General features: G+C 36.6%; 5 protein-coding genes and 1 pseudogene across 5 annotated transcripts in view; 5 read left to right on the top strand and 1 right to left on the bottom strand.

The window, feature by feature from the left end:
- Positions 1-1,447, top strand: part of LOC111878036 (protein JINGUBANG) — a 2,022-nt gene extending 575 nt beyond the window's left edge. Inside the window, exon 1 of the mRNA XM_023874557.3 lies at positions 1-1,447. This exon is cut by the window's left edge and continues 575 nt beyond it. Within this exon, the coding sequence (XP_023730325.1) occupies positions 1-987 (987 nt within the window). The 3' untranslated portion in view covers positions 988-1,447.
- Positions 1,448-1,711: 264 nt separating this feature from the next.
- LOC111878518 (leucine-rich repeat extensin-like protein 4) lies at positions 1,712-8,899 on the top strand (annotated as a pseudogene).
- A 497-nt stretch (positions 8,900-9,396) lies between these two features.
- LOC111878027 (pentatricopeptide repeat-containing protein At2g15630, mitochondrial) lies at positions 9,397-11,609 on the top strand. Its single transcript, XM_023874545.3, has one exon. It carries the CDS (start codon positions 9,626-9,628, stop codon positions 11,543-11,545), a length of 1,920 nt encoding a protein of 639 aa, XP_023730313.1. The 5' UTR covers positions 9,397-9,625; the 3' UTR covers positions 11,546-11,609.
- Positions 11,610-46,459: 34,850 nt separating this feature from the next.
- LOC111878020 (uncharacterized) lies at positions 46,460-51,351 on the top strand. Its single transcript, XM_023874535.3, has 14 exons — positions 46,460-46,990; positions 47,084-47,486; positions 47,572-47,749; positions 48,032-48,883; positions 48,968-49,068; positions 49,154-49,298; positions 49,370-49,438; positions 49,524-49,569; positions 49,651-50,069; positions 50,160-50,239; positions 50,330-50,465; positions 50,540-50,720; positions 50,808-50,890; positions 50,961-51,351. Exons 1-14 carry the CDS (start codon positions 46,891-46,893, stop codon positions 51,078-51,080), a joined length of 2,913 nt encoding a protein of 970 aa, XP_023730303.1. The 5' UTR covers positions 46,460-46,890; the 3' UTR covers positions 51,081-51,351.
- Positions 51,352-58,063: 6,712 nt separating this feature from the next.
- On the top strand, positions 58,064-61,980 carry LOC111878305 (pollen-specific leucine-rich repeat extensin-like protein 1). The gene has a single exon (XM_023874817.3). It carries the CDS (start codon positions 59,058-59,060, stop codon positions 60,402-60,404), a length of 1,347 nt encoding a protein of 448 aa, XP_023730585.1. The 5' UTR covers positions 58,064-59,057; the 3' UTR covers positions 60,405-61,980.
- On the bottom strand, positions 60,445-61,668 carry LOC111878011 (probable inactive receptor kinase RLK902). The gene is made up of 2 exons (XM_023874523.3): positions 61,179-61,668; positions 60,445-61,110 (listed from the first exon to the last, which is right to left on the bottom strand). Exons 1-2 carry the CDS (start codon positions 61,666-61,668, stop codon positions 60,569-60,571), a joined length of 1,032 nt encoding a protein of 343 aa, XP_023730291.1. The 3' UTR covers positions 60,445-60,568.
- Positions 61,981-72,089: the final 10,109 nt, after the last annotated feature.

Genomic DNA, 72,089 nt, shown 5'->3' with positions numbered 1-72,089 from the left:
TATTCGTTAGCTTCTTCTGGAGATTTGCTGTATACAGGTTCGGATTCGAAAAATATCCGGGTTTGGAGGAACTTAACTGAATTTTCTGGATTTAAATCCAGCAGTGGATTGGTGAAATCCATTGTTGTCTCCCGGGATAGGATTTTTACAGGTCATCAAGATGGTAAAATTCGAGTATGGAAGTATTCAGATTCGAAGAGGAAGGCGCACAAACGGGTTGGGAGTTTACCAACTACAGTGGATTTCATCAAAAGCTCCTTGAATCCCGGTAACTATGTCGAAGTCCGGCGTCACCGGAATGTTCCATGGATCAAGCATTTCGACGCTGTTGCTTGCCTGAGTTTGGATGAGGAACACGGGTTACTATATTCAGGTTCTTGGGATAAAACGTTTAAAGTATGGAGACTTTCAGATTCAAAGTGTTTGGAATCGGTAAAAGCCCACGACGACGCCATTAACTCGGTGGTTGCCGGTTTCGACGGTTTGGTTTTCACCGGATCAGCAGACGGATCCGTGAAGGTATGGAGGAGGGAGTTGGTAGGTAAGGATACAAAGCATATGTTGGTTTACACGTTACTAGACCAAGAAACCGCCGTGACATCGGTGGCGGTGAACATGGTGGAAGCCGTGGTGTACGCCGGAACTTCAGATGGGTTGGTGAATTTCTGGGAACGTAGAAAGCACGCTTTGGTACACGGCGGAGTTATCAGAGGACACAGGCAAGCAGTTCTTTGTCTCGCCGGCGCAGGAAGCTTGTTGTTTAGTGGGTCGGCGGACAAGAGCATCTGCGTCTGGCGGAGGGAGGTCGGTGGTTTCCACTCCTGCCTCTCCGTCCTAACCGGCCATAGTGGTCCCGTCAAATGTTTAGCGGTTCAGGAGCACCCAGAAAACGATGATGGAGGTGTCCGGGAATGGATGGTGTATAGCGGTAGTTTAGATAAGTCAGTGAAGCTATGGCGGGTGGCGGAGAAGCCATGGATGAAGTAAGACATATACAACATGGAGTTGAGTAGACGCGCCGCCGCCTGGTTGCGGAGATGGGTATGTGGGGTCACTCGAGAAGCGAAGGATGAATTTTGGCTAAAATAATTGAAGAAGAAAAGGCATGTGGTCCCGTGTGGTGATGAAGATGGAAAGATTGATGACCGTCTTTTCATAAAGAGTCCAGATTTTTGGGAATGAATGGAGGGTATGAATTTGAATTTAAGTTATATATATGTATTGGTGTATGTATATGTATATGTGTGACGTATTGATTTGTATAGATGTACACGTTGGCATATATTGGCAAGACAATGTTGTGGCTTGATGCAAATTCTTTATACAAATCTCTGTGTTTAACATAACAGATCGTCTAACAGATTACACTATCTCCGACATGGAAATATGTAAATAGATGTATAAAGTGCTTCTTTTACTATATTAATTTTATTTTAATTTAGATCGATGTTACCTATGCATACATATTATTTTATTCAAAAATCTATATCTTTTGGTCTCAATGAGACTTGTACCTCTAACTTTTGACCAAAAGTTATTTGATAATTTTCAGTTATAATTTCAATATATTGAATTAACTTTTATTAAGGGAAAACCATACAAAATCTCTATGTATTATACACGAGTTCTTAAAAAAAAAACCATTATATTAATTTTATGTACAATTTAACCATTATTATTTTTGAAACTGTCTAACCTATCTAACTTATCTGGTAAACCCTAGAGACGTTCTTATCACTGTAAATGGAATACCCTTCGTGTACACAGTAACCATGTAAGGATACAAGATTCTTGTGTTAAGGTGTTGATAATGCTTCCACTTCTTCTACTTTGAATTCTCTAGTGGTTAAACCCCCATCATCTTCCCCAATAAATTTATGTAGAAACACACACCCAACTCCAACAACAATTCCAAAGAAATGGAGGAAAAAACTAAACTTTTATTACTTTCTTTACTCCATCTGCTTGCAGTTCACGACGACGCCAGAGGTTTTGTTGGTGGTAGAAGAACCACCATAAATGGGTGGTCAAACACATCGACTCTCAACAATGCTTACATTGCCCTCCAATCATGGAAGTCAACCATCAAAGATGACCCTAAAGGAATCTTGAACTCATGGGTCGGGTCAAATGTTTGTGACTACAAAGGAGTTTTCTGTCAAGATTCATCAATTACAGGGATAGACCTTAACCATGGTGGTCTCGAGGGTATTCTCGTAAAAGAACTTTCCCTCCGCAAAGACATGACTCTCCTCCACCTTAACAACAATAGTCTCATAAGAACTATCCCAGATAGCTTAAAAGACCTTTTTGCCCTCATTGAACTTGACCTCAACAATAACCAATTATCCGGACCTTTCCCTACCATAAATCTCCAAATCCCAAATCTCGTTTATCTAGACCTTAGATTCAATCTTTTTTCAGGACCCATTCCAAACCTTGTATTCACGAAAGAATCTTGACGCAATTCTACTCAATAACAACAATTTCGAAGGTCAAATCCCACAAAGTCTAGGCAATTCCCCTGCTTTAGTAATCAATTTAGCCAATAACAAGTTGACAGGTGACATTTCGATTAGCTTCGGGTATTCTAGTTCAGGATTGAAAGAAATCATGTTCTTGAACAACCAATTAAGAGGTTATATCCATCAAGGAATCGAGAATCACTAATCCTGTCGAGTTGTCGCTTATAGAGGAAGGAATGACGTCGGTGAAGGTATTGTTGCTGATATTGAGAGCAATCAGGCTTGTTATGGCCTGGAGAAACGCATCTTGAATCGTGCAATTGAAACAATTACTAGAGAAATTTAGCGATTGGATTGTAGGAGGCAAGATGTCCAGTAACTGTCCAGAAAACCTATTGTAACTCACATCAATGATGCAGAGGTTGTTCATATAGGAAAAAGGTCAATCGGGGAGGGGTCCAGATGTAGCGCCCCATTTTATGGTATGTAATTTAAATAAGTATTTTCAATTCTTAAGGGGTACTCGACGAGTCTGTATCCCGACTCGTCGAGTAGAAACGGGATGATCACGCAAATGGAATTGGCTACTCGACGAGTCCATATGCTGGGACTCGGCGAGTCCGCCTGTCTAGATGAAGCCCTAATTTTAAGGGTATGCACCTTATTTAAACACATTTATGCGCCCCAACCTTGCCTCCATCACCCTCAGAACATTTCTTATCAAACCCTAGCCTCCTTAGAGAGGGTGTGAGTGATTGTTGCCTTGTGAAGGAACTTTTGGTGCATTTTGGAGCAAGTAGAAGAAGGAGAAGGTTGAAGAGTTCAAGGAAGAAGAAGTAGATCCGGAACACACTCCTTTGTGGTCATCTTTTCTGGTAATAAAGTCTCCATCTTGCTTATTGATCTAATAGATCTAGTTTGTCCCTAAATTGTTGATATTAAGCTCAAAACCCCAAATCCTTTGTAATAAAGCCTTATGATTGAGTTATACTTCAGATCTAGCCTCTCTTGAACTCCAGGAGCTCATTATAGCCACCTTTATGCAATCTTGGCCTTGTTCCAAACCCTAAGTGCTTAGTATTTGATGAGTTTGGATATTTTAGCCTCATACCCTTGTGCATGCACGTAAAGTTGGAAACTTTATGTGTAAAACCAGTCCTAGAAGCTCAGATCTATGTTTTGGAAACACTGAAATCGATTAGAATCGACTGTATAGTAATAGCATGCTTGGGACTCGACGAGTTGTTCTTCAACTCGACGAGTTGTTCATACGACTCGGCGAGTCACAGACTGGACATGTTCATATGCTGAAGGAGAACCCGACGAGTTGTTCATACAACTAAGCGAGTCGGATGAAGTTAGACTCGATGTTAGCATCGAGGAAGAACTCGTCGAGTTTTTGCCAAACTCGACGAGTAGAAGCGGGTAGAGGACTAGAATGGATGATAGGGACTCGACGAGTTGACGGCCCAACTCGGCGAGTCTGGTCAACAGGAAGTTGACTTTGACCAGAAAGTTGACTTTGACTTGCCCAGGGGTAAATAGTCATTCTACCCTGAGATTAGTTATCAGTATTTGATTTAGTGCTTATGGGATTTGTAGCCGGGGAGTTCCGGAATAGCGGTCAGGCATTTTCAGATTTAGCATCTCGGCAGCCAACATTACGAGGTGAGTTTTCCTTCCAGTAGGAACGGGTCTACGACCACAATGCCGCCCGGTCTAGTTAGCAGTAGTTCCGGACTTTGGTCCGATATAGTAGTTTAGTGTGCTTGATGTCTTTGTGATTCAAGCATGTCTTTGTGTTATGTGTTCCAGACTTCGGTCCGATGCAGTATGTAGTATATGTGTTTATGCTAGTTGATATGTTTATGCCATGCTACGTTATGCTCAGTCAGTTTCCAGACTTCGGTCCGATGCAGGGGACACGATCCCGGTCAGTTCTGGATTTTGGTCTGATGCAGTTAGTTTCGGACTTCGGTCCGATGCAGTTTCCAGTAGGGATGTCAACGGGGGCAAACGGGAGTGGGAATAGGTGCCCCCGCCCCCGCCCCCGAAATCAATTGTTGCCCCCCGCTCCCGCTCCCGCCTCCGGTTCCCTCGTTTACATAGCCCCCGGTCCTGCCCCCGTTCCCCCGGTTCCCCCGGTTTCACTCACAAACATCGTCTTGTGGAGTTATGCACTTCATATTACTATATAAATAAACTCCATTGCATTTGATCTCAAAAAGTCAAAACAAGGTTCACAAACAAAAGGAAATATGTTTCCAAACATGTTATGTGGAGCATGCAAATCTCATCATAATCACAGGGGCAATTTCAAATATTTCTCGTATAAACATTTATTTATTTAAATAATTATTTAGTCATTAATGTAAGAATAATTTTTTGTATCAGAATTTGAAGATGAATAACTTAAAATCATTGGAACCAATTTCAAATCTCCGGTTTCATCCCCTAAGGTAGTGGTTTAATCTGGATTAAACCAACAGTGCAACTTTGCAAGCATATTTTTTCTGCCCTAAGCCCTAAGGTTCAGATATTGGATACAGTCATACAGGTTTTTGAACTTGAGATTGAGAAACCGGAATGCATGAGATTGAGAAACTGGAATGCAGAACTTGAGACATTTGTGAGTTATTTATCAAATAGTCAATTGATCTTTAACAGAGTTAAACTTGAGATTGAGAAACTGGAATGCAAAAGGGTAAACATTACCTTGCGTGGAAAATGGAATGCAAAAGAGGGTCGCTGCAAGCCTGCGACGCTGCCTCGTTTCGTTGCCTACGGGAGTCGGGAAGAAAGGACACACTACCTTGCTCGCTAATCGTTGCCTCGTCTTCACTCTTCCGATTTCAATTCTTCATTCGTCGGTCGGAAGTCGAAACTCGGATTGTCGCTCTCGGTCGGAACTCGGTCACAGCTTCACTCTTCAGACTTCAATTCTTCATTCGTATAAGGAGTAATCGTCTAATCGAGTTATGGAGTAATTCTATAATTGAGTATTGTGTTGTGTATTGACGAAAGTTGGAACTTGGAACACAAAAAAGTTCAAGCCGTGTCAAGGGGTCTGCGCCTCTGCGGTCAAGCTCAAGCACTCAAGCCCTAATTGCCAAAATTTCTTATTTTAAATTAAATATATATTTTTTATTTAAATATAAACGGGGCCCCCGCGGGAGTACGAGATGGTAATACTCACTCCCGCTCCCGGTCCCGAAAATAAACGGGAGTTAATATCGCCCCCGCTCCCGCTCCCGCTCCTGCTCCCGAATTTTTTTAAAAATTAGTCCCGTACGGTATCGGGGTCCCACGGGGATTTTTGACATCCCTAGTTTCCGGACTTCGGTCTGATGTAGTTTCCGGACCTCGGTCTGATACAGTGGGCAAGGCCCAATAGTTGTTTATGTGTTATTGTATGGTATGTGGTAGTTTGGGGGAGCTCACTAAGCTTCGTGCTTACAGTTTCAGTTTTGGTTTCAGGTACTTCCGCTAGCAAAGGGAAGAGCTCGGGTTGATGGCATCGCACCCACCACAACTTTAGTTTTATCCTGGGAGTTTTATTTAGACATTGTGTTATGATTGATACAATTTTGTTTTGACACAGTTACTATGACTTTTGAGTACTCATTCCATGGTTCTTGTTATATATAACATTGGATGACGTGATTTTTTGTAGCATTAAAACAAAATTTTTTTGGGTCGTATTTTGGGTTGTTACACCAGATAGGAAATTAAACGACAGGTTTAGGAGGGAGAGAGTGTTGAGAGATTAAACAGAATAAAGGATTACACCACGAAGACCTCTGTCAGGTAACAATAACTTCACCGCCCAATTCACTATATCATCACAATCAATTCCATCCCATGAACAACAATCAACGGTGGCAGTCCAATTAAGGGTGGGGAAGTTGGCGGCGAATGACAGTAGCGAATCGCGATCAGAGCTAGAACAAGCGGCATTTGTAAGTAGAATTGAGAACACAAGTATAATTAACAATCGAAGAATACCCAAATGGAAGAAAAAGAAGAATAAAAGGGTATCTGGTTTTGGTTTTGAGAGCATGATGGCTGCAGAGAAGAAAGAAGAAGAAATGGGAGGAGGGATTAAGAAGAATAAGAGAGTTGTTGAACCTTTAATTCTAAATTGAGAACACAAGTATAATCAACAATCGAAGAATACCCCAATCTCTAAACATTATTAAAAGAGAACATTTAATTTTAAATTGAAGAAATCAGAGCCATTGATTGCAATTCAATCATATATTTTCCACCATTGGATTATTTGTTGACATCATATTTGTCAATCATTTTATTTTTATCCACCAAATTTATAAAACGTATATTATGTTTTAAATTAGGAAGTCTATTGATGACAATTAAATCTCATCAAAAGTAAAATTAATTAAATTAGAAATTCTATTAATGACAATTAAGTCTCACCAAAAATAAAAGGAATTAAATTAGGAATTTTATTAATGACAATGAAATCTCACCAAAAATAAAATGAAAAAAATACCGCACCGCACCCCTTATTACCAGTATCCATACACTTTCTCCTTATTAGGAATGATATAGAGATAAATTTTATTTGGATTCTACTTTAATTTGATCGTACTTTAGACCGATTTTGGTTAAGTTTTAGATCATATTTATTTTATTTTGTTTTAACTATGAAGTTTCAATCTATAAAACCTTTCGATTTAAGTTTAGATCGATAAGATTACGTTTTCTAAATCTGCTTTGATTTTTCTTCTTATGATCTATATTGTTAATTTTGATTTTTTAAGTGATAGGCATCCAAGAGCAAAAAGATGGACACAATAGCACCACTACCTCCCATCCATTGTTTCGATTTGGAAGATATGTCCACTAGGTGGTAAATTTGTATATGTCGATTTTATTTTTTATTTCTACGTTTTTTATATATGTGTTTAGTCAATGATTTTTTTGTGGCTTACGAAATGGTGAATGAAAGATATACCCGAGTCAATGTCTATAATGCTTTACCCATTTGATCCCTTCCTGGATTTAAAGATAAAATTCAAACCTTTATACCAATGAGTGATCCACATATCCTACAACTCAGCAAAACTCAGTAGTGATATTTGTTTTGATTTATTGTAAAAAACATCTTTTTATAAAAACACAAATTGGGCTTTCAGAAAGGAGTTATTCACCGATCCCCTTTTAATATTATAAAACATCTTTTAGTCTCGATAACAAAGAAAATACAAAGTTTTAGTATACCATGTAAATAAATTACCTCGATAATCCTTATTGGAAAACGTTTATGATTGATTACTTTTGGTTACTTAGTAGGGTTTTTTTTTTTTTTTTTTTTTTTTTTTTTTTGTGAAAAATTGTATTCTAATTTATCTATTACATATTATAGGTTTTCTCAGCAATAAGATAAGACATTAGTATAAAAGTTGCAATATAAACCTTTTTAAATTACATAATAATAACTAAACAAAGATATGTGAAAGATTATCTTTATAATTTAAATTGCAATATATAACATAAAAATCGTATTAAATTTCCATTATGTTCTGTTCCATGTCTCACAAACATGTCTCTGTAACGGAATTACTCATTATATTATCTGGCTTTTACGATTACCTATCAATATGGAAACCATCATTCATGAACCCACTACCATATCAGCTTTTCCCTCTCCTCTCTCTTCCATCTTTTCCAACCCATAACACATAGAAACCTTATCTTTTTCAACCCACTCAATTTAAAAAAAAACACAAAAAAACTAAGGTATAAGTTTTAAGACACATGGTACAAGAGGAGAGAGAGAGAGAGAGAGAAAGAGAGAGAGAGGATGAAGCGGGTTAGTGAAGCTATATAAACAACTCACTCCTCCTAGCCCACTCAAGCTGGAGTGATGTCTTGGAGGTACCAATCATACCTCTCAATTTTACCATGACTCTATCCTTCCTAACCAGAATATATTAATGTGCTTTCATTCAAATGTTTATTAAACATGGAAAATAACAATATCTGAAAACCGGGATGCTTCTTTCATTCTTTTCTATATGAATCAAATTTGTAGATTTAATCAGCATGATGGAAGAAACATATGTTTTGCATCCATATTTCATGACAGTGATATTATATAAACAATAAATGATCATTCGGTTATCGTTTATGAACAGAAAAAGCTCAAAGAAGAGTGTGTATGTGTAGAGAAAGGGAGATCGGTGAACTTATTGCTAACGCTATGGAGAAAGTTGGCAAAGAAGGTACTCACTCTACATTATTATTATCCATTATATAGTATCTTATCTTCTAAAGAATGCTAAAAATGTTAATTTTTAGTTTTTTTCCAACATTTTTGCTACTTTTTATAGTTTCTACCCGACAATTTAGCTGATGATGCTGAAGCCTTTTCAAGTGTTGGAATTAGTTATCGTTTGAATGTCTCTTGATGTAAATTTTAAGTAATTATTGTTTATAGTCATTATTTTACTTAGATTTTTCTTTCAGGTTTTAGAGGAAAAGTAGTACATATAATAAGTACTATTAAATGAAAAAAAACCTTAGCAAAATAAAAAAAAAAAAAAATTGGTGTTGATGTTGTCTATACCGAGTAAATCACAATTACAAGAATCAATATTAACACGCATATATATGGTTAAGATTACAATTTTTAAACAACATTCGTATCTTCGAAACATTTTGCATGATTAGTTTAAATTAACTATTGTACACTTATGTTATATCAAATATCCATACATACAGAACGTCGATCAGATATATTAATTTTAACTAATCATTATAATTTTACAAATAAAATATCTATCCTCGTAAATTAATAATTTTTTTGTAAACATTGATTAGTTATTAGGATTAATTTTTACATTTATTGTAGGGTCATAATCTACTATCTTATTATATTGCTACTTTGCTAGTAGCTTATTATATTGCTAGCTATAAAATACAATCGTAGATACAGGTTATTCGCATAAAAACACAAACTATAAGGGGTAAGTTGGTATAACCTTAGTTTTTGGGGTTTAAACACAGTTTTCTTCGTCGGCGACATTGAAGCCGCCGCAACAGAAGAACACCAGATGCTTAACAGTTACCACCCTTAACAAAATCTCCCTTCGCCCTCTCTTTGCACATGAGAAGAAAGCTTCCGGCGTCACGTCATGAAACCCTGCAAGTCTTTTGATCTCATAGTATTAAAACACCTCAATTCGACCACCATTTTCGGCACTACTCAAGGTCAGTACGCCTTCCCCTTCTCCTCACTTTCTATCTGTCAAACCAAATCTCCGATCGCTAAAACACCACACATCCCACCTGTAACCCCGCAGTCTCTTCAGAAATCTATCTCTTCTTCTCAGTGGCATTTCATCGAACAGATATCAGACACCCTTACACCCACCACAATCTCCACCGCCCTCTACAACCTCCGCACATCTCCCACCCTCGTCCTTCAATTCACCGAGTATCTTAACCCAAATAATACAGATATCGAATCCTATTGTCTATCAATCGCCATTATCTGTCAGCTCCCCTCACCTAAATCATCTTTACAATTTATCAAAACTCTAATCAGTTCTCGTAGGTTTAGCTATAACGATGTCTTTAACGGGTTAGTTGCCGCCCGTGAAAGGCTAGGTATATCGAGTACGATAGTCTTTGATTTGTGGATCAAGGGCTTCTGTGAATTGAAGAGACCTGATGAGGCGTTCAAGTGGTTTTACTTGATGAAACGTAAAGGGGTATTACCAAAGATTGAAACTTGTAACAACATGCTAAGCTTGTTTATTAGATCAAACCATACACATTCTACATGGGTTTTGTTTGCTGAGATGTTCAGATTGAAGATTAATCCGACTGTGTACACTTATAACATAATGGTTAACTTGTTGTGTAAAGAAGGGAAGATGAAGAAGGCAAAGGAGTTCATTGCAAACATGGAAACCTTAGGGTTGAAACCAAATGTGGTTACCTATAACACAATAATCAATGGGTATTGTGCAAAAAAGGATCTTGATGGTGCTAAGAGGGTATTCAACAGGATGAAAGCTAAAGGCATTCAGCCAGACACATATAGTTATGGAGCACTTGTAAGCTGTATGTGTAAAGAAGAAAGATTCAATGATGCATCTGAACTTATGAGTAAAATGGAGGAAATCGGTTTAGTGCCAACTGCAGTAACTTACAACACATTGATAGATGCATATTGCAATAAAGAGAATCTTGAAATGGCATTTCATTATAAAGATGAAATGGTGAAAAAGGGCATACAACCATCTGTATCTACATACAATTCATTGATTCATGCATTGCTGTTTGAAGGTAAAGAGTCAGAAGCCGAAGATATGCTGGAGGAAATGAGAATTTCAAAATTAATCCCAGATGCGATTACTTACAACATATTGATCAATGGGTATTGTAGATCTGGGAATGCACAAAAGGCTTTTGCTCTCCATGATGAGATGATAACTAAAGGTATAAACCCTACACATGTGACCTACACTTCTCTTATAAAAGTATTAAACAAACGAAACAGAATGACAGAAGCTGATAATTTATTTTCCAAGATTATCGAGAGAGGTGTTTTACCAGATGTTATGATGTTTAATTCATTGATTGATGGACACTGTGCTAATAAAAACATGGAAAGGGCTGTTTTTTATTTAAAGGAAATGGATAGGGTGAAAGTTTGTCCTGATGAAGTGACCTACAATACGTTAATGCAGGGGCATTGTAGGGAGGGAAGAGTTGAAGAAGCTATTAGGGTTTTTGAGGAAATGAAGAGAAGAGGGATTGAGGGAGATTATATTAGTTTTAATACTCTGATTAGTGGGTATAGTAGGAGAGGTGATATGAAGGAGGCTTTAAAGATTAGGGATGTTATGGTAAGTAAAGGTTTTAATCCCACATTGCTAACCTACACTGCTCTTATTCAAGGATTATGTAAAAATAATGAGGGACATTATGCAGAAAAGCTTTATAAAGAAATGGTTAGTAAAGGTATTACCCCTGATGATAATACCATTATTTCTTTGATTGAAGGGATGGAAAGTGTTGATAAGTTTCTTGAAAATGATCTTTGATTGTATTTGACACGTTTCTCATAGTGCTTTTTACTTAAAATGACTGTTGGGTCCTTTTTTTTAAGGTATCCTTGTTTAAGAGGTGTCGCAATCACTTTTATTTGAAACTCTTTAGTCATTCAAGAAGAGAAGGATCACATGTTATTTTGGTACAAGACATACACTTGAATTGATGGATATCTGTCATGGGTTTGGGAATATTTCATTCCACATTTGCATATGATCAGATTAACCTTTTAGATCCTCAACATATTCATCATTTGCTTCTGACTGGTTATTGTCACCTTCCTTATTTGGGCTAGCATGCATGTCAACATAATAGTATATTAAATTAGTGTATGTGATAGACTGATACCTACCTTCTTCCCATCCTCAACCTTATCAACCTCTTTGTCTTCAACCTTATCAACATTTCCTTCTTGACTTATTTGACCCAACTTGCATGCCAACATACTAATGCATTAAATGGTATAATATTTTTTTTGGGAAAATAACTTAAAAAGGTAACGAAGTTTTCACAATGTACAAAAAATACCATTGTTTTTTTTATTACATAAAATACCATTAAACCGGCTATTGTAGGTAACCATTAGGTTACCCGATTATTAAATGTTTAAAAAATATCGTTGTTTATTAGTACAAAAAATACCATTAAAGTTACTATTTTTATGCTGAATACCAACGAAGTATACATGCATTTAAATATAACCTTATGATACCCAATTACTTCAGGTAAATAGAAAAATGATTTAAAAGTGTAACGAAGTTTACAAAATGTTAAAAAAAATATCGTATTTTTTGTTAACTTTGTTGTTGTAAGATTATATAGAACACAATCATCAGAGATCATGCACTGTTATATCAGTTCACAACAGTTGTGCAATTTTTTTCAATCCTAGTTGATGGATTTTTAGTTATGTGGTTTTCTGTGATTGTATTTAGATACAAACTGATTGAGTGAGGGAATGAAAGAGAGTGCACAACTGGTGTGAACCGGTACGACAGTGAATAAAAGGTGCTATGAAAAAACAAAGATATTTTTTGAATATTTTGGAAACTTCAATGACTTTTTTTGTACTAAAATGTGTACTTTGCTAGTATTCTATCTACAAATGATATACTTCAATGATATTTTTTGTACTAAAAAAACAATTGTATTTTTTAAACATTTTGGAAGCTTTATTACACTTTTAGGTCATTTTTCCGTTTAGCTAAGGTGGTTAAACCGTTTACCAAAAAATTTTATTTGAACACATGTGTATTTCGTTGGTATTATATATATATATATATATATATATATATATATATATATATATATATATATATATATATATATATATATATATATAACGTTTCTTTTTAATAAAAAAATTAAAAATAGTAATTAGAATGGACAATTTGATTAATACACATTAAAGTAGAGAGAATTTAGGAGTTAACAATTGTGATTATTCCAATACATACATCAGTTACAGATAATAAACCAAAATCTCAATGAAAACTCAGTAAACCTTAGTATGCGATGAAAAATGCATTTCAAGATTTGAGTAAATTCTTTTAATGTAGTAAATTCTTTGAGAATATATTATGTTTTTTTAAAGCGCATATATTACTTTAAGAATGTATAACCTTTCTTTTTTCTAATAATTGATTTAAAAATAATGGTTTTCAAATATATAGGTATAACGATGGTTTTAATAATAATTTTTGAGAATGGTTGTTAATTTTTTTTTTATCCATTTATATAGTAGTAATACATCACAAAATGATGAATGTAGGAAATTCTTTAAGAATTTATGTGAAAAGAATGTTGTCATGATCATCAAAATCTGGTAAATATAACTATATGATATTCTTGAAGAATTAGAATTCAGTTTTCAAGAATCAAACATGAATTACAAGTTTATAACTAAAATTCTTGAAGAATATATAACATGAATTACAAGTTTAAAACTAACGTATATTGAAGAATAAGACATGAATGATAAGTGTGTATCAGACATTCTTTAAGAGCAATTTAAAGAATATCAATTTGAAACGTCTGTTGAATTGCTTCCATATATATCACTATTTTAATTTGGGTAGATAAAAGGAAACCTTATTTGATTAATTAATCATTTATTTCTTTTTCTAAATTATCATTGGTTCACACACTCACACAATAATTAAGGTTTATATATAAACCTAACTCTCTCTCTCTCTCTCTCTCTCTCTCTCTCTCTCTATATATATATATATATATATATATATATATATATATATATATATATATATATATATATATATATATATATATATTCCTCCCTCCCTCCCTCGTACCAATGGTTGATTTTGTCTCACTATTTGTAATTTTCCATATATATAATCTCATAGATGCCTATACAACAAAGAGTTCTTTATTATAAAACATAAAAATGTAAAACAACATATTATTTTATGAAAATAATACATGTTCCATGCATCTAAAGAGTTTGCCGCCAAAAGGGTCCATGGTTTGACCAACTAATTACTTTGATCTTCCATAAAACCATGTTGCAACATGCAAATAAGACATACACGGACAATATCTTCATCTGAAATTTTGTAAAACCTTGAGTTTTTAAACAACCCAAGTAAATATTAATATACAAGATATTTATAGGATCAAACTCGGAAAGCACCACATCTTAAAGTTGCAAATAACATCCTCATCACCCATGTAACATTACCAAACTGTAAAACGGAGATAAGGCAAAACTCTGTACGTCCAAAATGTAGCTCATATATTCCAACTTGAAACCAAAACACACCATCATTATGTTCACGGTGGATCATTTCAGTTAACATTACTTCAGTTTTAGTTAATGCTACTTCAGTTTTGAGTCGATAAAATAGTATTCTAACCTTATCAACCTACAATAACAAAACAAAACAATCTAAAAGGCTAAAACCTACTCCTCATAATGTTTGAGTAACATTTACAATGGTTAAATGTACTAAAAAACAAAGGTTTATTGATTACTTACTTGCAATGCATTCATGTTTCTCAAGTGATGATCCACAAACGCAAATAAATATGACTACATGTTATGCTAAAAGTTGCTTGCGAATTAGCAAGGATCCTTAAATGACATAAAACAAATCGTAATCTTTAGAAATATCATATAAATCTTCGTGTATACAATTTATGATAGTTGCATAAAGCAAATCAATAATCTTTAGCAATATTATATAAATCTTCATGTATACAATTTAAGATAGTTTCTCCGACCCTTAACTAATAGTTCTTCACAACCATTTGTGATATACTTTTGCTTCACAAATCTTAATAATTTGTTTGTTCCTAATATACCGTTCAACCATGCATACATGCAGTCATAAATATATATCACTAACGACTTGTGAGGATCTTGTTTAATTCGATACGAGGGCATGTATCTTTAATCACATCCATCTACATGTACATTCTAATATAATGTTTATAATGTGATTCCTAGCTGACGTAGAAGAAGGCAAACATGAAACCATACATGCAGTCATAAATATATATCACTAACGACTTGTGAGGATCTTGTTTAATTCGATACGAGGGCATGTATCTTTAATCATATCCATCTACATGTACATTCTAATATAATGTTTATAATGTGATTCCTAGCTGACGTAGAAGAAGGCAAACATCAAACCTAGCCTTTATTTGATATCTAATTTTATAAAGAATAAAACATCATTAAGGTTGTAGAATTATTTGTGTCCATTTTGATATAATAATATTTAGCAAATAAATAGATGCTTGTGAGTGGTGGTCCATTTTTTTGCTGGTGTAATTTGTTTATGTTTCATGTAATCGTGTTAATTTTTCTATTACATATCATCTGTAATGCCATGTCCCGAATCGTTACTCATTTGGAGGTGGGTGATGTAATTTAGATGATTCAGATGTTCGATTTGTGTTTTGGAGCCAAGGGGTATTTTGGGTAAAGTGTCAGGTCGGGCTTTTATGGAAAATTGGGTTTTCTCGGGAAATTTTATGGTAGGTATGAGTTGATTAAAGCGTAGAGCTTCTCGTTACATTTTCATGGATATAAGGATCGTCAAAATCCGGTTTATAATGAAGAAGTTATGACATTCAGATGAATTTAGGGTTTAAGGAAAAACCTTAGTACGTGGGGCGGACATAGGTAGTACGCGAGGCGTACTAGTGTGAAGTCTTTATGCGAGGCGTAATTTGGTGTATGCTTAGCATACTGCAAAGGGTGGATCGGGAGTGCGAGGCCTCGTACGTTGGGCGTACGAGGATTACGAGGGGCGTACGAAGGGATTAAGAAAACCTAATTTTAGGGTGTTACACCCTATATAAACACCTTAAGTCATTAGGTCAGGCCTCTTTACCAACCTCTAAGCCTCCAAACCCCTAAAAGTCGTCCCTTAGCCTCCATTGTTGTGCATTTGAGTTCTTAAGAAGATTTTGGTGGTTGTTTTGCTCCTTGTGAAGGAAGTATAGAAATTGGAAGGTACTTTGATTGGTGAGAAGGTTATAGATCCAGAATCATCACCCTTGTTGCAAGCTTATTGAGGTATCAAGTTCAGACCTTGTCTTCTACATGATTAGGTCTCTTCATTTCTTTGTATTTATGCTTTTGGTCGCATTTTGAGTTGGTTTGAGGAGTTGGATAGTTTTAAGGACCTATTCTTTTAGATCTGAGTTTGTTATGGACTCCTATGGCATAAAGGTGCGAGCTTTATGGGATTTTTGGTCACATGTATGCATTAAGTCACTTGTTAATGATGGGTTTTGAGCATTCTAACACTTCCTAAGTGTACATGCAACCCTAATAAACCTTGGATCTATGTTGTCTAAGATACATGCAAATAATTATTTTTCCAAGGCTTATATCCTAACTAGCATGGCATGGGGAACTTGAATCAAATAAAGCTAGTAGAAACACTTACCTTGTAGTTGTAGTTGATTCCTTGGAGTTTTAGAGCCTAGCACCAATAATGTGGATGCCTCAAATGAAAGTCACAAATCACCACAAACTTGGAACTTTGAGAGAATAGTCACACTTCTCTTGAAATCGGCCCTCACCTCAACATGTGTCAAATAGTATGATTTCAAAAGCCAACGCCTCCTTTATATAGTGTGGTGGATTAGGGTTACATCCATGTAAACCCTAATACCCATGTCTCTTCATTTCCATGAGATCCATGGGTTAAAGCTCCATGGAGTATCCATGGACTTCTCCATCCAAGCCTAGCCCATTCCAAATAAGCATAAGCCCACACTATATAAATATAGAAGCCCATATTTAATTAGTAATATCTTTGATCACTAAATTAATCCTAGATTAATTATAGATCACTACTAATTAAATAATATGATCTTATATTAATATATTAGAACTTATAATATATTAATAAATCATAACTTGTACTATTCTCAAATATTATCCATAAATTGTTCGGGTGAAGTGCAACCCAAATGGACCATGCCGAGTCGGGTCAAGTATATACCAAATATAGTTATGGACTTAGACACTATATCCAACAGTCTCCCACTTGGATAAGTCTAGTAACTATATTTGCAAGTATAACTTCAGGAACCGATCAGCAATCGTAGCTCTTTAAACTCTGTTGAACTAGAACGCGCCATTTAGATAAGTGATCATATAATCCTCTGTTCTAGATATCAGCCGGACAAATACATGGAACATTGTCTTGCTTATTGTCCAGCATTTGTTTCCCAATTTCCGATTTGTTTGACATAGAACTCAACTGAACACATCAATTTAGTTCTAACCGGGCCCGGTACATAGGTCAAAACAAAATCATCAAGGGGCCCAGATATCAGCTTCTAATCCAAGAAGGAACAGATAAACTTCGACTCATATGTTTGTTCTACCACTCATTGAATTACACACAAAGGCACGTTTTATAACATCGAGTTACCAATGCGTTTACGTACAATCAATGCATAACCAACTCATAAGTAACAAATCATATCTCTAGGTTTGAAGACTTATATGATATTACCGTCTCATGATCACTCGAGATAAAATTCCATGAAGTGATTCCAGTGAGCGTGGGTTGAGTCCAATACTCAGAACTTATGAGCACTCATGATTGTTGTAGCCTTGTCCAACACCTTAGACTTCTACAACCCATCATGACAGTCTTGATTCATACCTACTTCCGACATATGACCGACTGTGGAGGTTTGAATAATATGTTATACCAAACAAAATTATTTTGGAAGTCAAAACATGCAAAAGAAATATAGTAAACGATCGACAAGAGATAGCAACACTTTACTCATAAATAAAACACTTTTTATTCATCATCTAATGTCAATTACACTTTACAAATTTCTGGGTTATCTAACTACTAAATCTAATATCATCCTTCAGCCCTATGCTCCGAGCATGCTGGAGATGCTTAACCCGAGCCAGTCCCTTCGTGAGGAGATCTGCTGGGTTCTCATCCGATGATACCCTCTTCGCCACAAGGAGTCCTTCTTCTATCCGATGTCTGATAAAATGGTATTTTATGTCGATGTGTCTGGATCTCCCGTGATCCCTGGGTTCCTTTGCTAAGGCAACCGCACTATTGCTGTCACAGAAAATCTCCATTGGCTCTTTTATAGCTGGTACAACTCCAAGGTCTCCGATGAAGTTCTTTAGCCATATCGCCTCCTTTGCTGCCTCGCTTGCTGCTATATACTCTGATTCACAAGTGGAATCAGCCACTGTCTCCTGCTTGGAACTCTTCCAAGAAATTGCTCCTCCGTTTAGGGTAAAGACCCAGCCTGACTGAGAGCGGAAATTATCCCTATCAGTCTGGAAGCTAGCATCACTATACCCTACAACTCTCAAGTCATCACTCCCACCGAAGGTAAGGACCCAGTCCTTAGTCCTTCGCAGGTACTTGAGGATATTCTTTACCGCAGTCCAGTGTTCCTTTCCAGGGTTCGCCTGATACCTGCTAACCATGCTCAAAGCAAAGGCTACATCAGGTCGAGTACACGTCATAGCATACGTGATCGATCCTACAACTGAAGCATAAGGAAATCGACTCATTTATGCTATCTCAGCCTCAGTACTAGGGCTTTGTGTCTTACTCAATCTAGCGTTACACTGAATGGGTAACTCACCTTTCTTGGAGTTATGCATGTTGAATCTTTTCAACACTTTGTCCAAGTAGGTACTTTGACTAAGTCCAATTAGTCTTTTACTCCTGTTTCTCAAAATCTTTATCCCTAGGATATAGGCAGCTTCACCAAGGTCCTTCATAGCGAAACACTTCCCAAGCCAGGACTTTACTTCCTGCAGGGTTGGGATGTCATTTCCTATGAGTAGTATGTCATCCACATACAGTACCAAAAAACTGACTATGCTCCCACTAGCCTTGATATAGACGCAAGATTCATCTTCACTCCTCGAAAAGCCAAATTCCTTGACTTTCTCATCAAAGCAAAGATTCCACCTGCGAGGTGCCTGTTTCAATCCATAAATGGATTTCTCGAGTTTACACACTCTATTAGGGTACTCGTCGCTGACAAAACCCTCTGGCTGACTCATGTAAACATCTTCAGCCAACTTTCCATTAAGGAAAGCGGTTTTGACATCCATTTGCCATATTTCATAGTCATGAAATGCAGCTACGGCTAACAGAACCCAAATAGACTTAATCTTGGCTACTGGAGAAAAGGTCTCATCATAGTCCACTCCAGGAATTTGAGAGAAGCCCTTTGCAACCAGTCTCGCCTTATAAGTGTGTACTTTACCATCCATGTCGGTCTTCTTCTTGAAGACCCATTTGCACCCTACAGTCTTACGACCTGGTACATTCTCAACCAAGTTCCAAACTTGATTGTCATACATGGATTGTATCTCGCTATCCATGGCCTCTTTCCATTTAGCAGCCTCAGGGCCTACCATGGCTTCCGTGTAGCTGTTAGGTTCATCCATACCTACTAGTGTCTCATCACTAATAAGTGTCTCACCTTCCGCAGTAATATGGAAACCATAGTAATGCTCAGGTGCATTCCTAACTCTCGTGGAACGCCTCAGAGGTACAGGCACATCAACTGGCTCAACAGGAGTTTCCTCCTCAAGTTGAGGGCTAGTGTTCGAAGTTCCTTCACCGCTTGATTCTTGAATTTCTTCAAGATCAATTTGCCTCCCACTGTCTCCTTGGCTTATAAATTCTCTCTCTCGAAAGACTCCTCTTCTTGCTACAAAGACCACATTGTCACTTGGTCTGTAGAAGAGATAACCAAAGGATTGCTGTGGGTAGCCGATGAAAATACACCTCTCGCTTCGAGGTTCGAGCTTATCATGAGTCTCGCGTCTCACGAAAGCCTCACAACCCCAAATCTTGATGTGGTCTAGCTTAGGTACTTTGCCAGTCCACATCTCATGAGGAGTTTTGGCAACTTTCTTTGTAGGGACAAGATTAAGAATATGGGCGGCAGTCTCTAAGGCATACCCCTAGAATGAGATTGGTAGCGTAGCTCGACTCATCATGGAACGAACCATATCCAACAAGGTTCGATTACGTCTCTCAGCCACACCATTCAACTGTGGTGTCCTGGGAGGTGTCAATTGTGAGACAATCCCACATTCCCTAAGATAGTCGAGGAACTCTGAACTAAGATACTCACCTCCTCGATCGGATCGAAGCATCTTAATGTTCCTGCCCAATTGATTCTCGACTTCCTGTTTAAATTCCTTAAACCTCTCGAAAGTCTCTGACTTATGCTTGATTAAGTAGACATATCCATATCTACTGTAATCATCAGTAAAAGTCAAATAATAACGATTAGCATCCCTTGTGGCATGTTTGAATGGTCCACACACATCCGTGTGTACAAGGTCCAACAAACCTTCACCCCTCTCACACGAGCCTGTGAAGGGTGACTTTGTCATTTTTCCAAGTAAGCATGATTCGCAACTATCATCTGACTTTAGATCAAACGACTCCAAGACTCCATCCTTTTGGAGTTGGCCTATGCGTTTCTTGCTTATATTTCCAAGACGACAATGCCATAACGATGCTTTATCCAAGTTATTATTATTAGTAGAATCAATACACAAAACATTATTTCCTAAGTTATCTACAACAGATACAGCTTCATACACACCATCACAAGGTAATGCTTTAAAATAAAAAACATTATTATAGAAAACATCTATAGAACCAACTTCATTATTAAATGAAAAGGTAAACCCTTGTTTGTACAAAGCATGAAAGGAAATAATATTTTTTTGCCATTCCTGGCGAGTAACAACATTTATTCAAATCTAAATTAAACCCACTACTTAGCGATAAAGTATAAACTCCAATCTTGGTAACAGGTGAAGCTTTCCTATTCCCCATGATCAAGTTTATTCTTCCTTGCTCCACATTCTCACTTCTTCTTAGTCCCTGCAAGTCACAACAAATATGAATACCACAACCGGTATCAAGGACCCAAGATTTAGAATGGGGTGAGTTATTAGAAATGATAGTGTAAGTACCTGCATGGTTGGGTTTGACTTTCCCATCCTTCACATCCTGCTGGTACTTTGGGCAGTTCTGCTTCCAATGAGATTTTTCATGACAATAGAAGCATTCAGCCTCTTTTGGGTCAAAAGAAGGAGTGACGAAACCTTTCTTGGTTCCACTTGAAGAAGAGCCATCAAGGGTCCGAGCCTTGGTACCCTTCGAGGATCTCTTTCTCTTCCTCCATCGATTTTTCCCAATTGCCAAAACCGAAGTTGAGTTTGGAGTAGGAGTGATAGCAACCGACTTCCCCTTAAGACCTGATTCTGCGGTCTTGAGAAGTCCCTGAAGTTTGCTGAGTGTGACCTCTTCCTTATTCATGTGATATGTCATGCGGAATTGATCATAGCACGATGGTAAGGAGTGCAAAATGATATCTATTGCAAGATCCTCAGGGAAGTTCACATTAAGCTTCAGCAAACGATCCACATACCTTTGCATTTTCTGCATGTGGATCGTGACGGATTCCCCGTCCTTCATCATGGTTGTTATCATGGAGCAGATGATTTCATACCTCTCTTGTCTTGCACTTTGATGATATCTTTCCATCAAATCTTGGTGCATTTCATAAGGGTAGAAATCCTCATAAGACTTTTGGAGTTCCGCTGTCATCGTGGCCATCATGATGCAAGCCACTTTCGTAGCATCACTTTCATGTGCCCGAAATTCAGCGATCTCCTGAGGAGTTGCAGTGGTCTCATCAATCTCCTTAAGCTCCTTGTCAAGGACATATTCTTTGTCCTCGTAGCGGGTAATCATCCTGATGTTCCTGATCCACTCATTGAAGTTGGATCCATCAAAGGTGTCTTTCCCACACAAGTTCATAAGGGTAAAGGAGCCATTAGGATTAGAGCCAGAAGCAACATTGTTTGAAGACATCTGAAAAGAAGAGAACAAGATTAGTTTAGATATAAGAGAGTCCTTAATAAAACACCCAAATGTAATATTAAGGCTAGGATCCAATCACAATATAATATAACTTAGAAGAGGTATGCAGTAATCTAAGCTATACCATATTTGAAAGGTAGGTGAATGACGATTCACCAATTTCCACCACGAAAACCGAAATGTTTAAATATTAGGTTTTTGATTGGTTCTTAGAAATTCCTAGATTCTTTGAGATTCAATGAACTTTTCAAAGGCATGTTTCAATCTCGAGTGTGCCCTCCAAGTTTTGTAACTGGGATGCCGAGGATCACAAAACGAGGTGTGAAGTAACCATGCAAATCACTTGGTACCCTTAAGGTTTATCACTCAATCGATGTGCCGGTAAACCACACACGCTCCATCGATACTATAATAAACCCTAAGTCACCCTTTACCTACCTTGTTAAGTCCAAGTTAGTGTGCCGGTTAACCACACACGCTCCACCAACGACTTAATCAAAGTGTAAAGTGTGATTTCATGGATTAGCACCTTATTCACATTTTTCCTAAAGTAACTAAGATTGGGAATTTAATAAAACATTTAGTTACTTTATAATATTCATCATACTTTGAATGAGAATTTATAAGTCCTTGTCTTACCCGTTCGGCTAACGACCCTCCACCAATCAAGCAAGCGGTGGGTGAGAGTGGACACCCATTAAGTCACCATTTTATAGGCAACAACCTTATACCCACCTTATAGACCGGCTTCGTGAATGAGGCGTACTAGCGGTAAGACGACTTTGTTCTTATACATATACATATATATATATATATATATATATATATATATATATATATATATATATATATATATATATATATATATATATATATATATATATATATATATATATAATTATTAAATCATAATAATATAAGTATAAGGGTTGAATTTTAACTTTTAAAATTCTAAGGGTTGGAACTAAAGTTTTAACTTGACTTTACTTGTTCCAAAACTTGAGGGCAAGTTTTGTAAACTTTCAAAACTTTTCATATCTTGTAACTTATGAGTTTAATAGAGTAATAAAATGAAGACTCTTCACCTTTCTAACTCTTGTGTTCTTTTAATGGTTTTCAATCCAAGAGACTTTTGGTTTTCCATAACTTGAGGACAAGTTATGGACTCCATTAAATAACATTATGATCAAGAATTAATCTACCACATAGGTTACAAATAATTCCTATGATCATCTAAACATCATAAGAACAAGATCATGAACATGAACACTTTCATATATCAAAATCACACTTAATCTTTGTAATTTTGATAACTAGTTGTTGTAAATGAGTTAGAAAAGACATTACACCTTCTAAAACAAGTTTTCAAGTACCAAAACAGTTTAGGGTAATGTTTCTAATCCATTTCCAGCAACTAAAGTCGAAAAACTGCACTCTGTCGACCCTACTCGCCGAGTGCATGAACCTACTCGGTGAGTAGGTTGAAGATACAAGTGGACTCGGCGAGTCCCCCCATGGACTCGGCGAGTCCATCAGTCAGACAGCAAGATTTCGACTTTTTCAAGCATATTGCAACAAGTATCAGACAAACAAGCCTAGGCTCTGATACCACTGATGGGTTTTGAGCATTCTAACACTTCCTAAGTGTACATGCAACCCTAATAAACCTTGGATCTATGTTTGTCTAAGATACATGCAAATAATTATTTTTCCAAGGCTTATATCCTAACTAGCATGGCATGGGGAACTTGAATCAAATAAAGCTAGTAGAAACACTTACCTTGTAGTTGTAGTTGATTCCTTGGAGTTTTAGAGCCTAGCACCAATAATGTGGATGCCTCAAATGAAAGTCACAAATCACCACAAACTTGGAACTTTGAGAGAATAGTCACACTTCTCTTGAAATCGGCCCTCACCTCAACATGTGTCAACTAGTATGATTTCAAGAGCCAAAGCCTCCTTTATATAATGTGGTGGATTAGGGTTACATCCATGTAAACCCTAATACCCATGTCTCTTCATTTCCATGAGATCCATGGGTTAAAGCTCCATGGAGTATCCATGGACTTCTCCATCCAAGCCTAGCCCATTCCAAATAAGCATAAGCCCACACTATATAAATATAGAAGCCCATATTTAATTAGTAATATCTTTGATCACTAAATTAATCCTAGATTAATTATAGATCACTACTAATTAAATAATATGATCTTATATTAATATATTAGAACTTATAATATATTAACAAATCATAACTTGTATTATTCTCAAATATTATCCATAAATTGTTCGGGTGAAGTGAAACCCAAATGGACCATGCCGGGTCGGGTCAAGTATATACCAAATATAGTTATGGACTTAGACACTATATCCAACAGTTAAGTCCACTTGAGCTTTGAGAGCTTCCTTAAGCCATGCATGAACGTAAAGTTAGCAACTTTACATGATAATTCAGCTCAAGGAAGTCAGATCTACGTTTTGGAGCAATGCCTTAAGGGATTAAGGGTTGAATGTGAAAGGTGGCTGAACAGGAGCAGTATGCTAGGCATACAAGCCAGTACGTGCAGCGTTGGGTGTTTATTTGGAATTTGGGCTTTTAGATTGTTAGATTGGGTCTTGGCTTTGGGCCAAGTTATGAAAAAGGTAAAAGGTCTTTTACTCTAGTTTGGATACTTAGTTTGGGTCGGGATCTGATGGTTGACTGGATAATTATTTTGTGATTGTTAACGCGAGGATTCTAGCGGGCCAGCAGCCAATGATTCTTTATGTGAGATTCGGTAGTGTGAGGTGAGTCTCCTTACTGAGTTTAGTGGGTCGAAGGCACCAATGTCGCCTCATGGTTTATATGTTAGGGTGCTAGATGTCTGCATGACCATTGCATGTGTTTTGTGATGGTATGCTTACCGAGCAAAGCCCGATGCCAGGCGAGGCATGATGAGTATATAGTATGCTAGTTATTAGTATGTGTTTTTGTGCTTATCGGGCAAGGCCTGATGCCAGGCGGGGCCTAATGAGTATATAGTATGTTAGTAATCAATATGTGTTTTTGTGCTTAGCGGGCAAGGCCTGATGCCGGACGGGGCTCGATGACTGTATGGTATGTTATGGTCATCGTGATTATTGCATTTGCTAGTAAGATTATATGTTTATATGATTATATGGTTATATGAGTATGTGTGTAACGGGCGGGGTCCGATGTCAGGCGGGGCCTGGTGATTGACAGATCTGTAAACCGAGCGGGGCTCCATGTCGGGCGGGGCCCGATTCCGAGTGGGACTCGATACCGAGTGAGGGCCCAATATGTGATTATGTATGTATGGTATGCAGTATCTTGGGGAACTCACTAAGCTTTGTGATTATGGTTTTCAGTTTATGTTTTAGGTACTTCGATTTTCAAATGGAAGAGCTCGGGATGATTGTAGAGCACACACCACATGTTTCCGCATTATGTGATTTACTCTGATGATGATGATGTATTAATAAAGTTTTGATTACCTTGGTTTTACGAAAACGAAATGATTTACTATATTAGTAATTTAAAAATGAGAACTTTTGGGTCTTATTATTGGGACGTTACATCATTTTTAAGTTTATATCACGTGTATCAAATAATGTTTTTGAAATTTATCGTTCATGAAAAAATATCTTCGTGGGTATTTATGTTTTGGATGTTTCCCATGAAGCTTAAAACGATGCATACATAATGTGTATTTGTAACATCCGAAAAATTATGAAGTAAAAATTTCATTTTTAATTCAACCAAAACATTAATTATCTTTAAATCTACATTCTGATGGGTTTGAGCAACAAGAACTTTCCTATGTGCACATGCAAACCCTAATTGCTTGGATCTAGGTTTCTCTAATTGAACATGCATTGAATCCAAGACTTACAATACTAGATCTAATGTAAACAAGTGATTCTAATCATTTGAAGTTGGATCTAGAACAATACCTTGGATTACTTGCTTGATACTTCTTCTTCTTGGAGCTTAGAGTCACAATTGTCACTCCTCTAATAGCTTACAAACACCAACTAGCAAGAAGATGATTTAAGAGAGAGGGAGGAGGGTGAGAAATCGGCCCTAGGGTTTCTTGCCTTGTATGAGTGCCGGTTTCCCTCACCCTAGGGGCCTATTTATACTATGGGATACTAGGGCTTCACCTTTAACCCTAATTGAATAACTTAGGCCCTAAGCAATCCAAGATCCTCCTAGATACTAGGCTTGGACGAATTTAAGGTTCTCAAACCCTAAATTTCGTCCACCCTCTTATCCATAAGGATACATAGCCCAAAACACAACTATCACACATTTGACAGTTTATGCCCCTTTATTCAATTAACCTCTTTAAGTCACCAAATTAATTCTTAATTAATATATGACTTATATTAATCAAATAAAAATATTATTCCTTTAATATATATTATTCTCATAATATATAAACAATAATATCTCTTCTCTCTTAACAAATCATCCTGTCAAGTTGCTATGGTGAAGGCAACCCAAAAAGGACCATGCATAACCGGGTCAAGTACTTACCAAATATAATTACAGCCTTAGACACTAATCCAACACATTCAGTATCTGATTATCCAAATATTCAAAAGTACTTTTATAAGAAAACAATTATCAGAGTATAATCCCAAAATCATCATGATGCGGAAACATTGGTGGATGCGCTGCTATCAAGTCGGACCCTTCCCTTTCGAACCGGAAGTACTTGAAACCATAACCATAAAATCCATAAGCATAAAGTTTAGTGAGTTCCCCAAAATACTACATACCATACATAAATAAACACATAATGATCCCTACCCAATGATTTTAACGGGCCCCACCGACACTTGCATAACAGGCCCCGTCCACTGATATAACGGGCCCCGCCCAAACTCGCATAACGGGCCCCAACCAAATACAAATCATATAAGCATAACAAGATAATAGCATACAAAATAAGCATCGGGACCCGCCCATTAAGCATACAAGCACAACACTTACAAGAGTCACACAGACACTAGTATTCTAGCATAACAGATCATGGGCCGACATTGGTGCCTTAGACCCGCTAAACCCAGTGAGGAAACTCACCTCAATCCACTGATAACCACATAACTGCTCAGACCGCTGCACCAGATAACCTCACACCAACTAACAAAAATACAATCTTAATCAATAATTAACCCGATCACCCAAAATCTGAAGCTCACTCCATAAACCAATTTCCTAAAGGGTAAAATACCATTTTACCCTTTTCTTACTTGTTCCATAACCCAGGTCCAACCCAAATGCACAAAAGCCCAAAATGGCAACCCAAAGCCCAAATCAAAAGCAACAAAAGCCCATTATGGCCCAATAACCCGATTAGGCCCCAAAACCATCATGGACCTACTTCCAAGAAAACCCTAAGTCTGTCCATGGCCCAAAGTCAAAATTCCAATGATCCAACACGGCCCAAACCTTAAAAAAGCCCAAAATGACATATTAGGAGTACGCCATGCGTACTCGCCATCGAAGCACAAAGTAAAAGTCCCCTAATACACAAAATCAGCATTATGTTGAGCATACACTTGCGTACGCACAACGTACTCCTCCAGGGTCCAAAAATAAAAAATAAGCTCTTAATGGTTAAGACAATGACTTCCAAACTTGGATATGACCCTAATGAGATGTCTTAACACGTAAAGTTGGCAACTGTACTCCTTTGCAAGCCTTAATGGGACCAAAACCTTAATAAAATCCATAATAATCACCCAAACTCATGCATGCACCACAATAACTCATCAATATGACATTTTTATGAACAAAGGACCTCCCAAAGGCCAAGATCCAACATTCTAAGCTCTTGAAGTAGCTCATACTCACAAGGATGAGTCTAAGGACCAAAATGAACCCAAAATACTCCTTAAACTAGATCTAACACCTAGAGTCATCAAGATAGGAGCTTTATACCTCCAAAATGTAGATCAAGATGCAACAAGTCTGGATCCAAAAGCTTCAAGCAATCCCACACTTCTCCAAGAAGATCTTTCTTCTTCTATGAACACCAAAAAGCATGAAATACCACCAAAAGCTTAAAAACCACACAAGTGGTGGCTAGGGTTTCGTTTCTACGGTTTAGAGGGATAGATGCTAAAGATAATAGGGTTTGGTGGTGAGTTAAGGAGCTTAAATAGGGTCTAAGACCCTAAATTAGGGTTTGGGTCTAACTGGAGTACGCCCAATGTACTTTTGGTACGCCCATCGCACTCCTTAAAGAACCGCGATCATTTTGCTTAGTATGCCTAGCATATGCCAATATATGCCCCACATACTGGCCTTCTCACTAGTACGACATTCATACACTTGTGTACGCCCCACGTACCCGGTTAAACCCTAAAATCACCAAACTTCCGAAGGCCATAACTTCTTCATTATAAGTCTGTTTCCGACGATCCTTATATCCATGAAAAGGTAACGAGAATCTTAACACTTCTATCAACTCATACTTTCCTTTAAACTTCCCAAACAAAAATCTAATTTCCATAAAATCCCGAACTGACACTTTACCGAAATACCCATTGGCTCCAAAACACAAACCGAACCACCGAATCATCCAAATTACCTTACCCACACACAAATGTGTCTAAAATCTTTTCCTCAAAAGGCATAGGCCTGATGATACTCGATATTTGGGTCACCACCCCACATTAGGAAATGATTCGGAACAGGGCGTTACAGTATCAATAAGGAATAGTGAATCTGGACGTCATTTGTGATAAACACAACACAATTATATCCTTAGTCTTAGCCTCGTTTCCCGTATCGCTGTCTTCTCTCTTCTTTACGGTAGTTGTTCATTTGGATGTAGTGGCGTTAAAGTTTTTATCAACCCAACTTTAAGGATCATAACATCTAAATGAGTAACTTGTGAGAAAAATTTATGACAACTTTTCTTAACCTTAGACATCTGTTAATAACTAGTTCACATTTAATAATAATGTTTGCATCCACCAACAAATAACCAAAGTTTTAAAACCAAATATTCATTCATTGATATGTGATTCATTGCATTCTCTATTTTGTGAGCAAGAGGTACTTGTCCTGTTTGAAGGAGGTACTTTTTGTGTGGGCACTGAATCTAATAGTAAATGATGCAAAAGGGTCATTTTGAGAACTATGGTTTCAATTTAGGTCATTCAAATTTTTGTTAGGGTTAGGCTTTAAAGAATAGAAACAGTGGTAGATGAATCGTGTTCGAATCATAAATTCGACTTGAAGGAGTATATGTACTTGGCAAAGAGGAATTATGAGAAATCATAATAGGAAAAGGTTACATGAAGGTGTTTTTCTTTTGACATCTTCCACTGTTCGTAGTTGCTAGTAGTTTTTAGCGTACGTACCATCGTTTTTGGTCTTAATATACACTAAAAATCTCAAGTAAGTTATATTTTAAACCCATATCCTTATTCAGTTTATATATACACAAACAATTGGCATCACTAATCTACCACCGATTATTCACGTTGTATGTTAAGAATGAGATATGATGCGACAATTTTTATGGCACACTTTCCATCTATTTAATCAATCTCGTGCACATTAAGAACTTTTCACATTAAACTTTAGTAGTTGCATAGGAAATATCACTTCCATAGATGTTAATAGTTTCATGGGAAACATTGCATCTATTAAACATGTTTCTCAAGAATCAAGAACGTCCAGCATTGCACTTCAATAGTTACATGTGAAACAATAATTCAATAAATAACATGTGGATATCATTATCAGTTAGTGAGTGTGATATCCTAAAATCTCATTAAGCAGTGACCTTTGAGAGGTCATGCCCACAAATCGTTAAGATGGTTTCTAAGACTTTAGAATATGTTCTTTTTTATTACTATATTACCCCTCTCTACCCTTTTGGTCATACCTATTGATCCTTTCTCATCCTTCTTAATTTTTATATCATCATCTTTAAACATAAAGACATAATTTATACTTCCAACAAAAAATTTAACTTACAAATCATAGTAAATGACCAAAAATGTGTTCTTAACCATTATTTTCTTAATAGCACATTATACTTCATAATTATCCCACATATACATACACACTTATATATATATATATATATATATATATATATATATATATATATATATATACATACACACTTATATGCAGTACTCATAACTTATTTATTTCAACTAGGATATTACATTCAATAATAATTGTGGATTCCGTTTGTGTTGCGTCTTGGGCCTTACGTTTTGCATCCGGATTGGGCCTGTCCATCCGTGATTTTCTAGATTAGTTAGTAGGGTTGTTATATATATATATATATATATATATATATATATATATATATATATATATATATATATATATATATATGCATGCATGTATGCATTATATAGAGTTGATTATCACGTTCATTGTTTTGTAACCCTAGAACACCTCTACAATTGAAGTTCTTAATCGAGCTCTTCTGAGGTGTTGAAACATTAATCATACGACATATTCAAAGCCATACTCGTGTTCTTTATTACGTTCTTAATTATTAGCTTGCTTAGAATCTATCGATCCTGATAGAACTTTGTTCTAACAATTGGTATCAGAGCAGGAGACTGTGTGATCAATACACATTCCTTCTGTATTCAGAATTCCTTAGGGTTTCCGCTTTTATTGTATAAATAAGAAGTCGTCTTCTTTGTTTCGACAGCAATTCAGTTTTAGATAAAACCTTAATCTCAAGTTTACAGGTCTGATTCTAACAGCTCACCATGTCTCATGATGATTCACAAACAAACCCAATCAACATCTTAAACAACATTGGATCTACAACCAGGATACCCATTCTCTACACTCAAGACTACGAAGTATGGGCACATCACTTCAAAGACTACGTGGTTGGATCTGAAGATAATGGCTATTTTATCTGGGAAGCTATCACACTTGGGCCGTTTGTTCACTCAGGAACGAACACTATAGTTAAATCCCAAAAGGAATATAACAAGCTGGTAGCGGATGTAGACAAGATGTCGCAGGACGAGAAAGACAAATTGCTATGTAATGTGAAGGCCATGAGGATGATCAGATTCGCCTTACAATATGACACCTTTCGGTTGGCTGGTTCATGCACGACGGCTAAAGAAATCTGGGATAGGTTGAAAGAACTCTATTCGACAGATGAAGATCTAGAACACTCTATTCAAACCTTGCTACTGTCAGAATTTGAAGCATTTGAATAGAAACCTGACGAAAAGCCCATACAAACTTTCGATCGGTTCAATCATCTCCTAAGTAAGATGATTAAGCATGGAATAGAGAGGAATTTGATTGAGCAGAAAGTAACTTTCATGAACGGGCTAAGACCAGAATGGATGGCGGCTATTTCTACTGTAGAAGCGCATGAACAGTTTAAGTCTTACTCACTGGCGAAACTTGTGGGAATACTTAAGTCCCATGAAAGTGTAGTAACCAAAGAAGCGAAAGTGGTTCTGGTGTAGGATCGATGGCTCTTGTCTCTAAAGGAAAAATTATTGCGGAAGAAGAAAAAGAAGCTGATATGTCAGAGTGTGACCTCACAAGCGAGGAGTATGCTATGATGGTCACCAATCCAAAAAAGTTTGCAAGGAGAAATTTCCTGTCAACAAGAACTGAAACTGGCAGGGTAGTTACAACTCTGAGAAGGTGAAGGATGAAGCAAAGATCACCTCTCAAAATGATGAAGAAAAGAAGGAGAGCAAGCTTGCAGGAGACTTAGGATACGACTGCAACTACTGCCACGGCAAGAACCACTTTGCCAAAGATTGCATGCTAAGGAAAATGGCTGAGAAAAGAGAAGGAGAAGATGATGAGGCATACTATATGCGCAAGTTGGAAGAGATCAAGAAAAAGAAAGCAACTAACAATTCTATGAATGCTTTGATTGTACATGAGAATGCAGATGCAGACGAGTTCGGTGGCGTCGAAGTTTGGTCTACCGACTCTGAAGACGAAGAGGTGAGAAAGCCCACTCATGGAAAGGCTTGTGTGGCAAAGGAAGTAGGTTCGGCTGGAAAGTGCTTGATTGTCACAACTAGTTCATCAACTACAAGTGCAAGTGAGGAACCGAACCTGACTGAAAACAAATGTTTTGCAGCAAAGCCAGTTAGTGAGCAGATCAACGACTGCGATCGTTTGATCAAAAAGGTACAATCTATCCTAGGTTCTCTTAATGTTCCAATAACAGAATATGAAGAAGAATTAAATGAATTAAAACTTAAATTTTCTAATCTAAGCGGTAGTCGCATGCAAACTCGGTTAACAAATTCTAACCTAACTGACCAAATCAGCAGGGTGACAACGAAGAGTGAGGAGAGAAGAATGTGGATAGAGCTGAAGGAGCAGGAGTTAGTTAGGGCTAGGGATGAAAGTATTTATTTACAAAGAGACAATCTAAAGTTTTTAAAACAAAGGAATGTTTTTTGTTTAATTTCTAAGCGTTTATATACTAATATAGCTCAGTTGCATTTAAGTTGTGAGATAGGAAAGGAAATTCATAAGATGATTTTGCCATTTCTTGAATTTAAGGAAGACGAAGTCATAGTAGAATGTGAATCAGAAGTATCATGTGAAGAGACATCTATGTCCTACAAAATTGGACTGGACAAAATATACACCTTCATTGACTCAAAGGAACACAAATGTATGCTAAAAAACATTTTAGATGAAAATGATAGGTTGAAAATTAAGTCAGACACTATTCACTCATTTGATCAATCCAATGCCAAATTGGCTTCTGATAATAAAATAGATGTAGAAAATACGTCTAAATTTGATGAGGAAAGTGAGATGAGTGAGATATATGTAGAAGACGTAGTTGATTGCTCTGAGTTTATGAAGAGCGAAACTGAGAATGAGAAACCACTAATCTCAGAAAATTCGGTTGAATTTGCTCAACTAGCAAAAGATAAGGAAAAGAAACTCAAAGAAAAGGCTATGGTTTATCAAAAGGTTCAAACTGTGCCAAATCAGGTTTATGCGGTTACAAGGGTCACTCCTAAGCAGACGTTAGAATTAAGAATCATGGTCGAAAATGATAATGCTGAAGGATGTGATGACTACTTCTGGTCAGCTCCTATTGACAATGCAAACGAAACTGTAGGCTTGTCTGAGCAAACTTCTTGGAGGGTTAAAGGAAGATACGTTGTTGAACCCATAAATAAACCTTCGAGTTTTGACAAACCAAGCACAAGTGGAACCAAAGAAATCCCTGAAAAACCAAAGGAAGAACAGAAAGTTCCGGTCAAAACAACCGAAACTCATAAGAAGAAGCCAAAGGTCAGCTTCAACATCCACAAATCACAAAAGGAGCTAGCTGAACAGAAACGCCTAAGAAATCAAAGATATGCAAAAAATCTGAATGAGCGAAAAAGTTACTGACAATCTCGAAACCCAAATCATGTTCCCTCTAAGAGAGCATCATTGGATAAAGGAAAGGAAATTTTCAGTCCAAGTTCCTACTATTCCAAGTTTCAGAACCGAAAGTCAACATTCGGTCTACCGCCTAGTTTCGGTACTAAACCCAGTTTCGGTCCCAAACCTAGTTTCGGTCCCAAACCTAGTTGCGGTCCATCCAAGTCCCAGAGCAAGGCAAATTCTTTGAAGGACATCAAAGGAAATGGAAAGCTAACTTCAGGTTCTAAGTTCCAAAACAAGAAATCATCAGCTAACCCTATATCTCAAAAGAAAAATCCAATGCCAATACCATCTAACAAACCAACCAATGCACTTAAGTTTAAACAAGATAAATCTAAAATCAAAGTGTATACAATTAAAAGGAAAGATCAAACTACTCTAGTAAAAAGAACATATTTGGTTTATATTTCCACTGCAATTCTGTTTTCTGTGAAAAACTCACAAGGACCCAAGCGACTTTGGGCTCCTAAATCTACTTGAATTTGCAGGTAATCAGTGACGAGCAGTTCGATGAGGAATGGTATATAGACAGTGGTTGCTCACGTCACATGACAGGAAGGAAGGAAGAGCTAAGGGAGTTTCGGTCCCTGAAAGATGTTGGGTGTGTGAAATATGGAAATAACTCCTATGGAACAATCAAGGGATATAGTATGATAACAAATGGAGATTTCTCGATTCGAAAAGTGGCATATGTGGAAGGATTGCAGCATAACCTCATTAGTGTGTCACAATTAGTTGTGGGCACAGGTCTAAAAGTATCATTTGACGATGAGGGCTCTGAGATAATTGAGAAGCAATCCAAGAAGGTTTTGTTGAAATCTGAACGAAAGAGAGAGATGTATCCTCTAAATCTCAACCCTATACGAGGAAAACCAACAATATGTTTGCTGTCAAGGGCAAATACAAATGAAAGCTGGTTGTGGCATCGACGACTATTGCACCTGAACTTCAAAGACATTAATAAGTTGGTGCTTGGTGATCACGTTCGAGGACTTCCTCTTCTCAAGTTCGACAAGGAACATCTGTGTGCAACATGTGAAATGGGCAAACAAAGCAGAAAAAGCCACCCTACAAGAATCAATACAAAGATAGTTGAAGCTCTTGAACTCTTACACATTGACTTATGTGGACCTTCTACTATTGAAAGCTTCGGTGGAAGTCAGTACATTCCTGTAATTGTAGATGACTTTTCATGTTTCACCTGGGTTTTCTTTCTTAAACAGAAATCAGATGTGACTCCCAAGTTGAATACATTCATCAAGCAAGTGGAAGTGCAGCTGAGGAAAACGGTAAGGAATATCAGAAGTGACAATGGTCTGGAATTCAAGAATAATGATTTTGAGAGCTTTCTGGCTGACAAGGGGATAACTCATAATTTTTCGGCCCCTTATACACCACAACAGAATGGGATTGTTGAAAGACGAAACCGTTCTTTATGTGAGGCAGCCAGAACGATGCTCAGTTTCGCTTCACTTCCATTATACTTTTGGGCTGATACTGTTGCAACAACATGCTATACTCAAAATCGGTCCTTACTAAATAATAGATTATCAATTACTCCATATGATATCTTAAACAACCGAAAGAAAAATGTCAAAATTTTCCACATATTCGGTTCGAGGTGTTTTATTTTCAATTCTAAAGAGAATCATAATAAGTTTGATGTCAAAGCAGATGAAGGAATTTTTCTGGGTTATTCACTAACGTCGAAAGCATACAGAGTGTTGAATAAACGCTCAAAACGAATTGAAGAAACCTATTATGTCACCTTTGACGATAACTCATGAAGAATGTTCAGAGGATTGAAAGTAACTTAGGAGAAATTTTTCCAGAATCTGGACAATTCTCTGTTCCAATAGCCAACCTGTTTGAAGAATACATGCGCTTGTTTGATGAACCAGAGAAAGCAGCACACTCAGAAGCGAAGGCCGCAGACAACAAAATTGATAGTCTCAAGAAAATTATAGATGAAGCTGCCAAAGAGATGGAAAGTGAACCTCCTACCGCTAAGAGTAATCCACCATTTCAAGGGGAAAGTTCAACCGCATCGAAATCAAACAAAGCATCTTTCGAGGGGGAGGATCCCATTCTGTCCCTATCTAATAAAGGCTCAGGCGAAGGGGAAAGTACTCATCCAAAACCACCAAGTAATAGTTCGATCGAGGGGGAGAATACACCTCCCACAGAGGGTGCAAACTCTGATGCTACCACAGATTACACTTCGCCAGTCGAGGGGGAGAAAGAGAGTGAAAGTACAACTGACGAAGGCGAGGGTGATCTATCAGAAGTTGAAGTAGAAGTGAATGCTAAATTGGATCCAACATATGACCTAAGTTATCCTCCACTAGTGAAATGGACCAAAGACCATCCCAAAGCATAGATTATTGGTGAAACTTCAGAAAAAGTTCTTACTCGTTCTCAATTGAAAGCGAAACAAAATGCATTATTCTCTAAAGTTGAATTTTGTATGTTTAATTCGTTTGTTTCCAAAATTGAACCAAAAACTGTAAATGCTGCACTTGATCATTCAGATCGGGTCCAAGCAATGCAAGATGAGCTTCATGAGTTTGAACGTAACCGAGTTTGGAGGCTGATACCTACACCAAAGGATGCGTCTGTGGTTGGCTTGAAGTGGGTCTTCAGAAATAAGTTAGATGAAGAGGGGAATGTTATTCGCAACAAGGCTCGGTTGGTGGTGAAAGGATATTGTCAAAAAGAAGGGATAGATTATGAGGAAACCTTCGCTCCAGTAGCTAGGTTGGAATCAGTTAGAATCTTCTTGGCATATGTTGCTCATAAAAACTTCGAAGTCTTCCAAATGGATGTCAATTGTGCTTTCTTGAATGGAGAATTAGAAGAAACAGTTTATGTTAAGCAACCGCTTGGGTTTATGAACGAGAAATTCCATGATCATTGCTATGTGCTGGATAAAGCAGTCTATGGATTAAAGCAAGCACCGAGAGCCTGGTATGAAACTTTAACTCGCTTCTTAAAAATGTCAAAATTTAAACAAGGTTCGGTTGACCCAACCTTCTTCCGAAAGAAAGAAGGCGAACATCTTATGATTGTTTAGATTTATGTTGATGATATCATCTTTGGCTCTACGAATCCTAGCTTAACAGCTGAATTTAGAAAGTTGATGGAGATTAAATTTGAAATGAGCGCAATAGGTCCAATTAACTTTTTCTTTGGTTTAAATATTAGACAGAGAACAGAAGGAATATTCATCAACTAGGAGGCTTATACAAAGACCTTACTGACGAAATTCGGTATGACGGGCGACTCAAAAGTGAAGGTTCCAATGGTATTTGGCACTAAGTTAACACCATCTCTGGAAAAACCTGCTGTTGACATAACACAATATCGTCAAATGATAGGGTCACTTATGTATATAACAGCTAGTAGACCGGACATTATGTTTTTTGTTTGTTATTGTGCTAGGTTTCAAGCTAATCCAAGAGAACCTCACATGGTAGCAGTGAAGAATATATTTCGTTACCTGAAGCGAACCGCATCTCTCGGTCTCTAGTATCCTGCAAGATCTGGATTCTTTATTCAATCTTTTTTCTGATGCTGTTCTAGGAGGATGTGGTCTGGACAGAAAGAGCACTACCGGTGGATGCCAATTTCTTGACGGGAAACTTGTTAGTTGGCAGTCCAAGAAGCAAACCTGCGTATCATTGTCCACAACCGAAGCTGAGTATATAGCTGCAGCGTCTTGCACTTCTCAAGTAATATGGATTTAAAGCCAACTGCGAGATTACGGGCTAAGTATGAAGAAAATTCCTCTCTATTGTGACTCGGAAAGTGCAATAAGGATTTGTCACAATCCAGTGTAACACTAAAAAAACTAAGCACATTGCACTTAGATATCATTTCATCAAAGATCATGTAGAAGATGGGAATGTGGAAGTACATTTTGTTCGATCTACTGATCAACTGGCCGACATATTCACTAAGGCATTACCTGAAGCACTCTTTAACAAAATCTTACAAGGCTTGGGTATGATGGAAGCAGAGTTGGTACCAAACCCTCAAATCTCTCACTAAAATTAGACAAGCGAAATGGAGCGAACGCTCGGTCTATTTCGACTCCTTAATTTTTGGGAACCGAAATGAACCGAACGCTCGGTCTATTTCGGATCTGAAATTTTTGGGAACCGAAATGAACCGAACGGTCGTTTTATTTCGGCTCTGAAATTTTAAGAACCGAAATGAACCGACCACTCGGTCTATTTCGCTTCACTCAATAGAGATAAGGTTTCGGTTGTATACTGTGTAAATTTCTTCTCTTGTCTTATTTAATCTTTTCTATTTATGTTTTTATTCTTTTTCAGAAAATTTCAAAAATCCAAAAATATTTTCTATTTATGTTTTTATTCTTTTTCAGAAAATTTCAAAAATCCAAAAATATTTTCTATTTCTGTTTTTATTCTTTTTCAGAAAATTTCAAAAATCCAAAAATATTTTCTCTTTCTGTTTTTAATATTTTTCAGAAAACTCAATCCTTCAAAAATATTTTTCGTTTTGGTTGTTCTATCTTTGTGGTGTGTTTGTTTGTTCTTGCTTCAATTAGGTCACAAGGGTACAAGTACGACATAATTTGGAGTTAAGTCAGGTACAATTATTTCCATAAGAACTAGTTAAGAATCCCTAGAAGCATGTTGCTGCATGTTGACCAACGCCTCTACGATTTCGAGCAGGCCTTAATGATACGATCTATACCTATCGTTTCTTCCCAATAAGGCTGTTAACTTTATCTCAGTCTAGAGCTAGCTTACTCTTCTCATATGAGTTAAGAGTTTGTCTGCTTAGTCACGTTTTTATAGCAGAAGGTACTTTCGGTTCTTTAGCCACCTTCCTTATATTCTCCATCTACTTTCGGTTCACCAATGTAACCCTTGAGACTCTCGGTTCTTACTACTGAGGTTTATGGTTGCACAAAGTTTGTGTTTGTGATCTTAGATACGTTTACCACGTGCTGAGTGAAACCCATAATCCAACTCCAATAATGAATTGATGATGAATTATCAAATTCAAGAACTTACTAGTTACCAAATGAAATCTCTTTTTATTTTATTTTTGCGTCATCTTTATGAAACTGTCTGACACCAAGGCATTTCTTCCCAAAAAGATCCAGTTTATTTTTGGTTTTGAGATTTCTATTACTTCATTTGTCACTCCAACTTATATCTTACCTACTTGTTCAACAGACTACATCGGTCTCACAAGTACTTCTACCAACGTTTAGTCTTATGTTAAGACTCGAAGTTCGGTTGAAGATAAGCTACCCATAGCCAAACAATTAAAAGAAACCTTTCATTGTTTCTCAACAAACACTTGATCGTATTTTTCAAGAAACCACACAAGCACTTCAAGTCTATCTTGACTCTGAAGGAAGCGATTCTTGCCCGGGATCATCTGCTTTCGGTCTTATAATGAGACATCACTCACATCCCATATAAACTTGCTTTATTTCTTTATCGATTGTCACTCTATTGCACGAAAATTTTATTTTCACAACTCTAGTTGCTGTTCGTTCAAAGTTTTGTTTAAACAGGGGCACTTATGTTTCTTGAAGTCGCATTGAATTTCAAACGACGTTTGAGGATGAGGATTTGGGCGCGTGAATTTGAACGGTCTCTATACCCACGCGTGCTGACGTTTACCTGGGAATACCCAACCTGTCACATCGTGCTTTTCCAGGCGACGGTTTAGTGATCACGTCATTATCATCATCTACATTCTCTCTCCTGACAACGATATATAAAGAGTTTTTCCTTTATTTGTCTTTTACCACCAACAAAGTCTCTCAAGATTACGACGCAATTATCAACTGTTTATCTTCCTTCTTCGATCAACAATGGCGACTTCTTCCTCAGTTCAAGATCAAAATGCATCATCTACATTACTTACGATCAAGCCTAATCAAAATATGATCATCGAACTTAACCCGTTCTTGTATGATTCATATATGCTTCAAGTTGTCGAGTGTTTGAAGTATTCTCCACTGGTTGTAGCCCTAACTCAAGTTGAAGTCGTTCCAATGTCACTCTTATCGCAGGTCTACTCCACGACCTCATATGACAAGAACAAAGAACACATTTTCTTTCAAATCCATAACAATAAGTCTTCGATTTCAAAAGGGAGATTTTGCTCATTGATGAATCTTGTTGTTGATTCCTCAGTAATTTCACCAGACTTCATCACTACTACATAGCTGTTCTCCATGCTTTACGAGATGGGATATACAGATGTGCTCACCACAGTCACAAAAGTTAAGAAGTCTTGCTTACCTTCTCAGTGGAATGGCTTGTTAACTCTTCTCATCAAGAGTTGGCAGAAAGGAGTGGTGGATCAGATTGCACCAGCAAGGGTTTTCCTACCCTCTTATATGGTCTTTACAATGGTCTTAACCTTGACTATGGGACGATTATCTGGTCTCAAGTAATGCATAGTCTCAATACTTCCACGAGGCATTCGGAGATATCATGTGGGCGCTTCTGGACGATTATAACAAGGAGGGCGATTAACACTTTGGACATTCCTGTGATGAAGGATGCCCTAGTTGCTTCCATTGCTACGTTTCACACAAAGAAGATCATCATCTCTGATCCCACAAAGTTTCATCACAAGGGATCTATTCCTGAATCCATGTTTCGTTGTGTCTCAGCTGAAAGTAAAGTTATGGCGGAATACATAAAACTTCCCCCTAAAGAACCGAGAGTCCTTACTCCAGAACAATAGGCTACCCTGGATGCAGTAGACAAGCCTGGCAACCGAGGGGAATGTATTACTACAAAGAAGGAGTCCACAGAAGAGGATAAGACTAAAGCCTGTAAGTCTCGAAAACGAAAATCTGATAAAGGAGATTCTTCCAAGCCCAAGAAGCTTAAGAAAATGGCAAGAAGATCCAAGAGTCCCATTCCTCTTGGTTCAGATAACGACAAAGACGATGAAGAAGAGGAGGTTCATCATGAATCACCGAGAGACAATACCCCTCCCAGATCCCCAACTCCAACTGAACTGTAACGATCGAAAAATACAACCAATTTTAAATTTTTCAAAAACAACTCAATTCCATTAAATCTTTACAAAAAGGTTTTCAATACAAAACATTTAACGTATTCCCAAAATCACATTACTACAAAATCATGAGGAGCGGTACAATCACGCCTTTGCCTTGCCACGGTCTCCTGAAGAACCTGAAAAACATAAAACCACAACTGTAAGCCTGAAAGCTTAGTGAGATATCCCCAAAATACCAACCACATATACCATACACGCATAACATGCCATAACATATCCGATCACAGAACAGCCATGCACTTCGGGTCTACTGTGAGACTGGTCCGCCGCACCGGCCTACAGTCCACCTGGTCCACCCTATGAGTCTAGCCATAAACCTCGAGTCTAAAGTGTGATTGGTCCGCCCACACCGGGCCTTCAATCCACCTGGTCCACTCTCCGAATCTAACCACATACATCGAGTCTGCAGTGTGATTGGTCCGCCCGCGCCGGGCCTTCAGTCCACCTGGTCCACTCTCTGAGTCTACAGTATGACTGGTCCGCCCACACCGGGCCTTCAGTCGGCCTGGTCCACTCTCCGAGCCTCGGCGCGTCTGGTCCGCCCTCTTGGGGCCTACAGCCTATTCGGACCGCTCGCTGGGCCTTCGGAACAACCGGTCCGCCCTGGGTATCTTAGCCTACAGCACAAAGCAGGACCCGCCTCAACCTAACTCCAGTCCAAACAACCATGTGCACATATACATACAATCATATAGCAATTCATAGTCAACAAGCAGATCAAACAGATCACATAACATATCATCATTGTAACCAGGATACCGACCTATCAGGTCATTAGCATAGCATCTCCCTATCTCTCAAGATACCGATCTCAATCAGGTCTCTAACATATACCATCCTAGCTCTCAGGATGCAAACATATTAAAGCAATAACATAACAACAGCTACCTAGATCTCAATCCGATAAGGGCCGGCCTTGGTGCCTTAGATCCTGTTGATATAGTGAGGATAACTCACCTCGATACTACTGACTGAACAGATAACCCAAGCTGCTCCGACCACTGATACGATCTCCACCACTGGACAACCACCACGACACTGAACTCAAAACAATAACCAACAATTACCAAAATGCCCCTGGAAACCACTGGTCAACCTTTGGTCAAAGACAAGGTCAAAGTCAACCCCTGACTGACTCTACTCGCCGAGTCAACCCGATGACTCACCGAGTCCCCATACTCAAAACTTCCCTCAATCCGCGACCTAACTCGCCGAGTCACCCCGAGACTCGTCGAGTCCAACAACTCTGAGTCCACTCGCCCACAACTCACCGAGTCATCCCTTGACTCGCCGATTCTCGACTCTACCCGAAAATATTGGGACTCTTCAACAAAACTCGCCGAGTCCAAGAACAGACTCGCCGAGTTGTTCATACAACTCGCCGAGTTCCAGGCCATCTTCATCCAACTCGCCGAGTTGTTCTTCCAACTCGTCGAGTTCCAGCTCATCTTCAAGCAACTCGTCGAGTTCACCCATGTGACTCGCCGGGTACCACCGGTCTGAATCCATACAGAAGCATTCCCGGCCATGCAATTGATCCAAAACATAGATCTAGCCTCCTACAACCCATCCATCACGTAAAATGGCAAACTTTACGTGAATCCAAAGAAATCTAGGCCTTATACACTTTAGGGATAGTGTTTGGGACATGATAGCTTCACTACACACTCAAACACAGGGACTTTCAGGCATTCCAACCCTTTTCCATTCCAGATCTGAGGTAGCAACCTTAGATCTAACCTCTAAACTCCAAAACACCAAAAGATAAGCTCCCCACAAACCCCATAATGAATAATCCAAAGAGTAACAGCCCAAGGACGAGATATTACCTCAAAAGAACGCCCCAACTGCAATGGAACTCGAATCCAAGCAAAGCCCCTTGCTCCAAGCCTCCTACCCTCCAAGATTTCCTCAACAATTGCTTCTCCAAGCTCCCAAATGCAACTTGATCCACTAACATACGAAGGTTAGGGTTTCTGGACTTGAGGATGAGTAAAGAGGCTGGGGGAATGGATGTTATGTTCTTTATATAGGGCTCAACCCCGAGAATTAGGGTTTTCTCCACTCAGCGCCTACTCACCGAGTCGGCTACTTAACACGCGACCAAGTCGCGACTCTATTCGCCGAGTCCACCCATGGACTCGCCGAGTCGCTCTTTCCCAATTTACTCTTTTAGCCCTTCAACTCTACTCTTGATATTTCGGGATGTTACATGAACCCATCAATAACACAATTCCAATCCCACCTCCATCACCAAAACAAATAATTGCAGTTTCGGTTCCTATCGATCCTCCACCCACTACTTCACAACCAACGATTTCTTTACCACAATCTCCACCAGTTACTACCATTCCAATTTCTACTTCACCATTACCACCTCCTATAATTTCACAATCAACCACCACTACTATTCCTGACCCAACAGTGGAAGTCAACGTATCTGATATGGGGGCAATTACTGCAACCGAAACTCCAGTCTTCACTAAACCTCTTTCACCTACCAAATCAACCGATTCCGGTGCCACTCTCGGTGGAGAGAATGATGAGTATGACTCTACATACTTCATTCCATATCGGCTTCCTTCTGATGAAGACAATGATGCTCCTGTCAGCAGTCAACATTTACAGGGCATTCATGACAAGCTGGATCATTTGCTTGAAGACAACAAGGCTTATAGTGGTGTGGTTCTTAAGGCTTTCCTAGAGACTGCTATTGAACAATACACCTCATCAATTGAAAAATACACTACCGCTATTGATGAGTCTACTTCTTCTTGTAAAAAGGCACTTACTGATGTTACTAAGGTTGTTCATACAACTCAGATTTTTCTAGACTCTTTGAAAAATCATGCTGATACAAGTGCAGCGAAAATACAAGCCTATGTAGATTTATTTTCTAAGTCCCTTCAGGAAGAAAGCACCAAGTTTGAAGCTATGAGATCATCTATTCAAACCGAGAACACTTCCTTTTTAAGCTCAGTGAATTCTCGATTTGCCTCCCTTCAAGCTGACCTGGCAACTGAAAGTACTCTGAAGGCAGATCTTGCCAAACAAGCCTCTACCATTGAAGTCCATAAGGTGCAATTAGCCCAAGTAGAGAAAGAAATTTCTTTGTTGAAGATAGAACGGGTTGTATTTCGAAGTTGTGCAGGCGATGTAAAGGACATGTTGCTCAATCTCCTTGGTGCTCATGATCCCATTCTCACTCTTACCATCCGAAATCATCTTACCACCAAACTGATTCCTGCCCTTGCCATGCTCCATGAAATGAAGGGTGTTTCTGAGAGGTTCGTACCTCCGAAACAAGGGGGAGAAGGTGTTCGAGTTGATCAGCCGAAAGTGGTTATAAAGACAGAAAGTGATCAACCGAGTGTAACTGTGAAAATTGAAATAGAGACTATTCACCCAACCGAACTGAAGGATAATGTAGCTTCAGGTACTAGTCTAAATGAAAAGGAAAAGCAGACTGCTGATGACAGTGATAGTGATGTTCGTGAAACTATTGCTGAAGCTCTCCAAAGAAAGAAGAGGGAACGAGAGCTAAAAGAAGCAAAGGAGAGGGAAAGGAGAAACAAGGAAGAAGAAGACGCCTTGAATTGTAAAAAGGCCTTGTTTCCCTTGTGGACGAAGGAAGTACTTGTCAATCAAGCTATAGAGTTTCCATCGGTCTATTGGTTGGAACCTGTTGCTTCGTTTGACTGTGATAATTCAAAGGACTCACAGTTTGATATGCCAATTACAAGGAAGGCATTCACGTTCCATTGTTTTGATTCAACTGTGGAGGTTCCTTTTCCTCATCCGAAGGTTGACAGAGAGCTGATTGATTTCTATCTCAAGTTTGGCCAACCGCAGTACCTGAATTGGAGTGCACAGAAGATCATTACAGTCACGGTTCTCAAACCTTCACCTGCTGGGAGATTTACAAATGTCAATTTCAAGATCACTCGTGGTACAGCAAACACAGTGTCGACTATCTCTTTTGCAGATCTTCCTAATCTCAATCCCCATGATTGGATTTTGCTATACAACATTATGCTCACTAATCCGACGGAATATGAGCCGATTCTTGAACACTTAAAGCGAATGTTGGCCTCCTACATCTATGAAGTTGCGACTATGGATCAGGAGATAGCAAAGGTTATGAACAAGAAGCCAACAGTCAAGCCTACACCAAAGCCAGGGGATGTGAACAGAATGAAGATGGGTCAAATTGATTCAACGCAACTCACTGTGATGTTTACTAAAGGTGAAGGTCACAGATTTTTGTTTGCTCTGGTAGATAAGCACTTATTCTCTACTGATTGCTTGGAGCACATCATCAACATAACACATCGGTGCAAGCAGAATTCAGAGGCTGACAAGAAAAATTTTACAGACATGCTTCGGTGGTACATTACCTTCCAGTATCATCTTTTGGCCATCATACCGAGGGTGTTTAAGACTGTGAAGAAGTCTTCTGTTGCTAAACAGAATTGAGGTTTCGGCTCCAAAGACGCAAAAGGGGAGATTGTTGTTGAGTCCGTTTGTGTTGCGTCTTGGGCCTTATGTTTTGCATCCGGATTGGGCCTGTCCATCCATGATTTTCTAGACTAGTTAGTAGGGTTGTTATATATATATATGCATGCATGTATGCATTATATAGAGTTGATTATCACGTTCATTGTTTTGTAACCCTAGAACACCTCTACAGTTGAAGTTCTTAATCGAGCTCTTTTGAGGTGTTGAAACATTAATCATACGACATATTCAAAGTCATACTCGTGTTCTTTATTGCGTTCTTAATTATTAGCTTGCTTAGAATCTATCGATCCTGATAGAACTTTGTTCTAACAATAATAATAAAACAACAATTGATAAAATATTTATAGTATATTATATTGATTACATTACCATTGTTACTTCAAAAATCCAACAAACCAAACTAAATGGGTTATAAAAAAACATAGCCTGACTAGAGTTGATATCATACTTACTAGAGAACAAATTGTCACGTATTAAATACCGAAAACATAAGAAAATTTTCTACACATATTTTTTTAATTGTTTACATGGTTTCGTTAAGAGACAAATGTATGCTCATTAAAGATCATATGCACGACATGTGAGTCTTTTATACATGCTAATCAACATGAAAAATACATGTAAATTAATTATCATAAGTTGCTTGTTTGCCTTCTCACAAAACAAAACAAATTTATAACGAATTAATCACTAAAATTAACAAGAATTACCCGCATGTTAGGGTCTTTTAAGTTGATTGGTTGTCTTCTTTACAACTACGTTAAAACAATACAAAACAAGTGAGACCAAATGGATTTTGGTCTAGTGTTATCAGAAGTTTACGAATATGTGTCCATCAACCAAATGTTGAGGTTCAAGTCTCGTTGTGGACGAAAGGTGTAAATTTAGGAGTAGAGTAGTTAGTACATGTGTAAGTTGTTCTAAAAAAACAAGTGAGCTATGTTATTATTGATTCAAAGAAACAATACATTACCAAAGACCATGTATCAACCTACGTAGATATAATCCATCATATATGCAATATCATCATCTTCATGTGTATTGTCTCCATTGTCTTCATCAAAAGACATCATTTATGAACATAATGATATGATGTTGTGTGCTAGTGGTTTTTTTCTCCATCGTTAGTCATTTATACATACAACATAATATGAATACCATGAACCATTAACGATTAACTTTTGTGAGCCTTGTATGTAACCGATTAGACATCAAACTAGTTGTGTAAAGAGTATATTTCGAATGGTTGCCTAAAAATATGATCCAACCTTTGTGAATCTCTCTTCTATATCTATAAAAAAAAAAGCAATAAAAAATAATTATTTTATCTATCATAATTTACATTCTAAGTTCTTTTTATAACTAATCAAACAAAATTTTCTCAAAATAAAAAAGATTAAATTCCATTTCTTTAGCACTTAGAGATTCTAATTCGTGTAGATTCCTCTTTCCTCATTCTATATCTTTGGCAAGCGGTTCAACATCAGAAAAATTAGGAACATCAAAATCCCAGGTCAGCCTGCTCAAAGATAACGCAGTCGATCAAACAAGACAACCAGGCGATCATATAATTATTATTATTAATATTCTATTAATCAGTACAGCTCCCCATACCATGTTCTGTTTATCAAACCACTGAAGACGATTTCACCTCTTCTCCGCGCTCTCCTAATACCAAACCAAAAGGCAAACGCAACTTCATGTTTTCTTGATCCTAAATTCCACCTTTTATTTAGAGATTAGCAGTTCAATCACACCTCGAATCGAATCTATCGTGCCTACCCTTGTTTGAGCTCAAGACAGATTCTGATTCATCATAATCGACTCTAGTTCATTCGGTTTGATGCTTGATTTAGCAGCCCAGAACTAGGGTTTAGAGTCAATGAAGGCCATGGAGACTTTACAGGATCTGATCGAAGAAGCAAAGCTTCGTACTGTGTGGTGGGCTCTTTGTATCTTCGCTGTCTCTTACTTCTTAGCACGTAAGTTCTTTGCTTTCTGATGCGTTGGGTGTATGTATATTGATTTAATCGTTGTTTGCATATTCTTTATGGGTTTTTGTTGTATTCTTACAGACACAAGTAAATCAATGTGGATGAATGTTCCTATAGCAATACTCATGGTATCGGGTTCACGAATTTTGTTAAACGAAGTTGAATTCCGTTGGAGGACCAGAAAGAACCGGCCACTAACATATTTATCGCACTTAGAAAAGAAGCAATTATCTGTGAACGATTCACGGCTTTCCACCTTGCCTCCCCCGCCTAAATGGAAGAGGAAAGTCGATTCTCCAATGGTGGAGGCTGCCATGGAGGATTTCATTAACAAGCTTTTGCAAGATTTTGTTGTTGATCTATGGTATTCAGATATCACACAAGACAAGGAAGCACCTGAGCTGATTCGGGCAATTATTATGGATGTTCTTGCAGAAATATCTGCAAGAGTCAAGAACACAAATCTTGTTGACTTGTTAACAAGGTGGGTATATCTAGAATATATGTATATGTTTATACTGGTTATCAGAAACTGATTATCTGATTCTGGTTATTTCTGTTTGTTTTAGGGATGTGGTTGATCTAGTTGGTGTCCACCTAGAGCTTTTTAGAAAAAACCAAGCTGCAATTGGAGTAGAGGTTATGGTAACATTGTCTTCAGAAGAAAGAGATGAAAGGTTGAAACATCATCTCATGGCTTCTAAAGAGCTTCATCCTGCTCTATTATCTCCCGAGAGTGAGTACAAGGTGTGAGTGGAGTGTTTTGATGTAAAATAATTTCTATGATCATTAACATTTAAGGCTCCTTTTGTTTCAAAGAACAAAACATGTTGTACTGTGTTTCGTGTGCATTGAATGAATGGGACAAAAAGCAACTTTTCACCTTTTTGGATGAGACAAAAAACAATTTTGTCTTTTTGTCCCATTGACATCAGTGATCAGTCCCACAGTCCAATGCATGTCAAACAAAGTACAACCTGTTCTGGCATGTCGTGCTGACAGTATCTGATGCTTCTTAATTTTTTGTAGTTTTTGAAGCGGATTATGGGGGCTGTCTTAGCTGTAGTGCTAAAACCACGGGAAGCTCAATCGCCTTTAGTTCGATGCATTTGTAGAGAGCTTTTAACATGTTTGGTTATGGAACCTGTAATGAGATTTGCAAGCCCTGGTTACATCAATGAGTTGCTGGAGCTTATTTTCTTGACCTCCACTAACAATGGAGGTGAAGATCAATCACCAAATGTTAAAGAACATAAACAAGATCAATCCACAAGCACAAAAAGTTCTGATCTTTCTAATACTCAAAAGAATGACATGACAATAGCTAAACATGATGCAAATATAGAACATCCCTTAGATGCGTCTCTCAATAGTGTTACTGGTTTAAATCAAGAAAAAACAAAGAGTTTACCAGCTGCTGATTGGGCTCGGGTTCTTGAGGCAGCAACCCAAAGAAGGACAGAGGTTCTTCAGCCTGAGAATCTTGAAAATATGTGGACAAAAGGAAGAAACTACAAGAAGAAAGCTCAGAAGCATGCTACTCGAGGGCAAAATAGTAATATCAAGAAAGATAAGCTTGAGAATTCGAGTTCTGAAAAGTTTCCACCAAGGCCTCATGATGCTGATCAAAGGAATACTTTGAGTCTTGATGGGGGAGCTGAAGAGAGTTCTAGTGTAATTAAGTTTAGGAAATCTAACAGCACATCTGATTTGATCAAAGAAACCCAGATTGAAACCGGGTATCCAGATCAAGTCAGTGGGTCGATTATCTCAGAGTTTTATACTGCAAATGTTGGCAAAAAAGATGTACATAATAATGTTAATGTTGCTTCTGATAAAGTATTACGAATTGAAGGATGTGTCCCAAAGCTTAAGTGCAGGGTAAGAGTAAGACCATTCTCTTTTGCTGATTGACTTTGACTTTGACTTTGATTTTGACTGTGACTGTGTATATATACGCTACAGGTTCTAGGAGCTTATTTTGAGAAACTTGGGTCAAAATCTTTTGCTGTTTATTCAATTGCAGTTACAGATGCTGAAAACAACACTTGGTTTGTTAAAAGAAGGTCTTGTTTCTTGAATTTTTAAATAACTACACAATCTTTTATGGTTTCTGGAGATAAATGATTTGTATTTTTTTTTTGTGAGCAGATACAGGAATTTTGAGAGATTGCATCGCCAGTTAAAGGATATTCCAAACTATACTTTACATTTGCCTCCTAAAAGGATATTTTCATCAAGTACAGAAGATGCATTTGTTCATCAACGTTGCATTCATCTTGACAAATATTTACAAGTATGGCTCTTACTTCTTATACTATATGTTTGTCATGTATAAATGTATTGAATGGATTTTGTTATGTATAGGAACTTTTATCAATAGCTAATGTTGCAGAGCAACATGAAGTGTGGGACTTTTTGAGTATCTCATCAAGGGTATCTATCTATCTCTCTTTCTCTCTACATTTTCTACAATTTAACTTATAAACTTATTATTTTATGTCACCATTCATGACTGCAGAATTATTCTTTTGGGAAGTCTTCTTCAGTAATGAGGACCTTAGCAGGTGTGTCCTTTTGTTTTCACATGTTATAATACCATAATGTTTTGACGGATTTGCCCTTATTTATTTATATTTCTTTTCCAGTGAATGTGGATGATGCTGTGGACGATATTGTCCGTCAGTTTAAAGGTGTTTCAGATGGTTTGATTCGGAAAGTTGTGGGCCCATCTTTCACTGTTGAACCCATGAGCAAAAGCTTAACATGGAAAGCAGATGAACTCAGTAATTCCTACTCCTACACAAGGCAAGCAACATCGGAATCAGCAAATAGTCTTTCCGATAACGAGGAGAATGGAGTCGTTGATTCCATTCCCACTGCACAACCTAACGGGTGGCATTCAGACAACGAGTTAAACACAAAAGGATTCCCACCAAGAGTTGTCAAACATGATGATCTTTTAAGAAGCTTAGATCATGAGAAAAGAGCTGAAATACTCAATCTTGCTGCAAATTTTCCTTCAACTTCTGATTCCATGGAAGATCCGCTCGGTGTTCCAGCAGAGGTTCTTTTTCTTTTTCTTTTTCTATTTATATTATAATCTTTTTAATTTATATCCCTTGACATTTTTATTTGTGTAAATGTTTTATTGCAGTGGACACCACCTAATGTGAGTGTTCCTTTGCTAAATTTGGTGGACAATATATTTCAACTTAACCGAAGAGGGTGGTTAAGGTTAGTTAACCATGGTAACATACATCATACATGAATCTTCTTTAAATTCCACCCACAAATGTTAAATGTAAGGGTTTGTTTTTTATGCAGACGACAAGTGTTTTGGATATCAAAGCAAATTTTACAGTTGATGATGGAAGATGCTATTGATGATTGGCTTTTAAGGCAAATACATTGGCTTAGAAGAGACGACATTGTTGCTCATGGGATACGTTGGATACAAGATGTAATTACTTTGCTTATCTTTTTTTTTTAACAAAATAATATTAATAATAACAATAATTGTTTTTTTTTTGTTAGGTTTTATGGCCTGAAGGCATATTTTTTACTAGATTAACTACTCAAAATTCTTATCATTCTGATCAAGATACTCCAAAAACAGCAACTCATTCATCGGGCAGTAAAGTCTATAAACAAGGGTCGTTTGAGGAGCAACTTGAGGCTGCCCGAAGGGCTAGTGATGTCAAAAAGATGATTTTTAGTAAGAAAGAATTCGTCCTTTTTTTTTTCTCTTGATAAAAACGTTTGTTTGTCAAATGTCTAAAATACCCTTTTTCTTCTTTTTTAGACGGAGCGCCTTCCACATTGGTGAGCTTGATCGGTCATAACCAATACAAGCGTTGTGCGAAAGACGTCTACTATTTTCTCCAGGTAAAATAAATACCTTTCGATTGTGTTTTGATTGTTAAATGTGAAATGTCTAAAATACCCTTTGGTGCAGTCTGCCGTCTGTTTGAAGCAACTTGCGTATGGATTACTCGAACTTGTGATCATAACGGTTTTCCCGGAGCTGCATGATATCGTAACAGATGCTCATAAGAAGGAAGCAACAAGAGTGTAGATTATTCCAAGATTCCACTCTTAAGTTTTCTCGGTTTTTGCCTTTCAAGTTTTGGATATGTTGGTTGATGTTTATTTTTCTCTGATTTGGCTATAACTGTACAAAAAGGTGTTAGTTAATAGTTAGTAGTGTGTGCATAGTCTTTGAAGAGTAGATAATATAAAACCTATCTATTATGGTTTTTAAAGTACCTTTTTGAGCTCAGTTTTGTAATTATATCTGTTGCTTTCGGAGTCGTTTTGAAATTGAATATTCTTCCATTGATGTGTGATGACTCGTCTCTAAACTTCTTTTGTTTATATAAAAGCGACAACTTCATACTTCATAAAAGTCTCAAGAATATCTTCTTCATAAAGGGTTAGAGATGATAGAATATCTACATGTTGTTTTATATGTTTCACGTTAAGTCTTTTTTTTTTTTTTTTTTTTTTTTTTGTTAAAGCACCAAGTCATTGTAGTTACAAAAGTATATAGGGTCCCGGGTTATCGGCTAGCCATATTAAAATGTGTTGGCATGGTATCTGTGTGGCAAAGGCAAGTCGATATTTTAGTTCTGTATCTTTTGTTAACTTCCAAATATAATTTAAATTTGAAAAAAAAATTATGACATCTCTTCCACTTGTCTTTTGTGATTTATTTCATGATCATATTCACACTCTTCATTTCGACTTTAATGATATTAGGAAACCTCAAAAAGTTAAGTTTGAAGGTTTGTTGTGATAGACTTGTTGCCTTTTCGACCAATTCTATAAATTTGGAAAATTTGTATCTATTTTCAACACCAAAGTTTCTAACAAATGGTTTAATGTATATCAATTCCTCTTTTTTTGATTGTCATAAACCACCAACACAAATAACAATAAAATACTCATCTGAATGGTTTGAACTCATGTTATCTCACCATTAACAAAAAGGGTATGTTGAAAAAGTTGATATGGAAATAAAAACAAAAAACGCATTGAAAATTTTGCTCCAAAAATCAAACAATTGGTTTGATTATTGTTATTTTTTTGGGTAAATGGCATAAAAAACATTCTTTTTACATAGAAATTCGATTTTGACACCGTGTTTTTTTTTGTGTCAATTTTGACACTGTGTTTTCCAATTTGTTACAATTCTGACCACTTGACCGGTTAACCAGGTTACATGCTGACGTGTCAGTTTTGATGACGTGACATGCTGACATTATATGCTGACGTGTCAAAATTGAATTTTTTTCTCACAAAAAACACTATGTTTTCATTTTTTTTCGATTTTGATAATAAGTTTAATTTTTTTTTTCAAATTTGACACTATGTTTTTTAGTTCCAAATCGAACATCATTTTTTCCAATTTTGTTCAATGTTGATAATTTTCTATTTGAAACAGTATAAATATTTTTTTAATACATTTAAACCGTATAAATATGTTTTTTTTTCATTTAAAAACTATAGTTTTGTATAAATACATTTTTTTTACACTCAAACCATATTTTTATATATAAATATGTATTAGTTATATAAAAATTGTATTTTATATTAAATATGCAACTTTAAAATGTGTTTGGAGGTTTGAAGGCGTGTAGTCGATCAAAACTCATCAAAATTTTTACATCTTATTAGAAGCTTATGGTTAGTGTAATTCTCATGATATAACTAATGCTTTGAATGTAAGAAAAAAAACACATTGTATTTAAATAAAAATGTGGTTTTTAAACGAAAAAAATATGTTTATACGGTTTAAAATGTAATAAAAAAATATATTTATACGGTTTCAAATAGAAAATAGACAAAATTGAACAAAATTTGATAAAAGATGTTCGATTGGAACAAAAAAACATAGTGTCAAAATTGAAATAAAAAGTTAAACTTAGTGTCAAAATAAAAAAAAAAGTGAAAACTTAGTGTTTTTTATGGAAAAAAAATCAATTTTGACACGTCAGCATATCATGTCAGCATACCACGTTATCAAAACTGACACGTCATCAAGCCACGTCAGCATGTAACCTGGTTAACCGGTCAAGTGGTCAGAATTGTAACAAATTGAAAAACACAGTGTCAAAATTGACAAAAAAAAACACGGTGTCAAAATCGAATTTCTGTGTAAAAAGAGTGTTTTTTGTGTCATTTACCCTATTTTTTTTACAAAACAATCTCTTATAATGTAACATCCGTTAAAATGTAAATATTTTCGTAGTCAAATTGACAAGCAAATATATGATTTTTCAAAAAAAAAAATCACAGATGACATTATTTTTCATAGTCACCATGTTCAAAACATCATTTTGGAAAAAAAAAAAAAAAAACAATTAAGACCAACATTTTCATAGATGGTTATCTACCAAATTATGGTTATTTAGGTCATTTTTCATTTTTTTTGGCTAATTAATGGTAAAAAGTTTTAGAAAATGTCTATCTTTGTCACTTTCTCTAAATTTTAACTAGCTATATCACTATATGTAATGCCGCCTTTCCATTTTCTATTTAAAATGATAATAATATTGATAGTAAAATAATAAAGGGCAATCATAGGTTTTAATCAACATATAATGGATAAATAAGTAAAATAAATAAATAAATGGAGTTATGTAAAATATAAAAGAGATTTATATATTATTTAAAGTAATAAATTAAGTATATGCTAGATAAATAAAAGTACATGAGTGACCTTAAAAGAAACAAAATAGTCTTAAGAGGGACTAAAGGGGGATTTTGAAAGCTTATAATGTGAAAATCTGGGTGATTGGGACCAAAATATCCTTATGGAAAACTTAAGGGATGTAAATTGAAAATTTTGAATTCTGGTGAATGTGACTGCTACTTACAGATCTTCGTCCCATTTGTGAGTGTATGTCACACAAGGAAGAAACCGCGGAGGGGTGGGAAGGGGGGAGAAGAATGCTAGAAAGCGAAGAAAAAGAGGAAGAAGGGATCAAGTATCAAGGTATGTAATCACCCTTCTATTTCCTTGCATGAAAAAGAGAGGCAAAACGGAGGAAAAACTTGATTTTTGAGCTCAGAATCTGCAGGTTATGAAAATAGTGAAACAATAGACTTAGGGTTGTGATTTTCGAAATCTCCTTAACCCATTTATTACTTCATAAATAAAAGTCCATTACTGTTCTCTTTTGTGCATTGTACTTTGAGTTATGGTTTGACAGCCAAATGACTATTATGTTATCACACCTCATAATTATTATTAAGTCCTTATTCTCTAGCTTTGAGGTCGTTTTACTAAGGACATAATGGGTTAAGATGTTAAATTAACCCAAATGCTAAGTTAAGATTTCATGTGGAAATCCATTATTTTGTCATGTTTTTGTAAAAAACATAACTAATTCTAGAAAATTTCTTTGAACCTAAAACTGGTTACCAAAGTTTAGAAATTGAGTCTAATATATTTCGTTATTTTTTACCTAAGCATGGAAATCGCTCTATTGAGGGTGAAAAGTGTAATTTTTAATGATTGGTCCAGTTTGAGCTGCTATGTCATGATGTCTTCAAAAATTCATAACAAATAGTAGAAAAACCATATGGACTTATGTAAATAGTCCCTCGAAAGGTAAAAGACTAAAGTTATGGATATGAAATAATATTGCAATATTGAGGGGTTTTAGAGGGGCTAAAATGGTCTTGAACAGACTGTTGTTTTGGGTAATATTTTGTAAAAATAAGCCTAATAACTTAAATACTTAATGAGGGCTAAGGGTTAGCTATTAACATTCTTAAATGCTATTTCTAGGAGGGATGTGACATGTAATGATCTTGCTGGATTTATGGGGTATCACTTGGAGTCTACGCTGCATTTTGAGGTGAGTTCCTCACTACATGATATTGATGTTATACGTCCTTTACTTTAACTCTTGTGTGCTTGTAGGAAGTATGTGGGTATTACTAGACTATGTTATTGTCTAGTAGGTATACGATATTGGTTTGACATACTAAGAAATATGCATACGATATTCGCTCAAGGTACTAAGGAATGCGTGTATGATATTGGTTCGATGTACTGAGCAATATAGGAGGGTTCGACGTATTAAGCAAGGGGGATCCGCATTAGTCGACATGTCCCAAGTTAGTGTATGCTTGTTTATGATTTATTTTTAGACTTGCACATAGGGGTGTGCATCAAACTGCAAAAACTACTCACACCGCACCGCATATTACGGTTTTAGACTTTCACGCTACGGTTTGTAATTTTCGTAAACCGCACTATGTGGTCCGGTTTTCGGTTTATAGTAATAAAAATACGGTTCAAACGGCACCGCATATATATACTAATAAAAGAATAACTTTAATATTCTTTTTGTCATGCGTCACTTTAATACAACTCATCATTAGTGTATTATATATACCCGATGACATTTGAAAATTTAAAATAAATGATCCAAAGAAAAGAAACAAGATTAAGTAAATTATCAAACCGCAACCGCAAAACTGCTCACACCAAACCGCACTGTATATCGCAGTTTAGAGCTTCCACGTGTGGTTTGTGGTTTCTAATGTTCTCAAACCACATATACGGTGTGGTTTGCAAGTTTGACTATAAACCTCACCGCAAACACCCCTACTTGGATGTATGGTTATGTGTTGATTGTATCCTTATGTTAGAGGTAGATAATATGTAATGTAGATACTATATATGTTTTTAGATTCACTAAGATTCGTGTTTACCCTTTTCCTTAGAACCACTGTTCTAGGATCATCATGTACGAAGGATGTCAAGGCGTAACGATACACACCGACGTGACTTTGTTAGGATGAAGATTTTATTTGACACTTGATTATTCATGTTTCTGCTGCTTTGGATTTTTAGGCCTTTATTTAAATATTGCTAAATTGTGGAATTTGTTTTTTAAAATCAAAGATGTTGATATTATTGGTATTTTTGATTTAATAAATATTGTTTTAAAAAGTTCAATTTAATTGTAATATCGGGTTCCATTGAACATTTTGTTTTAATTTTTATATGAGATATAAGTGTGTAGACAAGTGGAGTTAAAACATAATTTGAAAATATTAGATTAAACTGGACTAATCAAAGTTTTGATTTACGTTTTTATCAAAAAAAAAAAATGACTACTTTGTTATATAAATAAATAAAAATAAAATTTTATTAATTTATACAAATATGTTATAAGTAGATTTTAGTTAAAATGTGAGAAGTTATTGAGTTGCTGATTTAGACGGGTTGAATGTTTATATTAAAAAATGATTATGTAAGGTAGGGGTGAGCAAAAACCGTACCGCAACTGAAATTAACCGTAAAAATCGCATAAACCGCAACCGAAAAACCGCAACCGTAATAAAAACCGATGATGAGGTTTTCTGTTTTTCAAAAACTGCAAATTTGCGGTGCGATGCGGTTATTAGTTTCCAAAAACCGCAAAAAAAACCGCACCGCACCGCATATATTATATACAATTTTTTTTTATCAATTATTAGTTTATTAAATGTTAAAAATAAGACAAGTTTCATGAATAAAAGACGGATAAAATACTAGAAGACAAAAGCGTTGGTTTTTTCTTATGTTTAACTTTGAAAAATGATGAAATTAAACAATTTTAAGCTATTTCTTGTTAATTACTATTGATTTGACGTTTTAAAGATATTAGTTGTCTGTGGTTTAAGTTAAATAGTTAATTGTTTTATACTTTATGGTTTTTTTATTATTATTACAAGTAATATGTTTGAACTCTTAAAACTATTTGAGCTCTAAATTTAGGTTAAAAACCACATAAAAGAATCGCACCAAATTCATGCGGTTAATAACCGCAACACAGAAAAAACAAAACCGCACAACAAAAATAACCGTCTAACCGTACCGCAAAAATAACCGCATCATACGATTTTGAAAATGGATTAACCGCATTTGCGGTTAGTGGTGAGGTTTTCACTAATAACCGCACCGAACCGCACCGTGCTCACTCTTAATGTAAGGTAATAATCTAATAAATAGAGATAATTTATTATTAGATGTTGCTTAAGTATGAGTGATTGGTTTCGTGTTCATTGTTTAGTATTAGCATAAAGTGGCGTTATTTGTTGTCTCCGATGTCACGTAGACATCACATAAGATTTGTCATTCTTGTCATTTTTTTGTGTACGAAGTATTGAATAGGGCGTGGTTTGTCATCCAACTATTTAAAATATATATATATATATATATATATATATATATATATATATATATATATATATATATATATATATATATAACTTAATTAAAAAACATAAATATTAATTAAAACAAAATTTATAATTTTCATTAACCACAACATTGAAAATTACATAAACAAAAACCAAAAATAGAAAATAACATGAAATAAAAATTATATAAATAAAAACTTAAAAAAACATAAATTTATAAATTAAAAATCTACAAATTATATTTAGCCCTAATTGTTGCTTTCATAGCCAAAGCCACTGCTCGATCTTCGGCGTTAAGGCTAGTCACATCTTGCATTACCAATGTCATTTTCGTGAGTCGGATGGTTTTGACCATATACTTCTTCAAATTCATATTTAATTGTGTCATTCGCGATACTATTTCATCGAATCGGTTGACCGCTTGGTACTTGTTGACAAATTTGAAGATGTCGTTTTTCCTTTTCTTTTCGTTTTGTCCTTTCCCATGAGACAAGGAGGAGGTTGTATTTCTTCATTGTCATCATTCATTAAGGTTAACACCGATGTAAGCATTTGATGACATTTGTTGTGAACTTGAATATGAAGAAATTTGGTTTCTTTTTGAAGGCACAAAAGCACTTGGGTTGTTTTTGGAGTTGTGTAAAGACATCTTGAATGCGAGAATTGTTTAGAAGAGAAAGTATATAAAGAATGATATTTTGTAATGGTAAAATGATGCAAGATCCGTGTATATATATAATGGTAATGTAAAAAAATTACATTAAATTTCAAATTCTAACAGGCAGAAATTTGAACCGCCGGCAATAATAAGGTAGTATTTGCCGCCGACAATATCTACCAACGGCATCCCAATCCCACACCGTTTTGGCCTTATTGGTTAGGGTTTATGTTGTTGATTATCAAATTACTGTTCTAACATTGTAAAAATATTCATCCTATAGTAGTTGCTGACCAATTTCGAGCTGGAAGAACTGAAAGTAAGTTTATGTACTTACATCAACAGTCAACACTTTGTTTCAATCGAATCTACGGCTGTGTAATTGTGTTGTTCTAAGTTTTATCTTCTGGTTTTGAACAGAAGCGCCAAAGAAAAAGGTTGATAAACTGATAGCATGTTAGAAATGGAGGATGAACAGATTGTTTGAATTCTTTGAAAGTCGTGATTTACTATTAAAATTGAAGTATTTATATGGTACAAATCGAACACTCAATTGGATGAAATTCAGAAATAAGAAATCAAAGAATGTCTGTGAAAATGTTCTTCAAGATTGTACCAAAAAAATGACAAAAAAACGGATTTATGATCTCTGTCTGAAAACTGTCATATGGCAGTTTCAAACTGTCATAAAACCATAAAAACTAACATAAAAATGAATTTTTAGATAAGGGTCAAACCAATGTAACTCGACCCCAGGGGTTCTGCCCCTTGGCCCCGCCAGGGGCTGCCGCCCCTTGGACCCCGCTTCCACGAAACCGATTAATTCCCCGCCTGGTATTCCTCTGTTCCTGATCACGAAACCGATTAATTTCAGCAAATTCGATTTACTTCGTTTCTTATGATTTTTCTTTTGAATGTAGATATGTTTTGATTAAGTTCGATTAAATATTTAGCGTTGTCCATCTAATTTGGGAAAAATACTCTTAGATTTTATTTCATCAAATGAACGAGAGATTGTAGCGATTTCCCTTTAGATCTGTGGTGTGGAGAGATAAATGGTGGTAAAGATAGATTCGCCATTCGCCATTCAACAACAACATCCAACGCCATCCTCCCAATTCACAGCCTCGTATACCACCCTTCTTATGGAAGCTCCTAATCCTATACACAACTCTCCTAAACCCTTTCAAAATGCAAACCTTCTTCTTCATCGGTGGCCTGCTTTTCATCTTCTACGTATCTTCATCCTCCCTTGCATCAACCGGTCAACACCTCACAACTTTAAAACAACCCTTCCTTGCATCAACCAGTCAACAACTCACAGCTTTAAAACAAACCGACCTTCAACCAGAAGATTTTAAATTAAAGGTTGATCCCACTTTACATTTTGAAAACCCTAGGCTTATGAAAGCTTATTGCGCCTTACAAGAATGGAAGAAAGCAATCTACTCAGATCCACAAAACCTCACAGGAAACTGGGTAGGCCCAAATGTGTGTTCATACGAAGGGGTGTTTTGCTCTCATGCTTTAGATGATCCAAACATTCTAACAGTTGCTCTCATTGATCTCAACTATGGAGATATTGCTGGACAGCTTGTTCCTCATATTGCATTATTAAGCGACCTCGGTGTATTCCATATCAATTCCAACAGATTCTGTGGGGTTATCCCTGAAACCTTCTCAAAACTCAACCTCCTGTTTGAATTCGATGTCAGTAACAATCGTTTCGTGGGCCCTTTCCCTAAAGTTGTATTGGACATGCCTCATTTGAGGTTTCTTGACATAAGATACAACGAATTCGAAGGCAAATTACCTCCTGAATTATTTGACAAACGCCTGGATGCCATTGTTATCAACAACAACCGATTCCATTCCACCATTCCAGAAAACATCGGGAATTCACGCGTTTCCATGCTTGTTCTTGCAAACAATAAGTTCACAGGTTGCATACCTAAAAGCTTTGGAAACATGCCACGTTTAGAACAAGTTTCTTTCTCCAATAACCTTCTAACTGGTTGTATACCCGAAGAGATTGTGAATCTTCAGGGGTTGATATTGTTTGATGTGAGTAACAACAAATTCATCGGGAAACTTCCGAAAAATTTACACACGTTGAAAAGAGTCGAGAGGTTTGACTTTTCAAACAACCGGTTGACCGGAACGATTCCTAAAAGCATTTGCAGCATGCCTGCACTTTTGGACTTTAGAATCTATAGGAACTATTTTCATGAGATTAGTGGAGAATGTGATAAGCTTGTGGATGAAAAGCTGCTTTCTATGAAGGAGAAAGACAATTGCTTCCCTAAAAGATCCCATCAAAAACCCGATAAAATTTGTTCTCAAATGATGAACATTCAAGTTGATTGCAAAAATGTAGGCTGTAGTACACCACAAAACAACGTTGTTGAACCAGGAAACCGGAAAATAACACCACATAAACTGAAACCACCACCACAAAAGGTTCATCCACCACCAACACCTGTCCCACAACCACCAAAACCAACCACCAAGCCACCACCAGTGGTCCGAGGACACTAGATGTTATTAGAACACTTATTTTTTTGGTAGAAAACAACTCTTTGTAGACTAACTTGTATTAAACAACTAATGAGAAAAGTTTTACATTTCACATTTCACATTTCATTCATCTTTGACATTTTTTCTGGTTATTATTACATATAATAATATTATTAGCTATAAAGCTAGTGAATAGCTGCTTGAATCATCTCCACTACAGTTCCCATGGAAGGGCGTTGTTTGGGGTCAGACAAAAGGCACACCTCCGCGATCATAATCATGCCGGAGGCGGAAACATTTTCTTCAACACCTGACATTCGTCTATCGGGAACACCTTTCAATCCTTCTCTATTTTTTTTCTCCATTACATATTGCCCTAAATTAGTCACCGAAGGTTTCTTTCCTGTAATTATCTCCAACATCAAAATCCCAAAACTGTAAACATCGGATGCTTGGCTAAATGACTTTGAGATACTTCGTGTTCGTGTTAATTCAGGCGCCATTCGACCACAGTTTCTTCTGATAATCGTGGAAGCAGAGATAAGATACGGCGTTTCATAGCTAGAAAGACGAGGTGAGAAATCGCTTTGTATTAGAAAGTTAGATGATTTTATCACCCCGCAGAGAAGTCCTCGACTGTGAATCGACGCTACTGCTTTCGCTGCTCCGAGCACTATTTGCTGTCTGATTTCCCAGTTTAACGGCGTAAATTGAACGCCTTCGCTTCCTGAGAAATTAAAAACGATTAAAGGTAAAAAGTTAGAAACCCTAGTTTTTGGTTATGGGATTGCTTACCATGTAGGAGCTCCTCCAAGCTGCCTAAACATAAGTAGTCATGAATAACGAAAGCTTCGCCGCCGTACCAAAAACCAAATCGGAGCGGCAACAACCACCGGTTGCCACTAAGGCCGCCGAAAAACTTAACCCAGTGCTCGAAATTGCTGCCATGGGTGACGTTTTTACAGATCTTTCTTATTGTGATAATGGAGCCGGAGTCGAGGACGACTTTGTAAAGTGTGCCTAAGGAGCCCTCGCCGAGTCTGTTCTTGGGGAGTTGAATGAGATCGGAGGGGTTGAAGGCTGTGATGGTTTCATGGTCTCCGAAGATGATTTTGGTGGGAAGTGTGATTTTGACTTGTAAGGAGATCGGGGTTTGGTTTGTGAGTTGGGTTGTGGTGGGTTTGGTGAGTTTGGTGGAGATGAAGGCTATGGCTCTCTGGAGAGTACATATGAAGAACATTATGAGAAGTAAGAAGAACTGCCATGCGTGATCGATGTTCTTCATTGTTTGTGAGTGAGAGGTTTGGAGATTCCAGAGCAGCCATTGGTTGATGATGAATTTGAGTGATGTGCATAGATGTTTTCACCTGAATCTTTGAAATCATCCTATAGACAGCTAATTTTATGTTTGTATTCTTAGAATCGGAGTATATATATAGATTGCGTCATCTGTGTTTAATTTTAATTGTAAAATTGTAATTGTAATTACTCAACATAGAAGTAGTACCCAAGTTATTCCTTTTCTTTTGTCGCAGATTCAGAATCTGATTAAAATAGCTACGAAGAAATTAAATTTGAATAATGTGTCATGGAGTAATCTGATCATATGTTCATCAACCTAACTAAAATCAAATGATTTATAAGTTGAGGTATCGCATTGTTAATATACACAGATAAATCAAATCAAACTCTATTATATTTGGGTATCAATCACTTTTAGTACAAACATCTTACTTTAATTTTGTTTCTGCATTTGTTTGCTTTTAGTCCAAGATCGAGAAGGAGACGATGAATAGTGGCATATGTTGCGGTGGAATTAAAAAAAAATATATCCGATTTGCAATTGAAGGGCAACTGTTTGTTAATATGTCTATGTGATAATTGATAATCAAAGAAGTAGAATGGATTGTATATGTATCCTTCTTCTTCCAGCAAAGAAGATCGACCACTGCATTCTCGATTTAATATACAAGTCTATGAAAACTATTTTGTTTCTGCCAATCATTCTTCCTATCTATTTAATTTAAGTTCGTATATGTATCTTTAGGTTCATATATGTATCCTTCTTCTTCCGGCTTTATTTTAGACTACATACTTGATCAAAATTACTATGACTTAATGTTTGGTTGATAAAATTTGTACTTTTTAAGTTCACATATATTATATTAAGTGTTTGATGAAATGTCTGATTAAGTTAAATTGGCATATTGACACACATAACATAATTTTTTTTTGTTTTTATTCAAAATGTCTAATTAACACAATTCTATACAAGTGATGTGGTTAGTTGAATCGGTATGGTGACCGGTTCGACCGCCGGGTGAATCGGTTTCTATATTTTTCATGTTTTTTTTCTATTTTCCTACACATACATACATGTAGAAATTATGAGTTTGATGTTTACAAGTTCAAACATTAAAAATTCACATAAAAATAAATTATAGATGAATCCAAATATATTAAAATAACAAATAACCATAAGTTTTCATGTTTTACATCAATCCAAATACGTCAAAAAGAAAATAAAGTATAATACCGAAACGAAATATAGTTTTTGATGAATACAAACACATCAAAAGAATTTATAACATTTACCATATATTTTTATTTACTAACAAGTATTTGTAAATTACTTTCATTCGTATTTGTCGCAGCTTCACTGGAAAATTCTTTTAGTTATAGTAATTGGTTTTTTGTTTGTAGAGCTTTATGCGCTTATATACTATTTGTAGCAAGTATAGTTTGGCAACAACTTGAGTGTCTTGAAGGCGTTGCACTTTATTCATATTTATTTGTTATTAACTCGAACTTATGGGTTTGATTCACTTTTCCATTCTTCGTATATCACTAATATATCTTGAAGCTATTATAAGATTTTATATTAATATTGTAATTTTAGCATTTTACTTTTATATTGTAATTTTAAATTATAACATCATATTTTTTAATTTTTTTTATTAGAACATCATACAAGTTGGTGGGATGAAACTTTTATGGGGGCGCTAAACATGCAATAATAAGCAATGTACTCTTATTTTCCAATTTAACTTATTTTGAATTATTGTCGGTGCCTTTAAGCTTGAGCTTGTAATACTAAGAGTGAAACGATTTAACTATTATTAAAGTTGGATTTTTTTTAAGAGTTTCCACTTAGATTATTTGTCTATTTTCAATAGAAAGACAAAAGTTTTGGTGATTATATATAACATTTTTTTTGCCACAAAAAATAAATTAATACAAGTCTATCATCTTAAGAACTACTAAAACCGGAGGATATGAGAGGGAAGCTTCCCTCATTTTTTGTGGGTCATACTCTCCTTTCGCCCACCTAAAACCCAACGAATGGGTGGGAAGTCCTTCCCTCACTTTTTTTTTTTAAATTAATACGAAACATAAAATTTAATTAAAAATAAAAAGCATTTCATTAATTAAAATAAAACTTACATTAAACCTAAAATTTAAAAACTAGAAAATTAAAAAAAAAAAAAACACAAACTAAAAATCAAACAAACGAACAACGACTTACGTATAATATTTTTTCAATTTTTTCCCTCTTCTTCATCACAAGCTCGAGAGCCGGTCCCGAGAGATGATCGATGTTTTTCATCAAAAACTTCATATCCTTCATTTCTTGTCTCTCCGCTCGCTCCTTTTCCTTGTTTCTTCTTTTTCTTTGTCGAAAGCCAAACGTTCGGTTGAGTTTCGGGAACCATGTCTTCTTCTTCCGAGTCATCCAACTCATCGACTAGCCGGTGTTGTTGTTGGGTTTGGGTTTGAGTTTGAGTTTGGGTTTGGGGTTGAGGTTGATTTGGCGATTGTTGATCCGGAAACATAACAAAGTTTGAATACATTTGCGGCGAAACATTTGGAACTTGCATCGGGTAATATTGTCCAACATTTTGGTATTGGAATTGTAGTGGGGATTGAATAGGAGCATCGAGTTGGGGCGATAAACTCCTCGTGGTGATGAATTGATAGCAAAAGTGTTTCAAGAAGGGATATTTAAACTCGAACCATGGTTTTTTTTCCTTCGATCGGAAGTTGGGGTTTGATTGTTGGGATTCGTTTTTTAGAAGAAAATAGAGAGAATAGAGGGTTTTGTGAATGTTATTTGATGGTAAATAGTTATGTATTTATAGATGTTTAAAAAGGTTAAAAAAAACAAAAAAATGGATTTAAAAGCATTTAGCCGTTGTAGCAATATATATATATATATATATATATATATATATATATATATATATATATATATATATATATATATATATATATATATATATATACCGTTAATCAACGGTTAAATTTCAAAAAAAAAAACTCGCAACCAATCACAGCTGGAGAGAGAACGCGGGAGAGTCTCCCCTTACCCGTTCCCGCGCCACCCTTCCCCGCGCTGACGGTGTGGTGTTCCGCCGGACGGGAAGCTTCCGGCGGGTCTTCCCCGCAACCATTCTGTCCGACCTAATTCAAACCAATTCTTTAAGCAAATTCATTCTTGCATGTAATGCTTATAAATGCATTTGTGCTTCGACTAAAATGTCCCCGATGTTGATACTCCATTTTATTGTTGTTATCATTCTTTGCCCCTGAAGTTGTTGCAATTCCTACTATAAAAAAAGTGGTTGTAATGTATTAGGCTTGCTGATTTGATATTAATTTGTTTTGTTAATTCTATGACACAAGTGTGTGTGTGTGTTTATTGTGTTATAGTTTGAAGAGAAAACTTATGGTTATTTACTCATATAAAATATCCAATTATTTAGAAATCCATGTATTTAATTGTAATATGATCGTGTAATCATTTATCATATAAATCAAATTTTATTGTTTTTTTCAATAATTTAGATCTTTTATAAATATTTTACCCGTGGTTCTCACGGGTTGTAACCTAGATATTTAGTAAAATGTATTTGATATAGTTTACAGATATAACGATAAACTCGGATATTGGGTTAACGTATCAGGTTATTTAATAATATTATACAAAGTTGATTATACTGTTTACCTATGCTGCTACCAAAATTCTTGGAATAACACCGTGCTATGGTTTAATATCAACATGACATACTCCGTGATGACAAACATATTAAATTTGGCGCATCATCAAGGATTTCGGGTCCTAAGAAGTTGTGTTTCTAATATGGCAATACAATTGTTGGGTTATCTCAAATACTTAACTTAGGGCGTGTTCGGTACATAACGTTTAGGAGCGTTTGTCACACCCCAAAAACCATGAACGGCGGAAACGTTCTGGGGTGGAGGACGTCATGTACAATATCACAACAGTGAAAAGTAGTAAACAAGCAACAACATCATCCATTTCATTAATAATATAATTTTAATACAAGTGTTCTGATATGTCTAATAGACACTAATGTATAAATCAAAATGAAAGATGAGTCTTGATCGAGCTCCATCTTCTCTAAACCTTGCATCTGTACCTGTCTACTGTTGACCTGAGGATACAAGTTATTTTGAAAGAGAGTATCAGCTTTAAAGCTGGTGAGATCATAAGCATTTTAGTGTCTTAATTTGTATGTAATATTTGAAATGTAAGTATTTGTACGTATATGAAATGTATGTATTTGTACGTATGTGAAATGTAAGTATGAAAACGTTTTGAACATCCTAGAAAGCCTTATGCTTCCTACTGAGGGTAGCCTTCTACCAAGGCATCTAGTGTCTATGTGTGTGTCTCTTGTAAGAGTGTGTATTTTCCCAAATCTGACTATCATTAACCAAAAATATAGATTCTACATTACCGTGCATCGTGTGAATGTTCACGAAGTGAATGTAATGGGAAAATGAAATAGTACTATAGTGTAGTATCAAATAACTACAACCGTACTAACTACCTTAAATCTATTGTAATTTAAAGTAACATGTGATCGACCTGTATCCTGTTACCGACTCTAGTAAAACGACGATGTAAGACGTCGTAAGAAATGACATTTGGCACCCGTAGACTTGCAAGTCCCACTGTAGCGAGCAGCAAGGTGTAGGATAGTCAATCCAGTATAGATCTATACGCAAACTCATACGCTCCCCAATTAAGGAGATTCGGGATACAAAAACGGTCATGGCAGGAAGTGTCATGACCCGTCTAATGGTTCACATAATTGCATGAATGTACATGTAATGAATGTGCTAACTGTAAAGTGTACTCTTTCTCTGTCTAGCATGTATGTACTGAAATGTTCTGCGTGTGCTAGCTTTAACGTATGTTCTCTCTCTGTCTAGCATGTATAGTAATGTACTGTGTGTATTAGCTGTAATGTATGTTCTCTCTCTGTCTAGCATGTATAGTAATGTATTGTGTGTACTAGCTGTAATGTATGTTCTCTCTCTGTCTAGCATGTATAGTAATGTACTATGTGTACTAGCTATAATGTATGTTCTCTCTCTGTCTAGCATGTATAGTAATGTATTGTGTGTACTAGCTGTAATGTACGTTCTCTCTCTGTCTAGCATGTATAGACTCATGAATGAACTGACTCGTGGTATGTTTCTGCATTCTAGTAAACGTATTAGTATCTTCCTAAACTACCCATATGATAGCTTACTAGTAATATAACTGGTACGTATGAACATGGAAGTATACCCTTGCTACCCAAGGGTATTGAACTGACTAGAAGAACCTTTATGACTATATATGTGCACATGATACATAACTAATATTTAAACGACCTTCGGACGGATACCTGATACTCACCAGACCACATCCCAACGGTTAAAAGGAAATAGAGTGGATAGCCTTCCTAAGTCCTTTAAACATTTCTTATATAACTATACATATATAGGCATGCAATTGACAATATAAAAGCATAAAATAAGTTTTGTAACACCTTTGAACATGATTACTATCTAAGTAATGGTCGACCTGATGTCAGCCTATAAAATGGGTTGAAAGTATTTGTTTGATAAAACAGTCTAAGTGTAAAGAAACATTTGTTTGAAACACAATTGTAAATGAGTTTGAAATGAAACATACTGTGTATAAAGAACAGTTTAATAAGGAGTTTTAAACATATAAAACGTTTATGAAAATCATTTGAAGAAAACTGCTTGGTAAAACAGTTAATGAGTAGTAAATCATTTGAATGCTGCTTATTAATCACATGTGATTGATATAATAACTAGCATGATTCTACTTGTATCCCCCCCCCCCATAAAACATTTAAAACATTGATTAAGGGGTATGAACTCACCTGAAGCAAGTTTTTGGGATTGAACGGACTGTATCGGACGCTAGGTGTCAAGTGAAGACTTGGACACACACAATGATCCTAATAACATATGAAGACATATGTATATAATCAATTAGTGATTTTAACACTAATTAAACATGTAAAAACATCTTATTGCGAGGAAAACACTTTGGTCAAGTGCTAGGATGCAATCGGGTTGCAATAAAGGAGTGTAAGGCTTTGTAAGTGAGTTTATGGTCCATAGACCATACTTGTTGGAGTTTACGGCCCAGGGGAGTTTACTCCTGACTGTAAACTCTCAAATGGGTCCCCAAATAAAGCTATGATATCTTGAGTGGTTAAGTGTTCCAAGGCTTAAACAAGAGGATAGGTGAGTTTAAGGTCCAAGAATGACCTTAACTTGAGTTTGCGGCCCAAGTACCACTTCCCCATGAGTTTACGGCCGTAAACTCATGGTAGGAAGTACCATTTGATGTTTTGAGGCTCCTATCTCATTGGGTATTGGTTCTATGTTAAGTTCTAGTCATGTGGGAGCATTAGGGCCACAATATCACCTACTTTAGGGAGTTTACGGCCTAAGGACCAATCCTTATGAGTTTACTGCCGTAAACTATATGGGAACATGGTTTCTTGGATGCTTAAAGTCCTTAACACTTCAAGGATATGATCTAAGCTGGGTTCTAGGCATAAGGAGGGAGTTAGGGTGTAATTTGCCCCACTTATAGGGGTTTACGACCCAAGAACATGTCTTGGCCGTAAACTCCTTTGTTCTTGTGTTTCCTTATGATTTCTAGGCTATAAACATGTTAAACCTAGTGTACAATGAGTTAGAACAAGAGCACTTACGATCTAGAAGCTTGAATGGTCGTTTCTGGCCAAGAACACTAGTGTGTGTTCTTGGTGTTCTTGGTGTAACTTGAAAATCTACAAAACGGAATGATTTCACGGATGAAATCATGTAAGATCACTAGATCATCTAAGATATCAACTAGTTAGGGCAAGATACTTACGAGTTTTGAAGATCGGGGACGAAGATCGGGATGATACTTAAGAGGATTTGGGCCAAGGAAATGAAAGAAATGAACAAATAACCTTTATCTTCATCATATAAGATGAGTTTACGGCCCGCATGGAGTTTACGACCGTAAACTCCCATGTGGTGGCCGTGAACTCATGGTCAATGTGCTTAAGGCCATTTCTTTGTGCTAGAACTTCAGCCGATTTACCCCGACACTTATTCCTTAAGTGTACAAGGCTCAGAATGCTCAAATAAACTTCTAATTGTGCTAAAAGACAACAGTAATGAGTTTGACTTTCAAAGAAGTGTTAGGCTGAACTGGATGGAAAATTTTGGGTTGTCACAGCGTTTGAGAGCTTTTAGCTTTTAACGTTTGACAAAACACTCTGTTTTAAACAGAAAGTCTCGTTCAACACTACAAGCTTGTAGCGTTTAGTTTAAACAAAACATTCCAAATCCAAATGCTACTTCATGTAGCGCGTTTAACAAAACGCTACAAGTTACCTGTTACCTGTTACATGCTACCTGCTACCAGCTAATTTTGCCGAACACACCCTTAATAAAAGACGCATGAAGTGCATCTTTCTACACCTATATTTCATCCAATTTTAAAAGTCCATTTTGCTTTTCATATCTTCTACTTTTAACACAGGAGATGACAATGGTTTCAACAAAGAAACCCAAGGGCTTCGATTCTAGATCGAAGGACCAGCAAGGTCGGAGCCGCTGTGGCAAGTGCTGCAGGGCACATGACTGGGTCTACAGAGTGGGTGGTTCGGGCTACTACAAGTGCGACAAGATATGCCATTTTAGCAGGGATTATACTACTGCTACCACCACCAACAGATCTGATTTGCTTCCATTGCAATAAAAGGGGCCACAAGAAGGCCATTTGCCCGAGTTTAGCATCAGGAGGACCAGTAGCAGCACCTGATCCGATAACTCTGAGGATCACTAATGGCCACCAGGGCAAGGTGGAGGCGCCATTTGTTTGGAGCAGGGCATTTTAGCTGACAACCGAGGAGGCTCATGTAGCACCTAATGTGGTCACTGGTATGTATTTTCTCCTTATCTTCTTATTTATGTTATTTTTCCTGCTTATATGTTTGTATTGTTGATTAGGGCCGTTCCTTGTGAATGGCATTCATGTGTTGGTCTTGTTCGATTTGGGGGCTATCCGATCTTTTGTATCCCTTACACTTAGCAGGAGATTCGACGATGTCCATAGAGTGTTGGATTATCCATTAGAGGTTAAGATTGCAAATGACCATCTGATGCGAGTATCGAGGGTTCACCGATGATGCGTTTTGGAGTTATTCAGTGAGCAGTATCCGATTAACTTGGTTCTGATTCCCATGCGCGAGAGGAAGGTCGTTGTGGGGATGGATTGGTTGAGCCCCAATAGGGGGTGAATGATTGTAGGCTTCAGTTGGTATGTGTTCAGACCCCAATCGGGGGATAATTGGTGATCCACGGTGAGGGTGCTCAATATGGGCAGACTCTATGTTCGGCAACCAGAGCCATGCATTATCTTCAGTAGAGATGTTTCGGGTTTATGGCCTATGTGATGGATACTCGAGAGAAGGGTGAGATCACCATAGATGATGTATCAATTGTTCGGGAGTACCTGGATGTGTTCCCAGAGGACTTTCCAAGAGTGACTCCCGAGAGGCACGTTGAGTTTCAAATTGATTTGGTTCAAGGCGCGACTCTGATAGCCAAAGCACCTTATCAATTAGCACCTCCAGAAATGCCTGAGTTGTCTATGCACCTGCAGGAGCTGTTAGAAAAGGGACTTATTCGGCCGAGTAGTTTACCATGGGAATGTTGGATTTGTGTCTAAGTCCATAACTATTTTGGTATGTACTTGACCCGATGGTGCATGGTCCTTTTGGGTTGCCTTCACCAAAGCAACTTGATAAGATGAATTATGGAGAGAAAGGATTAAATATGATTTATTAATATATTATGAGGATAATATATTAAAGGAGAAATCATATTGTTTAATTAATATTAGTCAGGAATTAATAAGAATTAAGTTTGTGGCTAAAAGAGATTAATTAAACTTAAGGGACTTGAACTGTTAATTGTATAATAGTTGAATATTGAGGTAATGGACTCCATATTAAAGGGGTGGACGAATTCTATGGGGAAACCCATTAGAAATCGTCCAAAGGCCTTTAAGAAAGGGGTTCATGGGTTGCTTAGGGCCTAAGCATCCAAATTAGGGTTTCCTTGTTAGATAACCCTAATAACATCACTATTTAAGGAACCCTTAAGCCCCAAAAACGTGGTGAACTTCTTCTCTAGGGTTTCCACACATTTTGGGCAGCCTCCTTCTCTTCTCCTCTTCATCCTCTTGCTCTTGGTGTTTGTGAGCCATTAGAGGAGTGACATTTGTGACTCTAAGCTTTCTAAAGTCAATACAAGAAGGAATTGAGATTGTTATTGCTATATAACAATCAAGGTATGATCTAAACCCTAATTCATATGTTATATTGATAGATCTAGGGTTTATAGTCTTGGATGAATTGCATGTACAATAGAGAAACCTAGATCCAAGCATTAGGGTTTGCATGAGCACATAGGATGTCTTTTGGGTAAAATCCATCAGTGGTATCAGAGCCTAGATTGGTTTCTATTGTTTTGATGCATATTTGATCGAAATCAGCACTGAAAATTGAAATTTTTGGGTTCTGAGTGTTTGACTCGCCGAGTCAGGTGTACTCGACGAGTCCAAGTCCAGACTCGACGAGTCGAAACGTCTGACAGCTATTTTTCGCGATTTTCTTCCTGTTTTAGATTTGGATAATTACCATAAACATATTTTTGTTATAAAATCCGAATTTTATCAATATTTGGTGATTATCCTTACCTAAATAGAAGATAATTGTCAAAATTTAGATAATCACTTGTTTTATTAGATAAAATTTGATTATTTGTAATTTAGATTTGAATTATCTTGTGAAAAGTTTAAATTTTTCCCTTTTAGGTTTTATAGTTTAAATTTGAACTTAATAGTTTTGTTTTGAAATTTAAATAGTTAAAACCCTAATATTTTGAATAGTTTCAAAACTTGCCCTCAAGTTTTGGAATTGAAATTAAAAAGTTTGATTTTGAAATATTTAAATTCTAAACCCTAATGTTTTGAAATGTTTCAAAACTTGCCCTCAAGTTTTGGAATTTAAAAGTTGATTAAAAGTTTAATTTAGAAATATTAAATTCTAAAACCCTAGTATAGTTTTGAAAAGTTCAAATCACACCCTTATGGTTTTATTAATTAATTAAGGTGTATAATTAAAAGAGATTTAATAAATCCATATAGTTTTGGTGTACAATTTAATTAAATTAAAAGTATAATTATTAAATTAGAACACCTAGTATTTTAAAAGTGTAAAATACACCCTATACTATATATAACATTAAAAGTCTAACATTATATATTTGTATGAGTAAAAGTCAGTCTTACCATTAGTAGGC

Source organism: Lactuca sativa, chromosome 5 (genome assembly GCF_002870075.4).
Source record: "Lactuca sativa cultivar Salinas chromosome 5, Lsat_Salinas_v11, whole genome shotgun sequence".
Taxonomy (NCBI): Eukaryota; Viridiplantae; Streptophyta; class Magnoliopsida; order Asterales; family Asteraceae; genus Lactuca; species Lactuca sativa.
The sequence above is the reverse complement of the archived record's forward strand: the minus strand, read 5'-3'. Positions and strand labels throughout refer to the sequence as shown.

What these genes read in the sequence shown, in the direction of transcription:
- LOC111878027 (XM_023874545.3), top strand. Translation starts at nt 9,626, where the DNA reads ATGAAACCCTGCAAGTCTTTTGATCTCATAGTATTAAAACACCTCAAT.
- LOC111878020 (XM_023874535.3), top strand. Translation starts at nt 46,891, where the DNA reads ATGAAGGCCATGGAGACTTTACAGGATCTGATCGAAGAAGCAAAGCTT. An exon ending in TCCCAAAGCTTAAGTGCAGG is followed by an intron (nt 48,884 to 48,967) that starts GTAAGAGTAAGA and finishes TATACGCTACAG; the next exon opens with GTTCTAGGAGCTTATTTTGA. An exon ending in GGATACGTTGGATACAAGAT is followed by an intron (nt 50,466 to 50,539) that starts GTAATTACTTTG and finishes TTTTTTTGTTAG; the next exon opens with GTTTTATGGCCTGAAGGCAT.
- LOC111878305 (XM_023874817.3), top strand. Translation starts at nt 59,058, where the DNA reads ATGCAAACCTTCTTCTTCATCGGTGGCCTGCTTTTCATCTTCTACGTA.
- LOC111878011 (XM_023874523.3), bottom strand. Translation starts at nt 61,668, where the DNA reads ATGAAGAACATCGATCACGCATGGCAGTTCTTCTTACTTCTCATAATG. An exon ending in CTTGGAGGAGCTCCTACATG is followed by an intron (nt 61,111 to 61,178) that starts GTAAGCAATCCC and finishes TTAATTTCTCAG; the next exon opens with GAAGCGAAGGCGTTCAATTT.